The 72,089-nt window shown below is 46.8% G+C and overlaps 1 protein-coding gene across 1 annotated transcript; it reads right to left on the bottom strand.

Moving 5' to 3' along the window:
- Nucleotides 1-12,544: 12,544 nt before the first annotated feature.
- On the bottom strand, nt 12,545-40,536 carry LOC141974369 (claudin-16-like). The gene is made up of 5 exons (XM_074934046.1): nt 40,423-40,536; nt 39,209-39,220; nt 37,169-37,358; nt 18,289-18,480; nt 12,545-14,245 (listed from the first exon to the last, which is right to left on the bottom strand). Exons 1-5 carry the CDS (start codon nt 40,534-40,536, stop codon nt 14,154-14,156), a joined length of 600 nt encoding a protein of 199 aa, XP_074790147.1. The 3' UTR covers nt 12,545-14,153.
- Between the last annotated feature and the right edge of the window lie 31,553 nt (nt 40,537-72,089).

The following is a 72,089-nucleotide window of genomic DNA, read 5'->3' on the forward strand; positions in this document are numbered from 1 at the left end:
GTGCAGAGAACAGGACCCCTCAGCTGGGTTCATTCTGGAGGGCAGTGAGCCAGACAACCACGTCTGCACTTCACTCCATGTCCTAGCCAGCCCCAAACTGAAACTCCCTCCAGCCCCCGCTCCTCTGGGCTTTGTTCCTTTCCCGGGCCAGGAGGTCACCTGATTCCTTTGTTCTCCAACCCTTTAGCTCCCACCTTGCAGGGGAGAAGGGCCCAGGCCATCAGTTGCCAGGAAACAGGGTGTCGGCCATTCTCTGTGTCCAGACCCCTGCACACACCTGCCCTCTAGGGCTCTGCAGTGATCATACACCCTTACCCCACCACCTAGATACTTAAGAACTGCATAGGGGAAACTGAGGCACCCCCACAATATTCGGAGGAAACATTAAGAACAGTCCCACTTCGTCACAATGACGCAGGGGGTTACTTACCATGGTGGTTCTGCACCAGTTCCTTAGGCTCAGGAATCCTCAAGCAACTGCATCTGCCAATCTTAGGGATGGATTCTGTGAGTTGCTAAGAGTTCTGTGGACATGGGACCATGGTTTGTAAGCTTGGTCAGGTTTACACTGCTACTTTATCAGCTGAGTCTGCAAAGAAATCAGATGAGCCAGTGGCTACAATTAGGTTTACCATATTTCAAGTTCCCAAGTAGCGGACACTGCCAGGAGTGGGGGAGCTGGAGAGGGAGTACAGTGGAGGGGTGCTGCAGGAGCTATTTGGGATGAGAGGGAAGTGGTATTGCGGTGTGCGAGAAGGGTGTGTGTACTGGGAGAGGGCTTTGGGGGGGCTTTCCTGGGCTCAGACTGGAATGATCCAGCTCTCCTCTCCTTTCCTAGTCTCTCTCTCTCTGTAGATGGACCCACAACAGCTCTTGCTCCTTTCTCCTCTCTCTCCCTGCTGCATATGTCCGATAAAGCTCGTTCCAAACCTTCCTAGCTGTGACAGTTTTTAACACTCCTCAGCCCTGGGAACAACAATATCCAGAATTCCACCAATTGTGCACTGAAACCAGTACCAGGACAGAGCTGGGCCCGCAGCCTGCGTTAGAGAGGAAGCACACCCTCTTCCAGGTTCCGTGCTAGTTTCCCCCTATGTTTTGGAGAAATATCCCATGTTAAAGTGTATTTCCTACTGTACAGAAATGCAAAGCATCAGTCTAGCATCTATTGGGGTGCAACCTTTTTCCCAGGGGGGTAATGACTGCTTTCTTTTGCAGGGCTGTCAGGAGCAATCGCAGTTCTCTGCTATGCGGTGGACACTGTTCAGAAGTATAGGCTAGAGGTGAGTTTTGAGCTTGGAAGAAGCATAAGAACATAAGGATGGCCACACTGGGTCAGAGCAAAGGTCCATCTAGCCCAGTATCCTGTCTTCCAACAGTGGCCAATGCCAAGTGCCCCAGGGGGAATGAACAGAACAGATAATCAAGTGCTCCATCCCCTGGTCTCCATTCCCAGCTTCTGGCAAACAGAGGCTAGGGACACCATCCCTGCCCATCCTGGCTAATGGATGGATCTATCCTCCATAAACTTATCCAGTTCTTCTTGGAACCCTGTTTTCGTCCTTGTAGGAGCATGTTGTGAAGGCCAAGGATGACTGTGCGCTGTGTGAAAAAATACTTCCTTTTGTTTGTTTTAAATCTGCTGCCTATTAATTTATTAATTAATAAAGCAGCCACAAATGTAAAATTGTAAACAGAAAGAAAGAAAGGTGAGAGTTAAAATTGGTTAAAGGAATCAATTCCATACAATAAAAGCAACGTTCTTGGTTCAGGCCTGTAGCAGTGATGAAATAAACTGGTGACTTAAGTCAAGTCTCTGGAATACATCCACAGCTTGGATGGATCATTCACTCTATTGTTCAGAGCTTCAGTTTGTAGCAAAAAGAAGCAGGACTGAAGACAAAATGGAGCTGTTTCCAGGGTCTTTTATAGCTTTTGCCATGTGGAGGACATCCCATTATTCTTACTGTGGAAAATTTCAGCAACATGCTGGATTTTGGAATCACATGGGCAAGTCACATGTTCATGCCCAATCTCCCTTAGTCATTGGAGGAAGCCTACATTACCTACACTCCAGACAGCGTGGACAGCGTAGTCCACTCAATGTAGATGGGCATCTCCCATGGTCCATTGTCAACAAAGGGTTTCTTGCTTGAACCACTTAATATGAACAATTCCTCCAAGCTACCTTGTGGGCGTCCCCCCAGGAGCAAATATTTGTAATCCAAGTATAGAACCAATACTTATAACTTCAAATACAAAAATGACAGGATACATGTATACAGATACATGATTCATGTATACAGATAGTATAATCATCACCACCTCACTCGACAACCGTTGTACAATATTTGCTGCAAATATATAACAGTGGTTGCAACAATCATCTATATGGTCATATTTTAATCAGATCACATCACAGCTCATGAAGCATCTCTGTTTGCTGGGACTGGCACTGGGCTGTGCTCAGAGGTGTCAGTTACAAGGAAAGGATGAGGCAGGAAAAGACAGCCTGAGATTGTCCAAGTTGCCTGAAGCCTCTGGATGCCAATTCCCATTCGGAGGGGTGGGAAGGGTGGTCTAGTGACTAGGGAGACGTGGATTCAATTCCTGGCACAGGTTCCCTGTGTGACCATGGACAAGTCATTTAATCTGCCCGGACCCTCAGTTTCCCATTTGTGAAATGGGGATGCCCTTTCCTTACTGTGCACTTGTGTGAGGATAACTGCATTACGAGGCCATGAGACACTGCCGTGATAAGGGTCATATAGGTATGGATTGTTGTAAAATGTCAGCATTACTGCGCCCGATTGTCTCCTTCTGGAAAACAGGGCACAAAGATGTGGAGCCATGGGCAACCCCGGGAAGCTTCTTCGGAGCCTTGGCATTCCAAAGGGACAAACAATGTTCAGCTACTGCAGCTGTTTGCCACTTACTGTGTTAGTAGGGGTTAGACAGAGTGTTTATTCTGAGGACCAAATAATTAATCATGACAAGATCTAATGGCTGGAAGTTGAACTCAACAAAGTTCAATCTGGAAATAGGGTGCAAGAAAAGTTACTTTAATCAAGCATTGAAACAGAATGCTAAGGGAGGTAGTCACGTCTCTGTCACTTGAAATCTTTAAATTAAAAATGGATTGCCCGCCAAAAGATATGCTCTAGCTTGATGATAAATTGTTGGGCTGGATGCAGGAGTCACTGGGTGAGGGTTCCTGGCCTGTGCTAAGCAGGGAGTCAGCCTGCATGGTCATTATGGCCCCATCTGGCCTTAAATCCATGAATCGATGAAAAAGGCCAGCAAGGCAGGTCTGGGCAGCACATTGACATTGACTTACCTGCAGCTTTTGGTGCTTTGCAGTGTGGAACTATTCTGCTTTCCCTGGTGTCACAGATCCGCAGGATAGGTGCTCTGCTCCTACCCTTGGAACTGTCTCTTGGAGGAACCCTGTGATGTGCCAGATCCCAACAGATCTGACACTTCCTTTGTCCACTGCCTCCTGCAACTGAACTTCTGGGGCTTCATGTCGTGAGCGCTGTTCCGTGTGTCCAACAGATAGACTTCTGGTAGAGACTTGTTCCCTCTTCAGGAATTTGCTCACATTACCAAGTATTTACAGTAATACTCAAGCAGTGCTTTCAACACAGTTGGGTTTATTAGTCAACTGGAACACAGCATTGGAAGTTCTTAGGTTATCATAGAGAAATGAAGATTAAAACATAGACCATCCTGGTTAGCAAGAGCACCAGCCAAATTGTAGTAAACTCCATTTTCAGGCTCTCTGTCTCTCTCTCTGATGTCCTTCCTTAGTACCTGCATGTGACCACTGCAGAACTAACAGAGTACCACAACACAAAGTACCTTTAATAAGAACACCAGGCCTACCAGCCAGGCCTTGGAAGAGACTAGCTGCAGGTTTATGTGAATTCAGAGGACATTATCTGGTCATAGTGGACTATTTTGGTCAGTGAGCCCAGAGTCCTTTTGGAAGCCAACCTTTTATTCCCCCACCTCGTACCTTCCAGTCCTTTGTTCTCAAGCTGGAGTTTCTGCTCAGCTTCTTTGCTGAGAGGTGCGGGAATCTATGAGTCATTGGAGCTTGCATTGTCTCTCTGGCCTCCTTGTTTGTCTGCGTCGGTTTCAAGTAGTCCCATAACGACTCTTCATTCCACCCAGAAGGGAGATGACACACATGTTTATGTCCTTTAGCTTTCCCTAAGAGCAAACGTAGTATTCCTCCCTGCCCGGGTAGCCATGCAAAGTATAAGGGAAACTGAGGCAAATGTAGGCTTCATAAAAATATTATAAAAAATTCCCATTTCATCACACCTGGCTAATCTTGATTTATGGCTATTGATTTGCAATATTTGAATATAAGAGCTGGCACACTGGTACAGGCCAATTGTCCGATCTCTGAGCATGACAGATTCTTCAGTGAATCCCCACTAATCCCTCTGGTCAATTTTGCAATGCTATCCCAAGGAAGACCATTTCCTTTTGAGGGTGGCCGAAGACAATGGCATGTTCTCTTATAATTTGTCTTACCACAGCACCAAAAGGCCCTCTTCTCCCCTCTCAGGAGTGTGGCTTTTCTGTGTTATGGCAAGTCACACCCAGATCACAGCTGATGTCATCTTTCTGGCCCAGTACTTTACATATAGTTCTTTTCTTCTTCTTTCCTGATGGGAATATTTATAGGAAAACAGCTCCTTTGTTTCTGAAGCTTCATTTTAGCCCAGCTAGTCAGTAAAACCAGCCAGTTTTGGTTAAAAGCATGAAGCTTATCAGTCTGGTTATCGGTCTAGTTCTGGGCATTTTTTATACTATCCGGGTGACAGACATGGAGCTCATATATAATGTTATGAGTGCTAAGACATGATCATTTTATGGACACTCTGTGTGAGTAGGTCAGTCAAAGTTCCTCCAAGCCAATGGCTTGTCAGGCTGATGTGGTTAAAAGTACATCAGTTTCATTGTCAACAGTACATAAGGGAGTGAGGTAGCCAGCAATACATCAGACCTCCTCAACCTGATGGTTCAGGTACACAGTTTGCAGCTGGATGAACTGGAAAGGACCTTTCAGTGCGAGATCAAGTGAGATGCAAATCCATATCCTGTAGGATTGTAGTCAAGCACCATAACCATTCAGCCACTGCACCTCAAGAAAGTGGGTGAGTGAGAAGTTATTGTGTATTGATTATTAGAATTTCCTGTATGACTGTAGGGCTCTAAATTTAATTGTCTGAAGTGGAACGTTTAGTATATGCTGTGACATGCCGGGATATAATCCAGAGCAGTGAGGGGCTGTCGCACCTTCCTTGTAACCTGGGGGGCTTGCTGTTGTAGCTTCCAACCTAGGCTGTTCACAACCAGCCATCAGCATGCAGGCCATTCCCCAGATGTGTTTGTGTAACTGCAGCCTGCCAGTCACACCTTGGCTCTCACCAGCCATGGTTAAATTGCAAGGTGACCACCACACACTCCCAGTCCGGGACTTTCCCCCCAGAAATGTATGTTCTGCACTGTCCAGCCTTGGGACAGACCAGAAATATAAATTTCCTTAAACACACTAGATTAGGTGAAACAAGAAAACAAGTTTATTAACTACATGAAGATAGCTTTTAAATGAGTAAAACTAATGAGGCATAAAAGTCAGAAATGGTTAGAAGAAAAATAAAAATAAAAGACTTTCTAGTGCCTAACATAACAAACTATATTAGATTCAAACAAAATTTTTCACTACATGCTTCCAGCCAAACTCGTCAGGTCAGGACATTTCCCCCCAAAGTCTGTTTCCTTTGTTTTCTTATATGCGATACCGGAGGCAGACAGGATGAGAGGAGAGGGATGTTTATTGTTTTTTATAGTTCCAGTCCTCTAGAAAAATATTTCCAACTGGGAATGGTGAAAAAAAGAGTCTGTTGGATTTTTTTTCCACCTGTTTGAGCTTCCTTTGTTTCCCTTTCCTGCTTGATGAATCTGTTTATTGCTTAAACGCAAATTAGGGCAAACATACATTTCATTAAAAAGAAAAGGAGTACTTGTGGCACCTTAGAGACTAACCAATTTATTTGAGCATAAGCTTTCAAGCTTATGCTCAAATAAATTGGTTAGTCTCTAAGGTGCCACAAGTACTCCTTTTCTTTTTGCGAATACAGACTAACACGGCTGTTACTCTGAAACCATACATTTCTTTGTTCAAGATAGGCCTGTTTGACCAGTTTGGTGCTACATGAGTTTTGAACATGAACTTTTAACACCAGACAGAGAAATCTTATAACTTCACATACAATGTTGCCACACATATTCTATAAAGACAATACTGACAAATTATGAGTTTTCAGATGGTACCTCAAAAATCAGACCATGTACAAAGGTTATTACAACAGCGTGTAGGGTGTATTCCGTCACACATACCTACTATAATGCTCAAATTCAGTGGGGTCTGTAAGGGAAGGCAGCACCATGACTTCCCAGAGACGAATGCCCAAGCACACACTTGAAAGGCAACAGAATCCTGGCACTGAGGAAGATGCCAGCTTGTTTTCCAAAACTGGAGGTTACCAGAGCAAAGGCTTACCAGAGCAAAGTGGGTTGATCCATGCACAGAGGAGTTGACGCTCTCCAGGAGCTGCACGGGTGTTGTCTGTGAGCTCAGACACAGAGACAAGCTGCTCCAGGGAGAGGCTTTGCAGAAGAGGCTGTCAGGAATTAGTCCTGCTAAGATTCCAGGGTGGGAGACTGCCAGACCCCTGGTAAGCTGGAGATGTGCATAGTGTGTTTTACAATAAATATGTTTTCTGCTAAAGGCATTTATTCTAAATAAGCACAACTTTGCTTGAAGAAGCCTGTTTTGGTCACTGCTTACCACTGTCATTGCATGGCTCAAGCTTTCTCCCTGCTGCCTTGGAGTGGCTTTTCATCTCAGGTGTCTGAGTCCTAAGTTCTGTATCTTAGCACCTGGTGCCTCTACCCAAGGGGGCCCCTCCCAATGCCTGGGACACAAGGGATGCTGGCCCTTGGGGAATTGTTTACTAACAAATAATACACAAGGAGTGTACTCCAATAGACAAGGAATAAAACAATTATCACAGTCCCCAGAGTAGCTATACAACTAGAGGGGAAACAGAGAACAAAGGATTAGGGATAAGGAAAGAATAGGAGTAACTAGAATAATAAAATAGCAACAGTACTTTAAACCTTCCACATCTCAACATTTACAACAGGCCCAAACCACCCAGCTCCCTCCCAGCACCTGCCTAGGCAGACAGTGGATTGAGTGGGTGATGAAATGCTGTAATTATTAGGCAGCTTAAACCTCACCAGCAAAATAAATAGACATAGGATTTCTTACAAGCTCTTCACACCTCCCCCTGAGGCTTCCTGCTCTGGAGCCCAATGGAAAAGGATGCTGACACGGGGCCCTGGTCTGGAATCGCTCCTCAGGCTCCTGGGTTGCGGGTCTCTGTTGAGTTCAAAGCTTCCTTTCAGAGAGGAATGGGAAGTTTAATGGGGACCTCCCAGGCTGCAATGCTTCTCTCTCCACCCCACGGCAACAACACCCAAACCTGGGAGTGAAGCTTATATTTGGCTCTGGGAGTAGCGGCACACTGGACTCTCGGCATTCCGGGAAACGGAGTCCTGCGCCTCTGTAGCCATTGCTGCTGTAGTCCAGGGGCCAATTCCTTAGAAGCTTGGCATAATACGTCAGGAACAACCATCTCCAGAGCGGGTTACCCATTCAACCCAGTGTCTGGTCTCAGAGTGGGAGAAATGCATGAGTCCACCCCAAGAGACATGTGACAGCCCGAGGTCTGAGACTTTGAAGGGATGCACACGGAGTCACCAGGAGATGCCCGAGATTCCAAGGGCAGAAGGGAGGATTGTGCTCCTCCAATCTGACCTCCTGTGTAGCACAGCCAGAGAACTGCCCCACAAGAACTCCGAGAGCATTTATCCCAGTAAACGTACCAGACCCTTCTGAAAAATTCACTTTGGTGCTTATAGCCAGCTCCTTGTGTCCCACTCAGCTCACTGTCTACCTTCCCTTTCAGGTCAGTCTTGGGATCCCAGGGGTGACCTATGAACTGGGCTATTCTTACTGGATGGCTGCAGCGGGCACCATCTGCACCTGTGTGACGGGGATCCTGCTCATTGTTGCCAGCTGTGCCAGCACCCGGACACCAAGAAGGTGGAGGAGACATCCACGGGTCTGCCTGCCACCTGCCTCCCAGAGGAAAGGCACCTACCTGTGAGGCTGGAGCTGAGCACTCCACTCCCTGCTAACCACTGGCCTTTGCTTTAGTGCAGGATGCTCTGGAAAACTTAGATGAAATTTTCTTTTTGTCAATGTTTACTGCCCCCCCACCCCCATTTTTGACCAGCTCTGCTATACCCCAGTGCTGTGAGAAGCCCCTCACTCCCTTGGGTGAGCAGTCACATGTACACTGACATCAATGGGGCTACTTGTGCAAGTCCCAGAGTAGTGAAGGGTTTGCACTCTGGTCCAGGGTCAGGGTCAGGATGGCCGGGGACAGAAGGCAGTGCCAGCCACACTGGGCTCATTGCTCATTGCTCTTTATGTGCGCGCACGCGCTTGTGTGTGTGTGCAAATGGGAGTACTAGAATCTAGATATCAGTGTCTCAGCAATGAACTGATTAGCCCTTAGATAAGAGCAGTTAGAGCAGTATGAATAAGCAGCAGTAATTCATTCCTGTTTGCTCTAGCAAGAATTAGACATTCCTTTGTTTTCCGCTCATTTCAGCTCTTTTTTCATATTAATCTATTAAAATTACACATTACTACAGTGGAGGAAACTTCCTATTTACTAGAAGAAAGCATCAAATGGTGCTATTTAAACAAGGCGGTGGAAAGTCCTACAAATGGAGCACTTAGGAATGACAGCAAATAACTTCTTTTTACACAAAACGTGGAGAACAAAATCACTGTGCCAGTGATCTCAGGGCAAAGAAAGAGTGGAGCTGGGAAACATCGCAGTATAAATGATACGGGACCGTAGCACTCTGTTGTGCATAGTCTGTATTATTCAGCTCGCTGAATTGCAAAAGCTCTGTAAGAATATTCCACCTGGTTGTGGGCAATAGAACAGCTAGTATGGAAATGCTCCTCCATTGTGAATTGCCAGGTACTCATTTAATAGAAACAGCCAGCTGGGCTCCTTGTGTTTCTGCTAGAAGCAGAATTTAATAGGGATCCAGGCTTGTTTTAGGAATAGGAAGAGATTAATATTGTTGGCCTGACTCTGCTCCCCCTTACAGCACTGAGATTTTGGGCTGGGGTTTTCCAAGTAGCCCCTCAAGGGAGTTAAGAACGGGAATCCCATTGGGAACCTAACTCCCTTAGGCTCTTTTGAACATCCCGGCCTTCACCCAGGAGGATTTGGGAGTTGTGGTGGATATCAGCTGAACTTGAGCTCCTAGTGTGACAGTGTGGCCAAAAGGACTAATGAGATTGCGGGCTGCATAAATAAAGGAGTCTCGAATAGGAGTAGAGAGGTTATTTTATCTCTGTATTTGGCACTTGTGTGACTGGAAAGAGATGATCAGACAGGCTGCCAGTCCCTCCTGCCAACTTGTGCCACTGCTGCTGGAATTCTGTGTCCAGTTATAGGGCCCACAACTCAAGAAGGATGTTGATAAATTGGAGATGGGTCAGAGAAGAGCCAAGAGAATGATTAAAGGACTGGAAAATTTGCCTTATAGCGAGAGACTCCAGAAGCCCAAGCTATTTGGTTTAACAAAGAGAAGGTTAAAGGGTGACTTGATCACAATCTATAAGTAGCAACATGGGGAACAAATATTTAATAATGGATATGATGCTGGCAGACAAGGTGCAAGCTCATGCCAAGGCCCTGGGCCTTGCTGAACACATACAATTGCATAGCTGGAAACCAGTCTTGCTTACTTGTGTTTTAGCATTATCAAAATCACTATTCAATGTTAAGTTGATGAAAATGTGTTTAGTGTTTAAACTTTATAAAATGCTTGTAGGGTGCTGTGAGTGGTGATCTCACTTATAACCTCTATAGCCGTGGTATAAAGTTATAGTGAGTGTTTGCACAGTAGACCTCTGCAATTGTGTAACTCAACACCCAGGCAAAGAAGCATTGATTAATGTAAAGTGCTCAGCCTGCAGACAAGAATGGCCCATGGAAGGCAAAAGATGTATTGTGTAGCATCAAAGCCCATTCTGTTGATTTCATTCCCAACTCCCTCCAGGCAGGTGAGACCTGTGGATGAACTCATCCCATCGGTTTTGGACTCTGGAGAGGAGGGGGTAAAAATCCCTTACAAGGAGAAACTAATGAATGACTGATCTCTTGGGACTGGAAGCAACCTGATTATTTTGATCTTTGGTTAAAGTGAGCATTTATCACTAAGGCCAGTCTGGGTGGCAAGATAGACTCGAGTGTCCAGGGGGGCTGTCTGTGACTCCATTGTAGGACTATAGTAGTACTTTGGGAGTTCACATTTGTTACCGTGTTGGTGAAATCTAATTATAAAACTTGCCACCAGTCTTGGGTCTCTCATTGATGCTGACCTTGATGGGACACTTCTGAGAGTGCCAATTCAGGACAAATTGCTTAGAGCAGGGCAATTACAGCCCAAGGCTGGGGTTCCTTTGCACACCAAGGAAAACCAAACAAATGGTTTTATCCCACTGGCTAACCATAAGTCATACAAGCAATTCCCTTAGATACTCCAGTTTCCCAGTATCACCATCAGTGCCATTTGTTATGAGGACGAATGGTTATGAAAACTAATGCCCCAGTAAAAGAAAAAAGGTTCTCCTGATCCCAAAGGACCAAGCCCCAGATTCAAGTCAATGTACAAATCAGATCTTACCCACAAATTACGCTGTCGTCAGTCCTTTAGAATTTAAAATCTAAAGGTTTATTCATAAAAAGAAAGCTATAGATGAGAGCAGGGTCTTGGTTAAATGGAATGAATTACATACAGTAATGGCGAAGTTCTTGGTTCAGACTTGTAGCAGTGATGGAATAAACTGCAGGTTCAAATCAAGTCTCTGGAGCACATCCACAGCTGGGATGGGTCATTGTTCAGAGCTTCAGTGTGTAGCAAAGTCCTTCCAGAGGCAAGAAGCAGGATTGAAGTCAAGATGGAAATGAGGCATCTGCCTTTTATAGTCTCTTCCAGGTGTAAGAACTTACAGTGGAAAATTACAGCAAAATGGAGTTTGGAGTCATATAGGCAAGTCACATGTCCATGCATGATTCAGTTCTTTACAGGCGCAGCCATTGCCCACATGCTATCTTGAACGTCCCCAGGAAGACTTCTTATGTGGATTGGAGTCTCTCAAGGTGTGTCAGTTAAGTGTTTCTTGATTGGGCACTTAACTTGCAAATTCCTTTCTCAAGAAGCTGACCAAATGCTTTACTAAGGCTACTTAGAAGTTTTGTTCAATGTTTGCTGCAAATATATAACAGTAGTTGCAACAGTGATCTATACGGTCACAGGTTATGTCAGTAACGTCACAGGTGTCTTCCCTTCTTTTTGACAGTCTGCCCTGAGCTTGGCACTCTCAGTTGGGAATCACTCCAGACAGCGGGACAATGGGCTCTTCATTCTAGCAGAGAAACTTATAACATGATCCACTGGCTTGACGCTGACGCTAGACAAATTCAGACTGGAAATAAGATGTAAATTTTTAACAGAGTAATTAAACATTGGAACAATTTACAAAAGGTTGGGGTGGATTCTCCATCACTGACAATTTTTAAATCAAGACACAGTGTTTTTTTAAAAGCTCTGCTCTAGGAATTATTTCCGGGAAGGTCTCTTATACCGAAGGTCAGACAAGATGGTCAAAGTGGTCCCTTTTGGCCTTGGAATCTATGAATCGACATCAGTGGTTGCTGCATTCAGAGAAGTATTTTGCAGCATGCTGTGTGTACAAGCATATCTCAACTCCACCCAGAATGTTTCCTTGTCAATAAACTTAACTGATTGGTCCAGTTTTGTGAAAAAAGTAGGAGTGTAAAACAGAATGCTTGTGAGTTGGTGGCTCCCAGGAGTTGCACAGGATACGTAACCATAAGCAGATCATTTTCCCCATGTCCAGTGCGCCAAACAACAAGGATTTTAAACCACACGTGGTTGTGCTGAGTGGCAACAGCGCCTGGAGGGGTTTGCTGCTGGTTACTACCAAAGATGTCAGGATTCCCTCCCCACTCTGAACTCTAGGGCACAGACGTGGGGACCCGCATGAAAGATGCCCTAAGCTTATTTCTACCAGCTTAGGTTAAAAACTTCCCCAAGGCACAAATCCTTCCTTGTCCTTGCTGCCACCATCAATTGAGTTAGACAAAGATTCAGGAAAAGAACCACTTGGAGTTCCTGTTTCCCTAAAATATCCCCCCAAGCCCTTTCCTGGGGAGGTTTGAGAATAATCTACCAACCAAATAGGTACACCAGAGTCTTAAAAAACAGAACTTTATTATATAGAAAAAAAAGTAAAAGAAGTACCTCTGTAAAATCAGAATGGAAGGTAACGTTACAGGGTAATCAGATTCAAAACACAGAGGATTCCCCTCTAGGCAAAACTTTAAAGTTACAAAAAAACAGGGATAAACCTCCCTCTTAGCACAGGGGAAATTCAAAAGCTAAAAACAAAAGATAATGTAAAGTGCCTTGCCTTATTTACTTACTATTTTTGCAATATTGAGACTCATTTTAGGATGATTTTTAGGAGAAGGCGTTTTCTGACCTGATGCTTCTCTGCTTCCCCAGGGAACACACAAAGAAAGAGCACACACAAAGCCTCCCCCCAGGATCTGAAAGTATCTTCTTTCCCCATTGGTCCTTTTAGTCAGGTGCCAACCAGGTTATTTGAGCTTCTTAATCCCTTACAGGTAAGGAGGAATTCTAGGCTACCCTTAGCTGTACGGTTATGACAAAAGCAATGTGAGAGACAGCCCAGGCTGGAGAGAGTTAAGGTGACACAGCGGTCCCACAGTCCCAGGCGGCACTCTGGGGATCCCGTCACAGGGGGATGGTAGGTGATATCTCCTCCAGCAAGAGGCAAAGGGGATGTGTGGCTAGAAGAAAGAAAATGGCTGAGAAGGATGGAAGCTGAAGGGCTGGGGGCAGAAAGCAGAAGCCCCATGTCACTCTTGGGGTATGAGTGTGTGGCCACCAGAAGAGAGGCGAGTCACTGAGTCTGTGGAATTCAGCCAGGCTTTGGTGAGGACAAAGGGCCTGGAGGCAGTCAGAGCTGAAGGGTTCACGATTAGGGAGAAGGCATGGGCTCTGCAGGAGGAGTTCAGGAGAAGGCAAAGGATGGGGGAGCAATGTTGGAGGGAGTGAAACCTTTCAGCATGATTCCTGTCAACACTAAAGGCACTTTGTGGCCTCAGGAATGACTGGAATCCGTTCCTCTTACCATGTCTGTTTGCAGTTGGTTTTCCTCCCTGCTCCCTATGGGGAGAAAGAACGTAGCCCCCTTCCATGATCAGTCGGGATTTACACTGCACCTTCCATCTGCGGAATTCAAAGTGCTTTATAGCCCAGCCTCCCCTTTCCCCTGGGAGGGCAGTTTGCACTTGGGGCCTGGGTCTACCAGCAGCAATCTGCAGAGGGACCTGATGCTGAACATACTCCACTGATACCAGAATCAGGGGAGACCCCTTCTTATGAGAGGGCAAAAGCAGCTTTTCCTGCCGACGCTTTGGAATATTTGTGTTAAATCTCGAAAATGTAACTAGACCAAATCAGAATCCACACTGCTCATGACCGACCTTTATTAAGCAGGTGCTCAGCCTAGCACATTTATATCATGCTAACATGACACCATCTTCAACAAACGCCCATATCTTGCCAAAATGATGCCAGTCTCTGTGTGGAGTACCTTAAAGCCCCTTGCAGCTACGCTACACTTACAGAACGCTACAGAAACTTTCATTAATTACCCTAAAAACACATCAAGGTTCTGGAAAATTGAGTGAGATAATTGTTCACGGTCAAAAAGCCACTGTCACAAGCTGGAAGCTGATATGATGCCTCCACTTCAAAAGCAAATCCAGAGAAAATTTCAGGAGGTTTGGGTGCTTTGGAAGAGCAGCAGACAGAGTGTGGGACTGAAGACAGGTATCCTTGGAGGTACAGCTACTTCATTACACTCGGGAGTTTATCATATACATCTGCCCAGTGGCAGTTCTTCCAGAGGGGTAGATGGACCTTTGAGGTCTCCTGGAGGGTCTATCATCTGACAGAGAGAAAAGATTTAAAATAATGTAATTGAGAAAGATTATAATCTAGAAAAGAGGTAAAGTCAAGTTGTGACACTACACCGCATATTCTTTGTAGAGATATTGTTATGATATGAATATGGCATAACTAAAATATCTTTTATGCAAGATGGGTCATGTGAGATATCATTGGGAAGGTTATGATTTACTGAATGTGATTATCCTATTTGTGTGCATGTATCATTTCTGTATCTGAGGTTAGGAATATTAACCATGTATCTATTGAAAAAGTGTTTGCACCTGGGGAATGCCCACCAGACAGAATGCAATCAGTCTGGCTGGTTAGTCAATGGGCCATTAGGAAGCACACTAGGACTTTGAAGAGACTAATCTTCCACTTTCCTGAGAAACTTCCTGGGATGCTGCTCCACACTGGAGGGTCATGTGATCCTGTCACCTGGTACTGGACCCCCTTCTTGGCCTGTTGGTATTTTTCCACAAAAGGGGTGGAGACCAAAGTGGGAAACAAAGGATTCCCGCCATATGTAAATCCCATTTAAGGCAGGGAAGTGAGTTAATCAGGGCTCTTTTCTTCACTGAATCCCTGCCCAGGATGACTGCTGAGAAGATTTAAGAAACAAGGACTGGGATGCGGGTGGAGAAGAGCTGAGCCAAGCCCGGAAAAGGTGTCTGGTCTATGACAGAAATGCCTAAAACAACATTTAGGGTGAGAAATTACCACTTGTAATCGGTTTCTTTAGTATCTTGACCTTAGTTTGTGTGTTTGTTTTATTTGCTCAGTAATCTGCTTTGATCTGTTTGCTAATCCCTATAATCCCTTAAAAATCTAACCTTTGTGATTAATAAACTTGTTTTGTTTTCTAAAACCCAGTTTGTGGGATTCATAAGTGGGGTGTGGGGGGGGGAGGCCATGCATATTTTCCTCCACATTGTGGGAGGGGGCAATTTTCATGAGCGCACGCTGTATAGATTTCTGTGCAGCGCAAGACAAACCAATTTTGGGTTTGCACTCCAGAGGGGGTGTGTACTTGAGTGCCAGGCAATTCCTGAGCTGAGTCTTCCCATGCAGAGCTGATTTCAGTGTCTGTGTCTTTCTACAGCTTCTTGTGTCTTTAAGTGTGTGTGTGTGTGTGCTGGAGGAGGCTTGAGGGCCTGGCTCAGCAGGACAGGGTGAGGGAGTCCAGGCTGGTGGAACAGGCAGACTCAGTGGTACCCCAGTACATCAGGTGGCACCCTGAACTGGAGGGGGCAACCTGTCAAACAAGTGACTCATTATTATTTATATTCCCCCAGTGGAGATCAGGTCCTTCTTGTGACACTCCCTGAAGTGTCTCATAGTTGACTTTCAGTGACATGTAGCATGCATTGACGCTTCCAATCTGGAGCGTATGTTGAATAATCCTGTGCTGAAGTCCCACATACATGGCACCTAGTTCTCCAAACCCGAAATGGGTGAACAAAAGCCAGAGCGATGCTGAGCCCAGGGGAGTATGTGTGTGTGACCTGCTCCTTTTACTGTCAATAGGGTGACTCTACCTGATTATGCCGGGGTGCTGGGTTTCCTTTCTGAGCCAAGGCAGGTAAATCCATGGAGCAGGTTGTCACAATCTCTCAGTATCCTTGTGATACTGAGAAAGGGGATGGGAGGACACCAGGGTCCATATTGTCAAAGGCAATTTGCAGCTCCCATTGATTTCAGTGCAATGTGTGGGGGCTCAGCACTTTTGAAGACCAGCCACATGAGGGCTTCTGCTCTGGAGTCAGTAGCTCGGCCCATCCAGACGCCATAGAGGCTCTGGTTGTTGCATTTTTGACAGGTTCTTCTTTCACTGGTTTGAACCAAACTGGGAATGAAAGCCATTACTGAGCCTTCTTTAACATGCACGCTAACGGGAAGTGAGTGTTTTACATACATATGGCGTACAGAACAACACAGTAATCCCTGGTTTCAGAGTGGTAGCCGTGTTAGTCTGTATCAGCAAAAAAACCAAACGAGGAATACTTGTGGCACCTTAGAGACTAACAAATTTATTTTTTGTGGGCTAAAACCCTCTTCATCGGATGCATGCAGTGGAAAATACAGTAGGAAGATATATATATATACACAGAGAACATGAAAAAACTGTAACGAGACTAATCAGTTAAGGTGGGCTATTATCATCACGAGAAAAAAACTTTTGTAGTGATAATCAGGGTGGCCCATTTCAAACAGATGACAAAAAGGTGTAAGTAACCATAGGGGGAAAATTAGCATGGGGAAATAGTTTTTACTTTGTGTAATGACCCATCCACTCCCAGTCTTTATTCAAGCCTAATTTAATAGTGTCCAATTTGCAAATTAATTCCAATTCTGCAGTTTCTCATTGGAGTCTGTTTTTGAAGATTTTTTTGTTGGAGAATTGCAACTTTTAGGTCTGAAATTAAGTGACCAGGGAGGTTGAAGTGTTCTCAGACTGGTTTTTGAATGTTATAATTCTTGACATCTGATTTGTGTTCATTTATTCTTTTACATAGAGACTGTCCAGTTTGGCCAATGTACATGGCAGAGGGGCATTGCTGGCACATGATGGAATATATCACACTGGTAGATGTGCAGGTGAATGAGCCTCTGACGCTGTGGCTGATGAGATTAGGCCCTATGATGGTGTCCCTTGAATAGATATGTGGACAGAGTTGGCAATGGGCTTTGTTGCAAGGATAGATTCTTGGGTTAGTGTTTTTGTTGTGTGGTGTGTGGTTGCTGGTGAGTATTTGCTTCAGGTTGGGAAGCTGTCTGTAAGCAAGGACTGGCCTGTCTCCCAAGATCTGTGAGAGTCATGGGTCGTCCTTCAGGATAGGTTGTAGATCCTTGATGATGCACTGGAGAGGTTTTAGTTGGGGGCTGAAGGTGATGGCTAGTGGCGTTCTGTTACTTTCTTTGTTGGGCCTGTCCTGTAGTAGGTGACTTCTGGGTACTCTTCTGGCTCTGTCAATCTGTTTCTTCACTTCAGCAGGTGGGTATTGTAGTTTTAAGAATGCTTGATAGACCTCTTGTAGGTGCAAATGCGGTTGTATCGCAGAGCTTGGCTGTAGACGATGGATCGTGTGGTGTGGTCTGGGTGAAAGCTGGAGGCATGTAGGTAGGAATAGCGGTCAGTAGGTTTCCGGTATAGGGTGGTGTTTATGTGACCATCGCTTATTAGCACTGTAGTGTCCAGGAAGTGGATCTCTTGCGTGGACTGGTCCAGGCTGAGGTTGATGGTGGGATGGAAATTGTTGAAATCATGGTGGAATTCCTCAAGAGCTTCTTTTCCATGGGTCCAGATGATGAATATGTCATCAATGTAGCGCAAGTAGAGTAGGGGCGTTAGGGGACGAGAGCTGAGGAAGCGTTGTTCTAAGTCAGCCATAAAAATATTGGCATACTGTGGGGCCATGCGGGTACCCATAGCAGTGCCGCTGACTTGAAGGTATGCAGTATGGGAGCAGGGCAAGCATCACAACCAAGGCCAAATGCTAACTAATCTCTTACACTGGCCAGGGCAAATCCAGAATACATTGACTTCAGTGGAGAACACTGAACCAAATATAGGCCAAGGAGACTCTCCTGATGTTTCTGAGCTGGCTCTCTATCTAAATTATTTTTCTGCCTAAAGAGACATTATGCTGAACAATAATCAATTTGTATTAAAGCAGAAGACATATTCTGTGCTCTCTAAGGTATGGTCTTGGCGAGGAAAATGGATGGCTGTGTTCTAGTCTAGGCTAGACCACCACTTGGGGCGTTACCCTGCATCTGCATGAGGGAAAAGGCTGAGTTTACATCAGCTAAACCTAACCCGAAACTCACCCACTTGTCCTAATGGCGAAGGAAACTAGCCAGTGACATTCACATTTAATATTGATGGGTCAGTGAGATTCTTCAACTGTGACACTGTTCTCCTAAATCTGGGCCAAAAGTTTCAAACTTTGTGTCACTAGGTTTCTGAAGATACTGGACAGTTTGCAAATCTGTTTGTAACTGATTTGTCCCTAGTCGGCTGGTATGGCTACTACTGACCTGTGAAGCTATAAAGGCAGCAGGTTAGCATGATGGATGCCATAAAGCAACCTGTCGAACCAACCATCCCCAGCCAGCAAGACCACCCGAAGTCGTAGTGGATCCCCAGGAATATGTCGTGTAATATCAGAGTGGCTCTCTCCACATAGACATCCACCGCATACCACACGGAGCCGACCATGCCAAGGACACCTAGCAAAAGAACAAAGTGAGCTGAGAAACACCTGCACAGAACGCTCCCTACAGACGCCACACCAGCCACTCTCCTTGGGGGAACAGGCCAGGCCAGTTGACCAGGGTGCCAATCCCAAGGCTTCAAATATCATGAGTTAGACTGCAAAATAATATAATATTTGGGGAGGGGAAGAGAAGAGGAGAAGGGTAGTAAAATCTCTCTGAACCCCTGGGGTTCACCCTGGGGTGAGGGAGCTGCCTTTCTATCCCTCTCCGTCTGCCTCCCCTACTATGGCCCTTTTTGTCCCCTCCCTGTCTCCTTTGCTGCACCAGGCATCTCTCCCCCACTCACATTCTCCTTCCATGCTCCCCAACAGCCTCCTTTCCCCACCTGTTGCCTCAATTTATCTTCCCACACATTTCCCTCCCTGACCCTTCCCAGCTTCCTACTCCTCACATTCTGCTTCTCTGAGCCTCCATTTGCCTGCATCCCTCAGCCTCTTCCTGCACCGCCAAATTATCCTTCACTCCCTGTCTCCCTCCACCTCCCTCCTTTTCCTTTGCTCCCTTGAACACCTCCTGCTCCCCATTCCACTACACCCCAATCTCTTTCTGGTGTTGTCTCTTTCCCCTACCTCCACCCAATTCCCTGTCCAATTCCCTAACCATAGAACACGAGGGTGAGCATCCTCCTCTGCAGACAGTCTGACTTCAGCTCCATTGGGAACAATGGGATAGAGTGGCCATCTTTACTAGGTGCAGCCTCACTTTCACCTGCAGGGAAATGGGCACCATCTTGAATAAGGGCAGCCTGTGGCTTCAGCCCCAATGTGTCAGGAGTTGTAGAAGAGCTGGCCTCTGGGCACACTAACAAGCACAGCTGGCCTGTGGATGGTTGCCTAATTGGCTATGCTGCATGATTGGTCGGAAGAGTCAGCAGACTGGGGCTCAAGCCCAAAAGCAGTAGTTCAGTGGCTGCTCAAAGCAGTTGCCCATGGCTGCAATAGCTCTTATGCCGGCTTGTTCCCAGCCCTGCCCCTGCCTTGGCCCCAGCCTTGCCTCAGTCCGTAGAATCTGCTTCTCACCCTTGGATCTGATTCCTGGCTTCTGACTCCAGCTGGCCCTTGGCTCTGGCATCTGGCCTCTGACTCCAGCTCTGATGCTGGGCTCCAATTCCTGGCTATTGACACCTGCTCTAACCACTAGGCATGACCACTCACATCCCAGTCATTGACAGTTTGAGCAGTCCCTCTGCAAACAATAAGAGAACCAGAGCTGATGTGGTGAGTATGACTTCTACAATCCCTCTTTGACGGAGCTAGTGGGAGCCCTATGGACCTTGTAGGCCCAAGTTGCCACCCTGCAGGTGTAGAGTGCAGTCCTGTAAAACTCAAGTCATGCCGCCTTCAACCCCAACCCCTGCTCCCCACAAGCCCAAGCTCCTACTGCCTGACTAATTTAACGATGATCACAACAAATTCTGTGTGTTCCTAAGTCAGGGTCATCTCCACTACATGCGTCCGATGAAGTGAGCTGTAGCTCACGAAAACTTATGCTCAAATAAATTTGTTAGTCTCTAAGGTGCCACAAGTCCTCCTTTTCTTTCTCCTATTTCTGCTATGCCCACAGTCACACCCCCCACTGATCAAGCCCAAGTGGGATTGATTATCAGCCTGCTTATCAGGGAGTCCCTGGCTTGGGTGTTTTTGCTCCTAGAAAAGTCAAACCCCTTTTTGGGACACCTTGAAGACTTCATCAGAGCTGTGGCAGTGACATTCGATGACCCAAGTCATGAGTGGATGGCCAAAGTGTTGCAACAGGGATGCTGGCCCTTAGCTAAATGTGCAGCAGAGTTCCAGTGCTTGCTAGTAGAAACCAAATGGAGTCAGGCTGCCCGGCATTATCATTTCCAGCTTGGCCTAATGACCATATTGAAGATGAACTGGCATGTTGGACTCCTCATCTGGCTTGGCTGCCTTAGCTGACCGATCGAGCAAAACACCTCCAGGAAAAAGGATGGCCCTCCTGGCTCCTACCAGGCCGCCAGAGCTGGTCCCATTCCCAGTCCCTTCCCCATCGCCTCAGCTCATGCTAGTTGAGCGTGTCTGGCCCCACCTCTCTGATTTGGAGAAGAATCAACGCCAGACATAGGGCCTCTGTCTGTAATGTGGAGAAACAGGACACTTTGCAACAAGCTGCCCTGCCAAGGTCTGATCTGCACCTGGGTTGGGAAACGTCAAGCTGCAGTCCCAGTAGCAGAGCTGGGCTGGGTTGGCACCTTCCCCTCTTCCCAGCAGCCCACACCAACACTCAGATACCAGTCCCCTAGTGATAGGCAAGCAGTGTCCAAAACATCTCCAGTTCCCTCTTTGGCTCTGGCACCCTGCAATGCCCAACACCCCCATCGAGGCACTGGTGGAGTCAGTTGCCTCAGGCAGTTTCATGGATCTGGAGTTTTCTCAAGCACATAATAACCCCATCCAGTGCAACCCCACAAATTAGCAGAGTCCATAGATAGGTCACTTCTTTCATCAGGACCAGTCACCCACCAGATGGCTCCCTAAGAGGTAATTATCCTTTCAGGCTACCTAGGAATCCTCCAGTTTGGGCTAATTCATGCATCTCACTCATCAGTTGGGCTCGTTGCCATGACCTGTGCAAGCTCATGGCAGTCAGGCATGATACACTTTGATTCCCCATCTTGCAGACAATCCTGCTTCCTGAGAGCCAAGCTAGGGCCAGCAACCCATTGTGGCTTACTTGGTCCTCCAGAGAAGTCAGAGATGTGAACAGAGGATCCAAAGCCAAACTTGGCAACCCCCTAGGACCTCCCCAGTGACTCCAGGGATTCCTATTAAATATCAACTCTATGCTGATGTTTCCAACAATAAGAAAGCAAACATCTTACTGCCTCATTGCTGGTATGACAGCCCATCGACCTCCAGCCAGAAACAGAGGGTCCCTCTGGGCGCAACTACTCCCTCTCCAAATCTGAAGTACAGATATTCCCAAAACATCTCAAGGAAAACCTGAAGTTCATTCACTCCTCCACATCCCCAGCTGGGGTCCAGTCATCTTCCTGGCAAAGAAAGACTGTTCCTTTCAGCCTTGTGTGGACTACCGAGTGCTGAACAAGATTACAATCCAAAACAGGTTCTTCTCACCACTTATTAATGAGTTGTTCAAAAGACTCCACTCTGCCAAGATCTTCACAAAGTTGGACCTCCACAGAGCTTTTAACCTGGGAAGGATCTGATTGGAAGACTGCCTTCTGTACCAGCTCTGGTCACTTTGAGTATTTTGTCATACCATTTGGATTGTTCAGCACCTCAGCAACTTTCAAGCATTTAATCAATGACACCTTTGAGGACCTTCTGGACCAATTACCTTATAGACTCATAGACTTTAAGGCCAGAAAGGACCATAATGATCATCTAGGCCATAGAACCTCACCCACCCACTCCTGTAATATACCCATACTCTCTAGCTAAGTTTCTGAAGTCCTTAAATCATGATTTTAAGACTTCAAATTACTGAGAATCCACCATTTACACTAGCTTAAATCTGCAAGTGACCCATGCCCCAGGCTGCAGAGGAAGGCAACAAACTCCAGAGTCTCTGCCAATCTGACACACGGGAAAATTCCTTCCTGACCCCAAATATGGCAATCAGTGAGACACTGGGCATTTGGGCAAGACTCACCAGTCAGACACCTGGGAAAGAATTCTCTGTAGGCTAGATGCGGAGGCTCTGTAGTTATTTAGAGCCTCCCCATCTAGCGTCCCATCACCAGCCGTTGCAGATATTTACCAGCAGCCTCTATAAATGTATCAGATGTATTTACCAGCCCCTCTATAAATGTATCAAGCTCTTTCCTGAAGCCAGTTAGGGTTTTTTTTGCCCCTACTGCTCCCCTTGGGAGGCTGTTCCAGAACTTCACTTCTCTGATGGTTAGAAACTTTTGTCTAATTTCAAGCCTAAACTTGTTGATGGCCAGTTTATATCCATTTGTTCTTGTGTCAGCATTGAACTTAAATAACTCCTCCCCCTCCCTGGTATTTATCCCTCTGATGTATTTATAGAGAGCAATCATAGCTCCCCTCGGCCTTCATTTGGTTAGCCTAAAGAAGCCAAGATCTTTGAGTCTCCTCTCTTAAGGTCAGTTTTCCATTCCTCAGATCATCTTAGTAGCCCTTCTCTGTACCTGTTTCAGTTTGAATTCTTCTTTCTTAAACATGGGAGGCCAGAATTGCACACAATACTCCAGATGAGGTCTCACCAGTGCCTTGTATAATGGTACTAACACTTCCTTTTCTCTACTGGAAATATCTTGCCTGATGCATCCTAGGACTGTATTAGCCATTTTCACAGCCCCATCACACTGGTCACTCATAGTCATCCTGTGATCAACCAATGCACCCAGGTCTTTCTCCTCCGCTTTCAATTCCAACTGATAAATCCCCAGTTTATAGCAAAAATTCTTGTTAGTCCCTAAGTGCATGACCTTGCACTTTGCACTATTAAATTTCATCCCATTTCTATTACTCCAATTTTCAAGGTCATCGAGGTCTGGTATGATATTTTGGTCCTCCTCCGTTTTGGCAATACCTCCCATCTTGTGTAATCTGCAAATTTTTTAGCACACTCCCACTTTTTGTGCCAAAGTCATTAATACAACTGTTAAATAAGATAGATCCCATGACCAATCCCTGCAGAACTCCACTAGTAACATCTCTCCAGCCTGACAGTTCACCTTTCAGTATGACCCATTGCAGTCTCCCCTTTAACCAGTTCTTTATCCACCTTTCAATTCTCATATTAATCCCATCTCCTCCAATTTAACTATTAATTTCCCATTTGGAACTGTATCAAACGCCTTACTGAAATTCAGGTAGATGAGATCTACTGCATTTCCTTTGTCAACAAAAAATAAATAAATAAACAAAAATCAATTATCTTCTCAAAGTAGAAGATCAGGTTGGTCTGGCATGATCTACCTTTTGTTGTATTTTATCACAATTACCATTTACCTCTATGTCTACAACGATTTTCTCTTTCAAAATTTGTTCCAAGACCTTGCATACAATTGTGGTCAAACTAACAGGCCTGTAGTTTCCCCAATCACACTTTTTCCCTTTCTTTAAAATAGGAGCTATATTCGCAACTCTCAAGTCATAGGGCATGACACCCTGAGTTTACAGACGCATGAAAAGTCCTTGCTATTGGGCTTTCAATTTCATCTGCCAGTTTCTTTAATATACTTGGATGGAGATTATCCAAGCCACCCGATTTAGTCCCATTAAGATGTTTGAGTTTGACTTCCACCTCGGCTGTGGTAATATCTAATTCCATATCCTCATTCCCATTAGCCACCCTGCCACTACCCCTAAGCTCTTCATTATGTAAGCAGAGTCAGGATGAGTTCTACTCTGACATCTGGTGGTGCGCCTTGGTGGGTCATAGAAAAGAACTTCAGGGGCTGATCTCATTTGCATAGGCACACCCACCCTGCCTAGATGGTCACTTTGGCTGCTGTGGGATCCCCAGTTTCTCTGTTATTGGGGCAGGAAGAATAAAGTGTATTGTCCTGATTATGTGAATCAAGGACAGTGGAATTGTACTTGGCTTTTGTTATGATGGAGGGACTTGCCATCAACTAAGTAGCGCTCGCTAGGCAAGGAACATGGGTTCCAATGCTCAGTGAATGGAGAGAGGGTGGGGATAGATTTCCTTCTGAGTCACCTGACCCAACCCGTGTAATGGCAGAGCTGATTTTGATTCCACTAGGAGTCTGGTTACAGATTGCAGAGCTAAATTCAGTTTGGGCCAATGGTGCACCAGCACTGGTGCTTCCCCTACTATGAGCTGAAATCACTGAGTACTATGTTAAGTAGTAGGGGGCCTGAAGACATACTGGTGAGCGGCTCGAAGGATGGCTACTGGAGAGATGAGCAGCTGGCTGTGAAGGCTGCAGCAGAAACCCATAGAGAGGCGGGGCAGTTGGCTGTTGGGAGCATGTAAGGTGCCTCTTTACATCCCCCCAATTTCCACACAGGCTGGAACTCTGCAGATGAACTTTTGAACTCTGGACTCACAAAGGACAGAGTTAGAGACTTTTGGGTTGCTGGACTTTGGGATTGTTGGACTTTTGGGACTTTGGGTGACTTTTGGGTTGCTGGACTCAAGAACCAAAGAGAAAGGACACAGCCCAATTTGCTTGGGGTGGGTTTTTGCTCATGGTTTGTGTTATGGTATGTGTCCTGTTGATGGTGTTTCCCCGACATAATGCCACATTGTTTCTCTCTGTTATTAAAAGGCTTTTGCCACACTCAGACTCTGTGCTTGTGAGAGGGGAAATATTGCCTCTTAGAGGCGCCCAGGGGAGGGGAGGTGGTTTATATTTGTCCCAGGTCACTGGGTGGGGCCTCAAGCCGGTTTTGAATTGTGTTATTGGAACGGAACCCCTAGATACTGAACCCGGCCCTTGTTGCTGCCAACTCAAACAGGCAGAAAGGTTCCGATTATACTTATTAAAACTGAGCCAAGTTATTTGTTTATGTGTTGGGCCATGCATAGATTATCATTAATCTCCACCCCATCCTCAGTGCTTAGCGGTCCCACTTCTTTATTTGTTTTCTTTTTATTTATATGGCTATAGAACCTTTTACTATTCGTTTTACTCTCCTTTGCAAGGTCCAACTCTGCTGGCTTTTGGCAGCTCTCAGTTTTCTCATACACTTTCTGACCTCCAAGAGGTAGTGTTCCTTGCTAATGCATCTCATCTTCCATTCCTGGTAGGCTTTCTGCTCTCACCTGTTTGAGATACTTGCTCATCCAGCTTGGTCTGCAACCCTGCCCTATGAATTTATTCTCCTTGCTTGGGATGCAGGCGTCAAATAGTTTCTGCAACTTTGACTAAAAGTAATTCCAAACCTCCTCCACATTCAGATCCTTGAGTTCTTCAGTCCAGTCCACGTCCCTAATTAATTTCCTTAATTTTTTAAAGTTTGCCCTTTTGAAATCAAGGACCTTAGTTGCCAACCTGTTTTTGCTTACCCTTCCATTTAGTTTAAATTGAATTAACTCATGATCACTCGAACAAAGGTTGCTCCCTACAACCAGTTCTTCTATGGGGTCCTCACTGCTCACCAATACCAAATCTAAAATGGCATCACCTCTTGTTGGTTCAGTGACTATTTGGTGAAGAAATCTGGGAACTATCACATCCACGAAAATCTGGGCCCCACTATTGTGTACAACACTTGTCCTCCAGTCTAAATCTGGGACATTAAAGCCTCCCATAATCACACAATCCCCAGTAGTAGTTATTAAAACCATTGAAAAGGTCTCTATCAATATTCAACTCAGCTCATCGGTGTCTGTAGCATATCTCAATCCCTATCCCAGGACAATCTCTGTTAGCTTTCTTCCCCAGAGTGTTTTTGACCCAAAGAGTTTCTGTTTTATCCATCCCATCACTTCTAATTTCTTGACAGTCTACTTCATCATCATGGATGGGCTATTACCAGCAGGAGAGTGAGTTTGTGTGGGGGGGGGCGGAGGGTGAGAAAACCTGGATTTGTGCTAGAAATGGCCCAACTTGATGATCACTTTAGATAAGCTATTACCAGCAGGAGAGTGGGGTGGGAGGAGGTATTGTTTCATGGTCTCTGTGTGTATATAATGTCTTCTGCAGCTTCCACAGTATACATCCGATGAAGTGAGCTGTAGCTCACGAAAGCTCATGCTCAAATAAATTGGTTAGTCTCTAAGGTGCCACAAGTACTCCTTTTCTTTTTGTGAATACAGACTAACACGGCTGTTACTCTGAAACCAATACTTCATCATTAATATACGGTGCTATTCCACCATCTTTACCTTTATTTTTGTCTTTCCTGAACAGCACATACCCTTTAAACCTGTACTCCAGTCCTGACCACTATTCCACCATGTTGTTGTTATCCTATATTATCTAGTTTCATTTCATAGAATCATAGAATCATAGAATATCAGGGTTGGAAGGGACCTCAGGAGGTCATCTAGTCCAACCCCCTGCTCAAAGCAGGACCAATCCCCAATTAAATCATCCCAGCCAGGGCTTTGTCAAGCCTGACCTTAAAAACTTCTAAGGAAGGAGATTCCACTACCTCCCTAGGTAACACATTCCAGTGTTTCACCACCCTCTTGGTGAAAACGTTTTTCCTAATATCCAACCTAAACCTCCCCCACTGCAACTTGAGACCATTACTCCTTGTCCTGTCCTCTTCTACCACTGAGAATAGTCTAGAACCATCCTCTCTGGAACCACCTCTCAGGTAGTTGAAAGTAGCTATCAAATCCCCCCTCATTCTTCTCTTCTGCAGACTAAACAATCCCAGTTCCCTCAGCCTCTCCTCATAAGTCATGTGTTCCAGACCCCTAATCATTTTTGTTGCCCTTCGCTGGACTCTCTCCAATTTATCCACATCCTTCTTGTAGTGTGGGGCCCAAAACTGGACACAGTACTCCAGATGAGGCCTCACCAATGTCGAATAGAGGGGAACGATCACGTCCCTCGATCTGCTCGCTATGCCCCTACTTATACATCCCAAAATGCCATTGTCCTTCTTGGCAACAAGGGCACACTGCTGACTCATATCCAGCTTCTCATCCACTGTAACCCCAGGTCCTTTTCCGCAGAACTGCTGCCTAGCCATTCGGTCCCTAGTCTGTAGCGGTGCATTGGGTTCTTCCGTCCTAAGTGCAGGACCCTGCACTTATCCTTATTGAACCTCATCAGATTTCTTTTGGCCCAATCCTCCAATTTGTCTAGGTCCCTCTGTATCCTATCTCTGCCCTCCAGCGTATCTACCACTCCTCCTAGTTTAGTATCATCCGCAAGTTTGCTGAGGGTGCAATCCACACCATCCTCCAGATCATTTATGAAGATATTGAACAAAACCGGCCCCAGGACCGACCCCTGGGGCGCTCCACTTGACACCGGCTGCCAACTAGACATGGAGCCATTGATTACTACCCGTTGAGCCCGACAATCTAGCCAACTTTCTACCCACCTTATAGTCCATTCATCCAGCCCATACTTCTTTAACTTGCTGACAAGAATACTGTGGGAGACCGTGTCAAAAGCTTTGCTAAAGTCAAGAAACAATACATCCACTGCTTTCCCTTCATCCACAGAACCAGTAATCTCCTCATAGAAGGCGATTAGATTAGTCAGGCATGACCTTCCCTTGGTCCAATCCATGCTGACTGTTCCTGATCACTTTCCTCTCATGTAAGTGCTTCAGGATTGATTCTTTGAGGACCTGCTCCATGATTTTTCCGGGGACTGAGGTGAGGCTGACTGGCCTGTAGTTCCCAGGATCCTCCTTCTTCCCTTTTTTAAAGATTGGCACTACATTAGCCTTTTTCCAGTCATCCGGGACTTCCCCCGTTTGCCACGAGTTTTCAAAGATAATGGCCAATGGCTCTGCAATCACAGCCGCCAATTCTTTTAGCACTCTCGGATGCAACTCGTCCGGCCCCATGGACTTGTGCTCATCCAGGTTTTCTAAATAGTCCCTAACCACTCTGTCTCCACTGAGGGCTGGCCATCTACTCCCCATGCTGTGATGCCCAGCGCAGCAGTCTGGGAGCTGACCTTGTTCGTGAAGACAGAGGCAAAAAAAGCATTGAGTACATTAGCTTTTTCCACATCCTCTGTCACTAGGTTGCCTCCCTCATTCAGTAAGGGGCCCACACTTTCCTTGGCTTTCTTCTTGTTGCCAACATACCTGAAGAAACCCTTCTTGTTACTCTTGACATCTCTTGCTAGCTGCAGCTCCAGGTGCGATTTGGCCCTCCTGATTTCATTCCTACATGCCCGAGCAATATTTTTATACTCATCCCTGGTCATATGTCCAACCTTCCACTTCTTGTAAGCTTCTTTTTTATGTTTAAGATCCGCTAGGATTTCACCGTTAAGCCAAGCTGGTCGCCTGCCATATTTACTATTCTTTCGACTCATCAGGATGGTTTGTCCCTGTAACCTCAACAGGGATTCCTTGAAATACAGCCAGCTCTCCTGGACTCCTTTCCCCTTCATGTTAGTCCCCCAGGGGATCCTACCCATCCGTTCCCTGAGGGAGTCGAAGTCTGCTTTCCTGAAGTCCAGGGTCCGTATCCTGCTGCTTACCTTTCTTCCCTGCGTCAGGATCCTGAACTCAACCAACTCATGGTCACTGCCCCCCAGATTCCCATCCACTTTTGCTTCCCCCACTAATTCTTCCCGGTTTGTGAGCAACTGGTCAAGAAAAGCTTCCCCCCTAGTTGGCTCCTCTAGCACTTGCACCAGGAAATTGTCCCCTACGCTTTCCAAAAACTTCCTGGATTGTCTATGTACCGCTGTATTGCTCTCCCAGCAGATATCACGAAAATTAAAGTCACCCATGAGAACCAGGGCGTGCGATCTAGCAGCTTCTGCGAGTTGCCGGAAGAAAGCCTCATCCACCTCATCCCCCTGGTCCGGTGGTCTGTAGCAGACTCCCACCACTACATTTCTTGCACCAGTAGCTCTAGTTCCTCTATTTTGTTACCCAGGCTCCTTACGTTGGTGTATAAACATATTAGCTGTTTCTGCTTGGCTTCGCCCACCTTCCTCACCCAATTGGATAAAATCATTCTACTGTCAGTATTGCTTACCTGACTGTTAGCTTCACTGGTATCAGCACTTTATTTCATCTTAATGTCCATTCCCCTACCCACTGCTCTTCCTTTCTCCATTGCTGTGTCCTTTCTTCTTTATTTTCCTCCCAGTCAATATTAGATAAGACATGGAGATTACATGAACATATCCTTCTCCTCTGAGTTCCTAATTTAAAGCTCTTTTAATCAGTTATTCCAACCTCCATAACAGAAGTCTATTTCTCTCACTCTTCCGGTGGAGTCCATTACATGAGAACAGTTCTCTGTCCATGAATGCCTCCCAGTGGTTGAACATCCCAAAGCTGCCCTCATAGCTGCTTGGGCCATCTGTTGATCATCATAATCTTACTGTGTCTTCACTCTCCTTCTCTAGAGACAGGTAGAATCCCGCTGAAGATTCACAGAGCCTCCATATCTTTGAGTGTCTTCCCCAGCCTGGCATAGTCTCCCTTGATACATCTGAGTGAGAATCTAGCAGTATCATTGGTTCCTATGTGGAGGACAATCAGTGGATTCTTTCCTGATCTCATTAGGATACTCTTGAGCCTCAGGTTCACATCCCCTATCTTAGCTCCAAGCAGACAACACACCCTTCTGTTCTCTGGATCAGCTCTGGTGACAGGCTTGTCTGTTCTTTGTAGACCTGTCCCTTCCTGGTGTTGGTGTGGTTCTCCAGCCTACTTCCTGTTCTTTCTGGCTGCAAGTCCTCTCATCTTTTGTTCCCCCTTGCAGTCTTCTGTGAGTCATCCTGTAGCCTCCTGGGGCTCTGAATTCTGACTGTCTCCACTGACTCGTCCCCTCTTCTTATAGGACTAGCCTCTCTTCTCTTCTTTCTGGCCTGTCCACCTTCTGTTACTGCCTGATGTACACCTTCTTCATTTTCCAACTCAGCAAACCTGTTCCTGAGCTCTATTTCTTCTTCACTAGCCAGTCTTTTCCTCTACCTGGTTCTCATAGTCACTTGCTTCCACTGGTCACTTTCCTTACCAAAGAATCATAGAATCATAGAATAATAGAGTTGGAAGGGACCTCAGGAGATCATCTAGTCCAACCCCCTGCTCAAAGCAGGACCGATCCCCAACTAAATCATCCCAGCCAGGGCTTTGTCAAGCCTGACCTTAAAAAATTCTAAGGAAGGAGATTCCACCACCTCCCTAGGTAACGCATTCCAGTGCTTCACCACCCTCCTAGTGAAAAAGTTTTTCCTAATATCCAACCTAAATCTCCCCCCCCTGCAACTTGAGACCATTACTCCTTGTTCTGTCATCTGCTACCACTGGTATGAGAACAGTCTAGATCCATTCTTTTTTGGAACCCCCTTTCAGGCAGTTGAAAGCAGCTATGAAATCCCCTCTCATTCTTTTCTTCTGCAGACTAAACAATCCCAGTTCCCTCAGCCTCTCCTCATAAGTCATGTGTTCCAGTCCCCTAATCATTTTTGTTGCCCTCCGCTGGACTCTTTCCAATTTTTCCACATCCTTCTCATAGTGTGGGGCCCAAAACTGGACACAGTACTCCAGATGAGGCCTCACCAACGTCGAATAGAGGGGAACGATCACGTCCCTCGATCTGCTGGCAATGCCCCTACTTATACAGCCCAAAATGCCAATAGCCTTCTTGGCAATGAGGGCACACTGTTGACTCATATCCAGCTTCTTGTCCACTGTAACCCCTAGGTACTTTTCTGCAGAACTATCGCCTAGCCATTTGGTCCCTAGTCTGTAGGGGTGCATGGGATTCTTCTGTCCTAAGTGCAGGACTCTGCACTTGTCCTTGTTGAACCTCATCAGATTTCTTTTGGCCCAGTCCTCTAATTTGTCTAGGTCCGTCTGTATTCTATCCCTATACTCCAGTGTATCTACCACTCCTCCCAATTTAGTGTCTTCTGAAAATGTGCTGAGGGTGCAATCCACACCATCCTCCAGATCATTAATGAAGATATTGAACAAAACCGGCCCCAGGACCTACCCTTGGTGCACTCCGCTTGATACCGGCTACCAACTGGACATGGAGCCATTGATCACTATGTGTTGAGCCCAACGATCTAGCCAGATTTTATCCACCTTCTAGTCCATTCATCCAGCCCATACTTCTTTAACTTGCTGGCAAGAATACTGTGGGAGACAGTGTCAAAAGCTTTGCTAAAGTCAAGGAATAACACATCCACTGCTTTCCCCTCATCCACAGAGACAGTTATCTCATCATAGAAGGCAATAAGATTAGTCAGGCATGACTTGCCCTTGGTGAATCCATGCGGACTGTTCCTGATCACTTTCCTCTCCTCTAAGTGCTTCAGAATTGATTCCTTGAGGACCTGCTCCATGATTTTTCCAGGGACTGAGGTGAGGCTGACTGGCCTGTAGTTCCCAGGATCCTCCTTCTTCCCTTTTTTAAAGATGGGCACTACATTAGCCTTTTTCCAGTTGTCTGGGACCTCCCCCGATCGCCATGAGTTTTCAAAGATAATGGCCAATGACTCTGCAATCACATCCACCAACTCCTTTAGCACCCTTGGATGCAGCGCATCTGGGCCCATGGACTTGTGCACGTCCAGCTTTTCTAAATAGTCCCGAACAACTTCTTTCTCCACAGAGGGCTGCTCACCTCCTCCCCATGCTGTGCTACCCAGTGCAGTAGTCTGGGAGCTGACCTTGTTCGTGAAGACAGAGGCAAAAAAAGCATTGAGTACCTTAGCTTTTTCCACATCCTCTGTCACTAGGTTGCCTCCCTCATTCAGTCACTTTCCTTGACTTTCTTCTTGTTGCTAACATACCTGAAGAAACCCTTCTTGTTACTCTTAACATCTCTTGTTAGCTGCAACTCGAAGTGTGATTTGGCCTTCCTGATTTCACTCCTGCATGCCTGAGCAATATTTTTATACTCCTCCCTGGTCATTTGTCCAATCTTTCACTTCTTGTAAGCTTCTTTTTTGTGTTTAAGATCAGCAAGGATTTCACTGTTAAGCCAAGCTGGTCACCTGCCATATTTACTATTCTTTCTAAACATTGGGACGGTTTGTTCCTCTAACCTCAATAATGATTCTTTAAAATACAGCCAGCTCTCCTGGACTCCTTTCCCCCTCAAGTTATTCTCCAGGGGATTCTGCCCATGAGTTCCCTGAGGGAGTCAAAGTCTGCTTTTCTGAAGTCCAGGGTCTGTATTCTGCTGCTCTCCTTTCTTCCTTGTGTCAGGATCCTGAACTCGACCATCTCATGGTCACTGCCTCCCAGGTTCCCATCCACTTTTTCTTCCCCTACTAATTCTTCCCAGTTTGTGAGCAGCAGGTCAAGAAGAGCTCTACCCCACTTGGTTTCTCCAGCACTTGCACCAGGATATTGTCCCCTCCACTTTCCAAAAACTTCTTGGATTGTCTGTGCACCACTGAATTGCTCTCCCAGCGATATCAGGGTGATTGAAGTCTCCCATGAGAACCAGGGTGTGCAATCTAGTATCTTCCATTAGTACCCGGAAGAAAGCCTCGTCCGCCTCATCCCCCTGGTCCGGTAGTCTCTAGCAGAGTCCCACCACGGCATCACCCTCGTTGCTCACACTTCTAAACTTAATCCAGAGACTCTCAGGTTTTTCTGCAGGTTCATACCGGAGCTCTGAGCAGTCATACTGCTCCCTTACATACAATGCAACTCCGCCACCTTTTCTGCCCTGCCTGTCCTTCCTGAACAGTTTATATCCATCCATGCAAGTACTCCAGTCATGTGTGTTATCCCCCCAAGTCTCTGTTATTCCAATCACATCATAATTCCTTGACTGTGCCAGGACTTCCAGTTCTCCCTTCTTGTTTCCCAGGCTTCTTGCATTTGTGTATAGGTACTTAAGATAACTTGCTGATCGTCCCGCTTTCTCAGTATGAGGCAGGAGCCCTCCCCTCTTGTGCTGTCCTGCTCGTGCTTCCTCCCGGTATCCCACTTCCCCACTTACCTCAGGGCTTTGGTCTCCTTCCCCCGGTGAACCTAGTTAAAAGCCCTCCTCACTAGGTTAGCCAGCCTACTTGTGAAGATGCTCTTCCCTCTCTTCATTAGGTGGAGCCCGTCTCTGCCTAGTACTCCTCCTTCTTGGAACACCATCCCAGGGTCAAAGAATCCAAAGCCTTCTCACCGACACCACCTGCGTAGCCATTCGTTGACCCAGCAGTCTCCCCTCAAAATTTTCCAGTCTAGCTTGCATCTGTGTGTGTTAACATTTGCCTTCAGCCTCCTCTTGCCTTCCTTGCATCATCTGCTCAAATCCCCTTCAAAACTCAACCATAGTTTCCAACTGCATCTCCAAACCTCAGATCTTCTCTTCCATCAGCTCTGTCAGGCAGCACTTCATACAGACAACCCTCTTTTTGGGTACCCGTTCCATGATAATGTACATCCTGCAGCTTCCACATCTGGTCATCTTTACTGTCTCTTCCATTCCTTAGGTCTAAGCGCCTGTCAAGAGAACAAACAAACAAAAACAAAAAAACAAACACCAAGACAAAACCTGACCACTGCACAGTCCCTTCCCCAAACAAACTTCCTCAAACTCCCCCTACTTTCAGCTCTGTTTCTGGCTCCTATGCCACTGTGCCTGTGTCGTTGGCTCCTGAATGACATCCTCATTTTCTCTGAAAGTTACTTGAAAAAGAATTTGAACCAGTCACTCCTTGATCTGCACAAGCTGGCAACTGACAAGAATGACCCTCATTTGTGTGACTTCATTATTTATTATTTGTGTGAAAGTCAGGACTGCCAGAATCATCATGTGCACACTGTCTTGGAGAGATTCTGCCAAAACCACCTCTACACATTGCTTGTGAAACATGAGTTCAATAAGGACACCTTAGAAGTCCCAAGGGACTCACCAGGGACTCATGGCAGTAACAGCCAATTGTGCTGCACCCAAGGATGTACATGGAGTGCAGCAATTCCTGAGGTTTGCCAATATCTAGTGATTTATTAAAGGATTCTCTAGCCTGGTTGTACCCCTAATGGCACTCTTGCAAAAGGGGGCCTGGTTTGCCTAGTCCACAGAGGCTCCATTGGCCTTTGATCAACTGAAGAGTGCATTCACCTCAGCATCTACCCTGATTCACCCATATCCCGCTAAACCATTTATGAGTAAGGCTGGCATCTCGAACTTTGCCATAGGTGTGTATTATCTCAACAGGTAGGGCCCTGCAACCAGCTCCATCCCTGTGCTTTTTATTCTCAGAAGGTAATCCCAGCAGAGAAAAATCAACTACACTATTACCAGATTACCTCCACTAGTTAACATGGCCTGGAAGAAGACATAAAATCATCATTGATATAGTTTGCAGATGACACAAAAATTGGCGCATGGTGAATAATGATACAAAGGACTCTAGACTACTTGGTAAGATGGGCTCAAGAAACAGAATGCATTTTAATATGGCTAAATGTAAATGCATACATCTAGGAACAAAGAATGTGGGCTATAGTTACCAGATTGGGGATTCTATCCTGGGAAGCAGTGACTCTGAAAAAGATTTGGGGATGGTGATGGATAATCAGATGAACATGAGCTGCCAGTGTGATTCTGTGCTTAAAAGGGCTAATGCAATCCCTGGGATAAACAGGGGAAACTTGAGGAGGAGTAAAGAGGTTATTTTACCTCTTTATTTGGCATTGGTGCAACTGCTGCTGGAATACTGCAACCAGTTCTAGTGTCCACATTTCAAGAAGGATGTTGATAAATTGGAGAGGGCTCAGAGAAGAGTCATGAGAATGATTAAAGGATTAGAAAACCTACCTTATAGTGATAGACTCAAGGAGCTCAATCTATTTATCTTAACAAAGAGAAGATTAAGTGGGAATGTGATTCAATCAATATGAACCTACATGGGGATTAAATATTTAATAACGGCTCTTCACTCTAACAGAGAAATATACACCACAATGCAATGGCTGGAAGCTGAATCTAGATCAATTGAGACTAGACATAAAATGCACTTTTTTAATAGCGAGGGTAATTAACCACTGGAATAATTTACGTAGGTTGTGGTGGATTCTCCATCTCTGATCATTCTGAAATCAAGATTGAATGAGTTGTTAAAAGATTATTTTGGGGAAGTTTTATGGCCTGTGTTACGCAGGAGGTCAGATTGGATGATCACATTGGTCCATTCTGGCCTCGGAATCTATGAATCCATCCCATAATACCATCCATATCCCATAATTTTCATATAGTTTTTTTTAAATCCCACAAACCTATGCAGCACTTTTCAGTCTTTGCCATGTCTGACCAGAAGCATGCAGCTCGCTGAGCTCTGCACTGTTCTCATGAATGTTGCAAGTACAGAATGCACAATTCTCCTGTATGTGCTGAACCTCAGCAAGTACCACTACAACTCGGGACATGAAGATTTCTTCCGAGACAGTTTGCTGAGGGACATAGAGAAAACAATTCAAACTTGTTGGTGTCATTCACAGAGAAGCGGCAGACAGTGGAGTGCCGCTTTTGGGTCTGAGAAACGAGCACTGGGTGCTGTGATCTGAGTCTAATACACGTGTGGGATGGTGAGCAGCAACTACAGACCTTTTAGATGTGAAAGGCCACGTTCCTGGATCTGTGTGCCAAGCTTGCCTTTGCCCACCAGTGCAAGGACACCAGAATCAGAGCTGCATTGACAATGGAGAAGCAAGCAGTCATCGCGCTCTGGAACCTTGCAATACTGGATTGCAAGTACTGGACTGGGCAGAGGGAAATCATTTTGGAGTTGGAAAACCCGCTCTGGGGGCAGTCATCATGCAAGTGTGTAGGACCATTTACCATCTCCTGCTACACAGGACTGTGATTCTTGGCAATGTGCAGGACATAGTGGATGGTTTTGCAGCAATGGAGTTCTCAAACTGTGGTGAAGTGACAGACAGCATGCATACATCTATTTTGGCACTAGCCTTGTCACAGAGCCCATTAATAGAAAGGGCTACTTTTCTATGCTTATGCAAGCATTGGTGGATCAACAGGGATGGTCGGGGAAGGTATGTGCACCCCCACATCTGTAAAAACACAGGACTCGTCACAAAGTTGCAAGCAGAGACAGTCTTTTGTGACTGGCAGATTGGCAATAACAAAACGCCAAGAGTGATTCTGGGGGACCTTGCTCCCTTGGCTCATGAAGCCGTACACTGGCCACCTCGACAGCATCAAGGAAAGATTCAACTACCAGCACAGCAAGTGCAGAATGACAGTTGAATGTACTTTTGGTAGATTGAAGAGACACTGGCAGTGTTTACTCACTAGATTGGAGCTCAGTGAGAAAAATATCCTAATGGTTGTAGCTGCCTGTTGTATCCTCTCTGTGAGACAAATTGGGGGAAAGCTTCTCTCTACTGCTGCCCTACGGCGGTGGTTCTCAACTAGGGGTACGTACCAGCAGAGGTCTTCCAGGGGGTGCATCAGCTCATCTAGTGAATTGCCTAATTTTACAACAGGCTACATAAAAAGCACTAGCGAAGTCAGTACCAACTAAAATTTCATACTGCCAATGACTTGATTATACTGCTGTATATACTATACATTGAAATGTCCGTACAATATTTATATTCCAATTGATTTATTTTATACTTATATGGCAAAAATGAGAAAGTAGCCATTCTTCAGTAATAGTGTGTGTGAAACACTTATGTATTTTTATGTCTGATTTTGCAAGCAAGTAGTTTTTAAGTGAGATGTAACTTGAGGGTACGCAAGAGAAATCAGACTCCTGAAAGGGGTGCAGTAGTCTGGAAAGGTTGAGAGCCACTGCCCCACAGCAATCAACTCAACAAGCATCAGCCCCACCCCCACCCCCACTCCCTCCAGTTGAGACTATCACAGACACCACAGCTCCATCCTACCCACGCCACACCACAGCACCCACCATGACCTGACGCCAGCCCACTCCCTATTCTTTTCACCTATCCAGCTCCACCAGCCCCAGCCACCACCACTCCCCAGGCCCAGTGGACGCAAATCCCATTCCACCGCACAGGTTTGTTATTGACAAGGCCAATTGCTAGTGCTTTGGAACACTTACTTCCAAGGCCAAGGGTTAAGCCAGCCATGTAGCACATCTTCAGTTTGATATGGGGCGCTTCCTTGAGAAACTTGATGCAGTCCAGACCCAACAGCAGCGTAATCAAAGCCAAGCCCGCCAGAATGTCAGCTGTGATCAGCAGTGCTCGCGTCACCACGATCTTCACTGAGAAGAGCGAACAAAGCAAAAACTGGACAGATCACAGTCATGACAGTGTGGATTTGACTCCAAACACCTTCTATCACTCTGTGTTAGGCATGCTGCTGTTCTAGGGTAACACATTTGTGCTATTGTAACCCATGGGTGAGTGTTTGTTACAGGTCCCCCTCTGGCTCTGATCCAAAGAGGACATGAGTCTGTTACAAGCCCCAGCTGCAGAGCCTTGGCTCTTTAACTCAAGCAGTAATAGTTTAGCTTAGCCGTGGAGGTCCCTGGTTCAGTCCTGAGATGTTGTCTAAGAGGGTGATTGTCCCACATTATAAGACCACTGCTTATCATGCTGTGCAGTAGTGTCTCATCATTTCCATCTGTTATCTTATATTTAGACTGTGAGCTCTGGAACTGTCTTTTTATTCCTGTTTGTACAGTGCCTAACACAATGGGGTCATGGGCCATGACTAAGGCTCCTAGGCATAACAATAATAATTAATAATTAATATAGATATCACAGTATGAGCCATGTCTCGGTATTCTTGTGTCACCAGTATCAGTCTTCTCACCGCTGCAAGGATTTCACCATGATCCGCAAGACACAACTGCCTGAATGTCTGAAGAGTTATTTCCCCTTTCCACCACACTTAAAACGATGGTACCAGGCAAATACCCACAATGCGGCGTTTGACAATCCAGGCAGCACAGCACTGTTTGGACGCATGCTTTACTTGTAATGTAGCTGATGCCAGGGGGAATGCCCACCATCGACATCGATGTATGGTCCATTGGTAGAACTTGTGTGTTTAGATAAGGCCTTTGTCTTACAGTGAACAGAATAATGACAAGAACAATTGAAGTTCATCTAAAACTGACTCTGGCAGATCCTCTGCTGGTTTAAATTGTCAAAGCTCCGTTGGCATCATTGGAGCTATGGGAATGGACACCAGCTGACATCTCCTCCACTGCCTTTATCTTAATTTGTAATGGTCTTCACTTGGGGTCTGGTTGGGGAGCTTGGCCTTGTGGTCACAGCCACAACCCCTGTGTGCCAAGGGGGCTGTGGGGAGAGGAGCCCGGGCTCTCCCACTCCACAGAGCTCCGACCCAGGGCCTTTTTGAGCTACCAATAGTCTGGCAACCAAAGCTGCTTAAGGCTGTCCTCCCTGGGCCACTTCCTCTCTTCCTTCCCTCGGGTCAGCTTAGTTCAAATCTTAGTTTCCTGTTGGGAATTCCAAACCATAATACGTAAGAGGGGCTACCAATGTCCAGGGTCCACAGATGGGAGAGAGGGGGCTATTTCCCTCTCTGGTTGTCTCTGGGGTGGGTCCTCCCTTCCCTCAGGTAGGGCCCCTTTGGGCAGCTATGTCAGAGCCTTTAGGCTTCCCTCTGCTCTGCTGGAGCTGTGGGCTGCAGATCTGCTCACCTCCAGCTCTGCCACCCAAATGAGCTAATTCCTGTTTTTTAATTCCTCCAGTAGATGGAGCATTTGCTGCAGGTGTGGCGGGGTGGGCCTGGCTGAGCCCAAAATAATCCCTTAAACCCTTGTTGTCCAGTATGAGGTCTGTATACTCCATCACACAATCAAAGCTTTTAATGCCATTTAAATGTGACTGTTAAGCAGTGGACTTACCCCTATAAAAGAATCTAAACAACCAAAGAAAAAGAGGAAACTTTTCACATGAAGTTTTACTTCACTTTGGGTTTTTAAGGTTTTGAATGTTTTTATGTGTGTTTTTTTAAAGCATTGGTTGTTACAGTGGGAAGAAGCAAATCATATAGCTTAATGCAAACTCCAAATCACAATGAATTGCTTAACGATGTAACATATGCTTTTGTAAACACACCCTGTTCCCGAACACCCACTCTCATCATGACAAGCAGGACTCACATGGATGGCCTGCTAAAATGGAATCGTACTGGTCACAAGTCCTGATGCCATCTTGCACGTTGGTGACACATTCCCTCCACAGCCCCCGGCATTTGAGGCTGACCTAGAAGAGGAAGAAAGAAAGAGATAGAGACACTTAAGCAAAAAGCATCCCATGATCCTTTGGGGCTAATCTAACCCAAGAAAGCAAAACCTGAGCTACCAGCCAATGGACACAATTTGAAAACTCTCTGTAGTTCACAGGCACAAAACTGGAGATGAAGTAGAAAAGAGCCATGAAAATGATTTGAGGGCTGAAAAAATACCTTACAGTGTTAGTCTGAGAGCTCTATCTGCTTAAATTATCAAAAAAAAGCTTGAGAGGTGACTTGATTATGGTACATTAGTATCTTCATGAGAAGAAAATGCCAGGTTCTAAAGAATCTAGCAGAGAAAGATTTACAAGAATGGACGGCTGGAAGTTAAAGCAAGACAAATTTAAATTAGAAAAAAGGCACACATGTTTAGCAGTTAGAGTGGTTAACCTTTGGAACAAACTACCAAGAGGAGTGGTGGATTTTCTATCTTTTGATGTCGTTAGATCAAAACTTGCTGCTTTTCTGGAAGATACATGTTAGCCAACACAAGTTCCTTGGCTCAACACTCGGGTAACTGGGTGAAATTCTCTGGCAGAAGGTCAGACTTTGATCTAATGGTCCCTTCTGGCCTTAAACTCTATGAACTTATAAAATATGTGAAACAGGTTAAATGCAAAGTACTGTGTGATCACTGTATGGTGTGTAGGATCTACCCAGCTATGCCCAATCCTTGAGTCATCTTCAACCTTATGGGGTGCAGCCATGAGGCAGGGCAGGGGGAGGAAAGAGATGGTATTACCTGCCCCTTGCTTTGCTACAGAACCCCCATACTGCCCACAGTTCCTAGGACCCTGGTCGACGCTAGACTTGGGACTTAGCGATGGAAGGGATGTATCAGGATCATTGACAGCTGTGAACCATCAGTCCAGTACTTTCATGGGCTTGCCACAATTTTTGCTACATTGTGAAATATTCTCCAGATTCTAAGCTTGCATTTAACCTTAAGCGGATATCTATTTCTATGTAAGACACAGTTATGAAAATACATGCAGATGTGCTGTGATACTTCCTAAATTGAAGCAGCTCCTTAGTCACAGCATTGAACACTGAGCAAAAGACTGTTCTTTTTCTGCTCACCTCCAAGCTATCATCAGCATTAACCATCCAGCAATCGGTGCAGGTGGCTATTACCAGGAAGAGGGTGGAGAGGAGACCCAGGCAGAAAGCCATCAGCTGGAAGATCACACTCATCTGGAACACTGCAGGACGCCAAAGCACAGTGGGTTGACATTGACACATCAGCCCTGAAGAGAAATGAACTTCCCCACCCTAGCCTGGCACTATTTATGCATCCTGATCCCCCAAAGCAGGCACCAGTACATTCCAACCACACAAGCAGGAAGCATTTGTGCTGCCCACACAGTACTGCTAACTCTGTTTAGAACCAGCAATGAACTCAAGAGATGGAGAATGAAGTCCTGGCTCAACTAAAGTCGATGGCAGAATTCCTCTTGATTTCCAGGCGGCCAGCAATTCGCCCATTGTTTCCAGAACTGTAGTGCAGGATTACAAGGGATCCCTAATAGGCAAATGTCAAACAAAAGTTAGATAAGCAATTCTCACAGCAAACTGAACACAGCCTCTGCACACAGAATGTGTTCAACAGGAACATTCCACTGCTTGACCAGTCACCAGCAACTTTAGGGGCATGAATGATTGTGGGTCTGTGCTTGGAGGGGGTGGGGATCAGTTGGTTAACCATGTGGTTCCAGGTCTCTGCACAGGGGGAGTAACGGGGTTAAACTACCTGCGGTCAGAGTAAGTGTAAGCAAGCGACAGGGGTATACGTTGTTCCACTGGAGAAGCAGAAGTGGACGAAAAAACGACTGAGGCCCATTTGAAATGGGAAAAGGCTCCTCTTGGGGTGTTCATCATTTCTAGGCTATGTAGCCCGTGGTTCTGGAACACTGCAAACATTTTCGTCTCTCAGCTGAAATTGATCATAAGCAGCATAATAGCAATATACCGGCTTTATTAAAACATAGATGGGTTCCTCTGTGTGTGTGCACACGAATGCATGTGTTTACATGTGCACTGGGGTGTTTGTGCATACGTGTGCTCATGTGCATATTAAGAGGAGACAGGTTTTCATGGCCGAGTTAACTCAGGTGATCGGCACCTATGTCTCAGCGCTTGCATTAGCTTAGCGCCAGTGCCTGAGTCCATCGGAATGCTCTTGGACCCCATTCCAGCGCCCCAAAAAAGGGCTGGAATGGTGTCTCATGGCACTTACGGGACTGCTGATCCTCGTGTTCCTGCACTGCTTGTGTGTAGTGCTCACCACTCCCTAGCACCCACAGTGCAAAGCCATACCGGAGTAATTGGGTCCTCACTGGGGCTGCACTCACCTGTGTGTGTTGCTAGGACTTCTGGGGAAACATCCCATGGTTCTTTGTGCTGTAATAAGCTGAGTTGCTGTGACATTCTGTACCTTGGGAGAGGGCCCTGTAACTCCCAAATACCTCATTTATACATGAGTGTGATCTTGTATGTAAAGCATGCCTAGTAAGGTATCAGGGAAAAGTGATCTGTGATCTGCTGAAAGTCAGTTCTCTATCTATAGATGTGGATATCATTCATGCATATGAAGTTATGAAAATTGTGTTGTATGGTGGTCACTAAAACATGCTGTAAGTTGGGGAATCAGCCAGATATTAGCTCCTCAGAGGCAACAGCAAAGAAAATAGCCAACACCAGAGTAGGGTGTCAATCAACCCATCAACAACCATTGTCTACCAAGGGAGCGACAATACAATGACTCACCTCCATGAGACCACACCAGAGGAATTGCTCAACTTTGCCATGAGACTCAGCAATGTCCCCAGACATGCCTGGACTTGTGTTTTCCAAGCACATGGACTGAGGGTGTAAAACAGACACAGTGGCCACATGCTGGGCCTTTCTCTTTCACCCACCCATGCTGCAAGCAATAAGGACATGCTGAAGACTCCATCTGAGGGGACTGGCCCAGATTTCAAAGGTGAAATCTGTGCACTATGAACTGCAATATCCAGTGGGGGTGAGAAAAACTGCTTAGTCTAGATGTTGCCCAGTCTAATAGTGTTGAGAATTTAGACTGCGTGCTTATATTTTATTTTATTTTGGTAACTAACTCTTGACTTTTTGCCTATCACTTACAATCACTTAAAATCTATCTTTTGTAGTCAATAAATTTATTTTACTCTTTATCTTTACCAGTGAGTTTGTATGAAGTGTGTTGTAAATTTGATCAGGTTTTGCAAAGGCTGGTGTGTGTCCACTTTCCATTGATGAAGAGGTGAACCAATTAATAAATCTGTACTGCCCATCTTGAGCAATGCAAGATGGTATATTCCTGAGGTACAGAGCTGGGAGCTGGTTGGATTTGGTGCTAATGCCTTTCTCTGTGTGATTCATGAGTGGCTCTGGAGCAATAGAGCTGGGTATGGGGCTCCACATTCTGTTGTGCTGAGTGATCACAGTGCCTGGAGGCTTTGCTGCTTGTCACTAGCAAGGCATTGTGAGAGAAAGCCCAGGCTGGAGAGATTTAAGGGGGCACAGTGGTCCCACAGTCCTAGGCTCCATTCTGGGGATCCCGTCACAGTTGCTCTGTGATTCTTTCCCTGTGAATAATGGGAGAAGTTGTCTGTCCTTCTAGGCAGATAGCGGGAATTGTGGGAAGGCAATGGAGGACTATCATCAGCACTCAAGTGATTTAGCCTCAATGCAAAATGAGCAAGTTACCAGCCTGAGTGAAAGCGGCACCTGAGCTCCGGCCTCTCCCCAAGCTGGACCAGCAAGTCCTGGTTGAAAGCAGCACTAAACTCACATCAGAAGGTTTTGTGTGTAGACAGGAGGAAAGTTAGAGGCAACACCCTACTAGGAGACCAGGCTAACTCTGCAGTGAAGACAGACCCATAGGCGGCGCATGAACCACTGGCTGTAGGATGACCTTTGGTAAATTGTTCCAATGGTTAATTACTCTCACTGTTAAAAATGTGCACCTTATTTCCTGTCTGAATTTGTCTGTCTTCAACTTCCAGCCATTTCATTGTGTTGTACCTTTTCTCTACAGATCTATCTTTGCTAGACTGAAGAGCCCATTATCAAATATTTGTTCCCCAGATAGTTACTTATAGAATGAATCAGGTCACCCCTTAACCTTTACTTTGTTAAGCTAAATAGACTGAGGTCCTTGAGTCTATCCTTAGAGGCATATATTCGAATCCTTTAATTATTCTTGTGGCTCTGAACCCAGTCCAACATCCTTCTTGAAATGTGTACACCAGAACTGGACACAGGATTCCAGTAGTGGTCACATCAGTCCCAAATACAGAGGTAAAATAACCTCCCTACTCCTACTCGGTATTCCTCCATTATGCAATGCATTAGCCCTTTTGGCCACAGCATCGCACTGAGAGCTCATGTTCAGCTGATTATCCACCAGATCCCACAAATCTTTTTCAGAGTCACTGCTTTCCAGGAGAGAGTCCCTCATCCTGCAAGTGTGGCTGACATTCTTTGTACAGATGTAGATATTTACATTTAGCCATATTAAGATGCCTATTATTTTCTTGGGCCCAGTTTACCAAGCGATCCAGATTGCTCTGAATCCATGACCTTTCCATTATTTACCACTCGCCCAATCTTTGTGTCATCTGCAAACTTCATCAGTGATGATTTGGTGGTTTTTTCCAGGTCATTGGCAAAAATGTTAAATAGCAGAGGGCCAAGAACTGATCCCTGTGGGACCCCACTGGAAACACACCCATGCGATGATGAGTCCCCATTTACAGTTACATTTTGGGACGATCAATTAGTGAGTTTTGAATCCATTTAATGTGTGCCATATTGATTTTGAATCTTTCTACTTTTTTAATCAAAACATCATACACTACCAAGTCAACTGCCTTACAGAAGTCTAAGTCTATTACATCAACACTATTACCTTTCGCATCCAAACTTTGTAATCTCAACAAAAAAAAAGAAATCAAGTTAGTTTGACAGCATCTATTTTTCATATTTTCTCACACAATGCCTCATTATCTGGGGGTGTTGCTGCATTCATGAAACTCATGGGGACCCTGGTGTGTGTACTCATGCAAACTTTATTTGAAGAAAGAAACTCAGGCAGGGCCCTAACAGAGATCATCAACTGACTGATTGGTTTCAGAGTAACAGCCGTGTTAGTCTGTATTCGCAAAAAGAAAAGGAGTACTTGTGGCACCTTAGAGACTAACCAATTTATTTGAGCATGAGCTTTCGTGAGCTACAGCTCACTTCATCGGATGCATACTGTGGAAATTGCAGAAGACATTATATACATACACAGAGACCATGAAACAATACCTCCTCCCACCCCACTCTCATGCTGGTAATAGCTTATCTAAAGTGATCATCAAGTTGGGCCATTTCCAGCACAAATCCAGGTTTTCTCACCCTCCGCCCCCCCACAGACAAACTCACTCTCTTGCTGGTAATAGCCCATCAAAAGTGACCACTCTCTTCACAATGTGTATGATAATCAAGGTGGGCCATTTCCTGCAGAAATCCAGGTTCTCTCACCCCCTCACCCCCCTCCAAAAACCACACACACACAAACTCACTCTCCTGCTGGTAATAGCCTATCCAAAGTGACCACTCTCCTTACAACCTGCATGAAAATCAAAGTGGGCCATTTCCAGCACAAATCCAGGTTTTCTCACTCCCCCACCCCCATACACACACAAACTCACTCTCCTGCTGGTAATAGCTCATCCGAAGTGACCACTCCCCCTACAATGCGCATGATAATCAAGGTGGGCCATTTCCAGCACAAATCTAGGTTTTCTCACACCGCCCCCCACACAAACTCACTCTCCTGCTGGCAATAGCTCATCCAAACTGACCACTTTCCCCACACTGTGCATGACAATCAAGGTGGGCCACTTCCAGCATAAATCCAAGTTTAACCAGAACGTCGGGGGGGGGGAACAAGGGGAAATAGGCTACCTTGCATAATGACTTAGCCACTCCCAGTCTCTATTTAAGCCTAAATTAATAGTATCCAATTTGCAAATGAATTCCAATTCAGCAGTTTCTCGCTGGACTCTGGATTTGAAGTTTTTTTGTTGTAAGATAGCGACCTTCATGTCTCTGATTGCGTGACCAGAGAGATTGAAGTGTTCTCCGACTGGTTTATGAATGTTATAATTCTTAACATCTGATTTGTGTCCATTCATTCTTTTACGTAGAGACTGTCCAGTTTGACCAATGTACATGGCAGAGGGGCATTGCTGGCACATGATGGCATATATCACATTGGTGGATGTGCAGGTGAACGAGCCTCTGATAGTGTGGCTGATGTTATTAGGCCCTGTGATGGTGTCCCCTGAATAGATATGTGGGCACAGTTGGCAACGGGCTTTGTTGCAAGGATAGGTTCCTGGGTTAGTGGTTCTGTTGTGTGGTATGTGGTTGTTGGTGAGTATTCGCTTCAGGTTGGGGGGGTTGTCTGTAGGCAAGGACTGGCCTTTCTCCCAAGATTTGTGAGAGTGTTGGGTCATCCTTCAGGATAGGTTGTAGATCCTTAATAATGCGTTGGAGGGGTTTTAGTTGGGGGCTGAAGGTGATGGCTAGTGGCGTTCTGTTATTTTCTTTGTTAGGCCTGTCCTGTAGTAGGTGACTTCTGGGAACTCTTCTGGCTCTATCAATCTGTTTCTTCACTTCCGCAGGTGGGTATTGTAGTTGTAAGAATGCTTGATAGAGATCTTGTAGGTGTTTGTCTCTGTCTGAGGGATTGGAGCAAATGCGGTTGTATCTGACTGATTGCACACTCTGCAAATTCTCACAGCCCTCTAGTGCTATAAACAAAGGCGCAACTTCCTCTAAACACAACACTTACCGCTCCCTACTGGATGGGTCTGTTGATGCTCAAACTAGGGTTGGGCTTTTCAAAGCCACCTAGGGGCTTGGTTGGATCCATCCATCCCTTTCAGTAGGAAGTGGGCATCCAAATCCCTTAGGCACTGTAAGGGACTGCGGAAGACTTTGTTACAGCCTAGCCAGGGAACTTCTGCTTTCTTGAGGCCGCCCGGTCACTGTAGGACATGGAGAACCAACTTTAATCGGTTTTAGGCCGGTTTTGTCTGTCTTGCATGGCCTGTTGCCAGGTAGCGGAAAGCCCCCTTAGGGAAGTATCTAATTATATATTTATGAGCTGTTTTCATGTATTGCTTATTATGGCTCTCTGGTTGCCCCTTCGTCGGACTCTGTCCCAGGCAAAGCTCCGGTGTGCTGGGTTCTCCGCCTCCGTGACAGCAACGCTTGGAGTCCCCATTGCAGGTGTGTCACTAGCCTTCAATAAAGCCAATAACTCGCTGCTTAGCTGTATGTGGGTCTCGTTTTCCAGAGTACCTCTGCTGGCCTGCGGTGCTTCAAACACCTTGGCCTAGAACATTTGGCTCAGCGAGCAGGGTACTTTGAGAAGCAATGCCACGTTGGCCGAAGGAAGTGGAGGTGGGGAAGCTGCCGCTGTCCCTACAGCGCATACCAGGATGGCCCTCGACGGAGCGCTGGGGGCTGGTAGCGCGGGTTATGGCCGGGTGGGCTGCCCCTGTGGATTGGCCGGAATTTCAACAGGCTCCAGGGGTCATGCCCGTGCAGCTGGTTGAGGGGTTACAATGGTTATGGGTGAACCGGTGTTCTGGGATGGAATGGCGGGCGATGTGGGAGCTTGGGTGGCTCCTCCTGACCGCCGTCTGGGCCCAGGATGAGGAGTTGCTTCGCTTACAGCGAGCACTAGAAGGGAAGACTCAGGAATGCATGGCGCAGGTGGAGGCCCGTGCCATGGCCCAAGATTCGTGACCTCCCAGGCGGAGCGCGCCCAGGAGCTAACGCGACGGTGTGAAGTGTTGGTTGCTCGGGTGGCGACCAGTGACCACCGCCCAGGTACGTGCGGTGACCGCTGCCCCCTCTTGGGATCCCAAGACTTGGGATGGGAACATTTGGGACTCCTTGTCCCCCGTGGTGGCTCTGGCGCGGCCGGTACGGGAGCTACGAGTGCAGGGAGGCACCCTGCAGCCAGAGCTCATACATACATTTAAAACGAGTGAGTTGCAGGAAATCGTGAAGCCCGGGGACAGCGTCATGCAGTGGCTCGTGCGGGTCTGGGACAATGTAGGCAACACGGTTCTGCTGCTCCCTTATGAATTTCAGCAATGGGGCGTTCTCTCGCAAGACTCTCAGGTACATGCACAATTGGCGACCCCGCCACAGCCGCAGGACAAAGGGCAACCCATTGAAAGCCCCTCTTTGTACCGCTGGTTGGCGGCTGCAGTGGAGGCGGCCTACTCCTCGATGGGGGAATTGGAAGCACAGGCGTACCCCTGGAAGACTGTTCCGGAGGGGGTGCAAGTCTTCCGCCAGCTGGGGATGGCCTGGGCTGTCGCCATGGGTGGAGAGGCGGGGCCGGACGACATACCAGTGATGAAATCGATCAAGGCTACCATTTTACGCCTGGCTCCTGATGAGTTAAAACCTTCCCTCCTAGCAGTTGTCATGGCAGAGAACAGGCGAGTGGGGGATTTGGCAGCCACCCTTATGCAATTGGAGGCGGCCCTGGCGAGTGCTAGGCCGCGAGCCGTACGGACTGCGAAGGGGCAGCAGGGCGGGGAGCAGGAGAAGGGGGAATTACGAGTGCCCCGGAAGACCTCGTGGCTAGATCTTTTGCAGGCTAGTGTCTCTCATGAGGACATTAATGGAAAGCCGACGGCGGACCTACACAAGCGCTGGCTGCAGTTGCCCCCTACGAAAGGAGTGCAGGAGGAAAAGGGGAGAAGAGTGTAGAACGAACCAAGCCGGCGGAGCCCTCTGCCCTGCCTGCCGAGTGGAAACTGCCACGCCCCTACTGAGGGCGTGGCGGGTCCTCCACCCCGTGTGTTGCGGCGGCCACACTCAGTAGGGAGGCGGGGGACCAACGCCCCTATGTACCCCTAGCGATCTGCTGGCTGAGGGGAGGCGTCCAACATGTCCTAGCATTGATAGTCACGGGCGCCCAAGTTACCATTTTGCACTCCGCTCAGGCCCAGGGCCGAGCAGCTGTGGTAAAAGGCCTCGGAGGAGCGGAAACTCCAGCATATGAGGTCACTGTCACCCTCACCCTGGGAAAGGCACACCCATTTTGGGCCACCGTCTTGGCAGCCGCGATCGGAGAGTATATACTAGGCATCGACGTCCTGCAAGGCCGCTCGGTGGATACCCAGTACTGTCTCTTCGCGTTTGGACATCCCTGGTATGTAAGCGCAACGCGGAGGTGCGGGCGTTGACGATCCTGCCGGGTTCTCCCCGCTGGGAGCCCGTAGTGCTGCCTCCCCCGACAGCTGTAGTCACTAAAAAGCAGTATCGCCTCCCTGGAGGGGAGGAGGAGATTACCCAGACCATCAGTGCACTATTAGAGGCCAAAGTCATTCGGCCTACCCTAAGCCCGTACAACAGCTCTCTGTGGTCTGTGCGGAAACCAGATGGAACTTGGCACATGACGGTAGACTACCGCGAGTTGAATAAGGTGACCCCCCCCATTGACAGCTGTTGTACCGGACATGGTAACCTTGATTGAGTGGATTGCGGCGGCTGCCCTACCCTGGCATGCCGTCCTCGATCTCGCTAATGCTTTTTTCTCCATCGCCATCGCTACCGGCAGTCAAGAGCAATTTGCCTTTACGTGGCAAGCTCGCCAATATACCTTTTGTGTTTTGCCGCAGGGCTGGAAATGCTCCCCGACTATTTGCCACCAGTTGGTGAGCGCAGATCTTGCCCGTATACAATTGCCAGATACCACCTGTTGTTATCATTACATCGACGATGTGATGGTCTCCGGCCCCTCCCGTGAACTGGTGGCGGATGCATTGCATGCAGTCATCACTGGTCTGGAGGCACGCGGATGGACTCTGAACCCGCAGAAAATACAAGGCCCCGCCCAGATGGTGGTCTTCCTGGGTATCATGTGGGCGGGCCCAGAACGACAAATTCCCCAGAAGGTGAAACAAATGGTGCAGGGGTATCCCCCGCTGCAGTTGAAGAAAGGGTTGCAAGCCTTCCTTGGTCTCCTCAGGCTCTGGCGCACCTTTGTCCCCCACTTGGCTTTCCTCATGCGGCCCTTGCAGGCTTTAGTACGGAAGGCGGCGCCCTGGCAGTGGACGCGGAGCCATCAAACTGCCTTCAACCTGTGTAAAGAGGCTCTGCTTGCCCATGCACGGCTCCACACTCCACAGCCAGGGGTCCCCTTCGAGCTCGAAGTCACCACGGTAGCGGACGTGGCCTCTTGGGGGCTTTGGCAACAGGTAGGGGTCCAGCAAAAGGAACCTATCAGGTTCTGGTCCCGCGCGTTGAAAGGGGCGGAACCCGGGTACACCCCTCTGGAAAAGCAGATTTTAGCCGTAGTTTGGGCTCTGCAGGACACGGAGCGAGTGACAGGCCCCACGCCGGTTGTCGTGCACACGCCTATCCCGCTAGGACGCTGGGTGCAAGCAGAGCCGGCCCAAACGCAGACAGGGGTTGCACAGCTCGCAACCCACTTTACGTGGAAGCACTATTTGCAGCAGCGTATGCTATTGGGCCGGCCCTCCCTTTCCACTCCCCATGCCTTGTTGTTGGGGGCTGTCACTTTTGAGCATGTGCCCTCCCTCACTGATGAGCTGCCCCCCGTGGAAGACCCTGTGCCCTCCTCCCCGATAGAGGAGGCTCCCCCCGTGGAGCAGTTGTCCACTGAGGAACGAGAGTATGCATGGTTTACGGATGGGTCAGCCTCCTACACAGCCCAAGGGGCCCGGCAGTGGCGGGCCGCAGCCTATGCCCCATATGCTGATGTAGTTGCCATGGCATGGGGAACGGCCGGCTCCAGCCAATGGGCCGAACTGCGGGCCACTACCCTGGCGATCGAGGGTGACCCACCACGGGTTTATTTGTATACGGACAGCTGGGTACTGTATAAGGGCCTCCGGACCTGGGTGGCGTGGGAGGCAAAGGGCTGGGAACTTGCGGGTCGGCCTTTATGGGAAACTACGCTCTGGCAACAATTACTGTGCTATGCCCGACAAGCCCCTTTGGCCGTGCGCCATGTGGACACCCACACGAAGGCCAAAACTGCTGAGGCTCACTGGAATGCGGCAGCCGATCACATGGCTCAAGGGGAGGTCTTGCAATTGGCAGAATGGTACCATGTAGAGGGGGGCCACCGGGGAGCCCGCGCGACGCAAATTGCGGCCCTCTGCCAAGGCGCCTCTCTGCCCTTGGCGGCGTGTCGGACTGTCCATGCCAGTTGTCCGGTTTGTTCTCGCCTGGCACCTATTGCTCTCCTGGGGCCAGCCGGTAAGATTCATCGAGCTACCGGCCCCTGTCAGGACTGGCAAGTGGACTACATTGGCCCCTTGCCTTCAGAGCGACGCTGGCAGTATGCCTTTACAGCCGTCGATACCTATACTGGCCTGTTAATTGTGTATCCTAGTGCGACCGCAGCCGCGGCCACCACGATAGCTGAGCTGCAGCAGCTGTGCTCCCGCTACGGGACGCCACGCACCCTGCAGAGTGATCAAGGAACCCATTTTACGGCCCAGACCGTTCGAACCTGGCCGCAGATGTGGCAGTGGACTGGCATTACCATCTTCCGTATACGCCTACGGCGAGCGGCCTCATTGAACACCTGAATGGGTTATTGAAGGACCAGATTAGCAGCCTTACCCCTACCCACACGCTGCACGGTTGGTCAGGGGTACTGGAACAGGCTGTCTGGCTGTTGAATAATCGTTCCCTGGGGGGGTCAAACGCCCTTCCAGCGGCTGACCTTTCCCCCTATGGTACCTACCCACCTTCGAGTTAGTTTACTCCATACACCGGGGGTGGTTGACCCAACACAGGGCGTGGTAACCTTGTTCTCGCCTCACCCCTTTGTCTTGCAGGCTGGACACGCAGTAAGCCCCTGGCCCGCCCAGGTGCAACTGCAATGTGAGCTGCCCTGTTTGTTCTTTGTTACACCATTGGCCACAGGCGTGCACTTCTATCCACCGTACTGGTTGAGTGCGGACCCCTCGCTGGGCGCCCTTTCGTGCACCAGCGTGGTGACCGAACCTGTACAATGGGAGAGAGGGGAGGCCCTGTGTAAACTCTCTCCTTTACCTCCCGTAGGTCTGGAAACCAGCACCCCGAGCGAGACTGACTGGCACGTACTGGCTAACGTGTGGTGGACATTACCGCAGCGAGAACCAGATACCAACTGCCGTTGGTTTCCCTTCCTAGGTAAGGTGGGCCTTCTGGTTGGGGGACAGGAGGCTGAAGGCATTAGGCGTGACCCCAGAAGGGAAAGGGTTTAGGCCATAATACCACATATGGTACAGCATCATTTCCTGTGACATCATGTCTGGTGACATCACTTCCAGTTATGTCATCAGCCTAATCTTATTTCTTGACCAATCTTTTATCTCATCCATCAATCTCATTTCAACACAAGCTAGGGTCCACCATTGTATTCTGAGCCTCAATTTGTGGTCACTAACTTTCTTAGAATCATAGAATATCAGGGTTGGAAGGGACCTCAGGAGGTCATCTAGTCCAACCCCCTGCTCAAAGCAGGACCAATCCCCAACTAAATCATCCCAGCCACGGCTTTGTCAAGCCTGACCTTAAAAACTTCTAAGGAAGGAGATTCCACCACCTCCCTAGGTAATGCATTCCAGTGTTTCACCACCCTCCTAGTGAAAAAGTTTTTCCTAATATCCAACCTAAATCTCCCCCACTGCAACTTGAGACCATTACTCCTTGTTCTGTCATCTGCTACCACTGAGAACAGTCTAGAGCCATCCTCTTTGGAACCCCCTTTCAGGTAGTTGAAAGCAGCTATCAAATCCTCCCTCATTCTTCTCTTCCGTAGACTAAACATCCCCAGTTCCCTCAGCCTCTCCTCATAAGTCATGTGTTCCAGTCCCCTAATCATTTTTGTTGCCCTCCGCTGGACTCTTTCCAATTTTTCCACATCCTTCTTGTAGCGTGGGGCCCAAAACTGGACACAGTACTCCAGAGGAGGCCTCACCAATGTCGAATAGAGGGGAACGATCACGTCCCTCGATCTGCTGGCAATGCCCCTACTTATACATCCCAAAATGCCGTTAGCCTTCTTGGCAATGAGGGCACACTGTTGACTCATATCCAGCTTCTTGTCCACTGTAACCCCTAGGTCCTTTTCTGCAGAACTGCTGCCAAGCCATTCGGTCCCTAGTCTGTAGCGGTGCATGGGATTCTTCCATCCTAAGTGCAGGACTCTGCACTTGTCCTTGTTGAACCTCATCAGATTTCTTTTGGCCCAATCCTCCAATTTGTCTAGGTCCCTCTGTATCCTATCCCTACCCTCCAGCGTATCTACCTCTCCTCCCAGTTTAGTGTCATCTGCAAACTTGCTGAGGGTGCAGTCCATGCCATCCTCCAGATCATTTATGAAGATATTGAACAAAACCGGCCCCAGGACCTACCCTTGGGGCACTCCACTTGATACCGGCTGCCAACTAGACATGGAGCCATTGATCACTACCTGTTGAGCCCGACAATCTTAGTCATGCTTTGGGGCTAGTATGTCTCTTGCTTGTTCTCAGGCAAACTGTGGCTTGTTCCAGGAAACTTTGAAGAAAATCTCTTCAGCAATTTGAGTTATGTGAGCACAAAAAAAATCAATCTCTAAAAGAAATGTTCAGTCTTTGTTTGCGTTCGGATAGCTCAAAAACAAGTTAGTTTCAACATCCAAGTCTTGGCCTGGCATAGCTGTTGGGTGGGATGCCAGCTTTGCTGTGTTTGAAAACATTTTGTCAAGAAATAATGAAGTTAGAATTGATTAAAAATTGCATACCATGAGAACAGCAGCACTTTGTATTCCTTAAAGGAAAAGTCCAGGGACAGTGCAAAATGCCAGACCCAGACAATCTTGCATCAGTGGCAGGGGAATCAGACTTACTTTGAATGAACATTGTTTAATCAATCCTAAAAAGAATGTGAAACATACTCATCCTATGGACCCAGTCATCCATCCTGTCAGTCTGGCCTATCTATCTTGGGTAGTTTATTCTAAAGGACTCAAAGTAAGAGAGTACTACATGTTCCTGTGGAGAGGACGAGCAGAGATGGAAGACATTTCTCTCTCTTATTGAGTTCAGTGATAGGGGAGCAGCTAGCTCCGAGTGCCGACTTAAGGTTTTTACAGTTTTTTGCAGGTTTACTCATTTATTTTTGTTTACTCATTAGAGACACCAGGGGTCTGAAATCTGCACAAGATGAACCTCACCTGATCCAGCAGCCTTCAACTTCCTGAAGGGGAGTTCCAAAGAGGATGGAGCTCGGCTGTTCTCAGTGGTGGCAGATGGCAGAACAAGGAGCAATGGTCTCAAGTTGCAGTGCGGGAGGTCTAGGTTGGATATTGTAGTAGGGTTACCATACATCGACATTGCCTTTTTTTGATCCCCGTCCTCAGTCCAGGAGGATTTTTCAGATAAGAGGCAATGGTTTAGGTTGGATATTAGGGAAAAAAATTTCACTAGGAGGGTGGTGAAGCACTGGAATAGGTTACCTAGGGAGGTGGTGGAATCTCCATCCTTAGAGGTTTTTAAGGCCCGGCTTGACAAAGCCTGGGCTGGGATGATTTAGCTGAGGTTGGTCCTGTTTTGAGCAGGGGGTTGGATGAGAAAACCTCCTGAGGTCTCTTCCAAATCTTGTATGATTCTATTATTCTATGATCCCCTTCAAGGAGATCTCCTGAAGGTCCCCCCTTTACCTGCAGAGTGACTGTTTATCACCAAGGCCAAGGGCAGCTGGGAAGGGGTGTCCCTGCCCTCTACTTTCTCTTTAGTTTCACTGAAAGCAAGCTAGTGATGTCAATGTGCCAGTCCTATTTCCCATTAGGCTCCTGGGGTCTCCTCCCTGGCAGCTTGGAAGTTTCTTTTAGCTCACAGTCCTGCAGGAAAGAGGGAAGCAGCCCACAGGACCATTCCTCTGGAAGCAGCAGAGCACTTAGTCAGTGACAGTCTGTGACCCGCACTTCCTGGGGATTTCTCAGTCATGGGGAATAACCGTGATCCCTGATCCTCCTCATGAATGGGGCTCAGTGGGCAGGTGACCTGGGCCAGCTGTTGGCAAAGGATAGGCCCAGTGAACAGGCAGAGCATGGATCAGCGGCTGTACACACATAAACACCAGCTAATGCACACACGTGTGGCATCAGAGAGAGAGAGACCCCAGGATGTTCAGCTAAAGGAGAATGCCCATCACCTGTAGTGCTTTCTGGGTGTACGTCCATTGTGGCCCAGCCCTGAGAGGGAGACATGGCGCCTCGTACAGTGCTCTATCATTGGGACCCTGAGTAATACTACTACTAATTAATAATAACCTTAAGACCATCAGGCAATATTCCATGCAGCAGATAGATGTGGTACATGTGCCCTCCCTGCCCCGCACACACCCAGCTGGCCAGGCACATTATATTTGCATGTCCCAGTAGACCTATAGGGTACAATAGCTATTGTTAAGAGTGGCTGTTTTACATGTTCAATGCTGTGACCCCCCCGGGGGAAAAGATTCCTAAATCCTCACTACCAAGGTTCCCGTCTAGGCACCACCTGAGGCAGTCCGAGTAACAAACCTGCCAGGGCTTTGTATAACAGGATTAGGCAGTGCAAGGAATAGCATGTGTGGTATAGAACAGGAGAGGCCAGGCCATGGTGCTGTTAAACTGACTCTTGGAATGTAAACAGGATCAATGTAAACAGCCCCATTCAAAGGAATTGGCTATTGCCTAACCCTCTGAAATGTACGGGCCTTGCTGTGCAATAGCCTGCTTCCAGGAGACTGCTAGGAGGGCACAGAGACTGTGGTGGTGGGACTCTGCACTTGCCCAAGACACACAGGCTGATTGTGCTATGAAGAGAAGGCAGAACATGGTGAGTGAAGGTGTGGCTGGCTGGGCATGGTGCAAACAGCAGTGTAGATCAGGGGAATGGGACGACTGTTGCCACTCGCTCACTTCCAGTGCTCCCCATCCCACGGTATTTCGCTGTATTGATCAGATGAGGATTTCCCAATGAAAAAGCCATGTTCTCTAGTAGTGAGGCATTGACAAATCTACTGGAACATGCTTGCGGAACAATGCACAGGCGAAGGGGTTCCCTGTGCGCAAGTGGACAGAAAAAAAGGAAAAGAGAAAAGGCAAGAGGGAGGCAGTTGGGAAGAGATTCCTAAGAGGCTAGTTGAAGTGCTACTTGCAGCAATGTGGAGAGAAATGTGTGCTGCAGGATGATCATACGGTCTACTCCAACAGCCAGTCCTATTCTACCCAGATTTGATCAAACAAAAGAATGTGGAGTGTAAGGTACAGGAGAGAAAAATGTGCACAGCTAAGAGTGGTTGTTTGGTGTCTTGTTGTTAAAATATTGAACAGGGGCTCAGGACACCAGAGTTCAATTCCTGGCTGTGCCACACAGTCCTGGCTGTGCCACACAGTCCTTCTGTGACCTTGGGCAAGTCACTTAGTATCCATACCACCCCACCCCCTCCATATCATGATCACACTTAAGATACCACTAAGGACTGTGGGAGGGGACTTAAAATGTCAAAAGAAAGAGTGGGGCATGATGCCTGGGAAGCAGTGCATCTGAGAAAGATCCTGAGGTCATAGTATGTAGGAAGCTAAATATGAGCTTGCTGGGAGATGCTGTTTTTATTGGGGGTGGAGTATGTGTGTGAAATCACACACTTGGTAGGGTGACCAGATAGCAAGTGTGAAAAATTGGGACAGGAGCTGAGGGGTAATAAGAGCCCATATTAAAAAAAGCCCATCCCTATAAAATATATCGGGACATCTGGTCACCCAAACACTTGAAGACGTAGCACCATGGTTTGTTAAGAATGGAGGCAAAACTAGTGAAAAAAAGTTGGACACAGAAATAATTCCAAGTTTGGAGGATAACTGTCAGGAAAGGTGGAGGGAGCTAGAGGAGAAGGTTCACAGGAGACATGAGTCAGGGTGTGTGGATGACAGGCTATAAACCCGTTGGGGAATAGCATGAATAAAGCCCTCAAGGGGATGAGGTGCAATGGCCTGAAGAGGAAGAAGGAAAGTTCAAATGTGTTGAACGGTAAGAACAGCTGAGCCATAGAATAGATTTCAGGGATGGCCAGTGAGTCGTCATCACTGCAGAGGTTCCACATGTGGCTGGATAAGGATGGAGTGAGGTGAGAGTCCTGCATCTCCTTTAGCCTGGCCATCTATGGTGTCTGACATTCCCGCTGATCGCATGTGTACAGCATTCTGCTGCAAGCATAAAGGAAGTGACGGGAACTGGAGTCCAGACATTGAATTCCCAGAATTTTCTGACCTCTGCCTACCCCAAAGGAGAAAACCCTCCCAAATCACATGAGCCACCCTGATATCTGCCTCATGCAAGACAGCCCAGAATAGTGCAGGAACCACTGCATCCGGGTGAATTGGACCAGCTCAGTCCAGATCAACAACAGGCACTTCCATTTTGAGGCTGCACTGTGATGCTCCAGAGCCTCAGCTTTCATTTTAAAGAGGAGGTCTTCAGCCCTGGTGGTTATAGAGAAACCTTTCAAATGTGTCCCACAGCTCTGCCCGGTGCACAAGCTACCCCCTGCCACTGGCCCACCTCCTTCTGTTGCAGCTCAGGGGCTAGCACCTCCCCAGCCCTGTTCAGACCCTCTAGCCTCACCCAGTGCAGCAGATGACCCAGCCCTCATCCTGGCCCCTCACACAGAAGGCGCCTAAACTGCCTAACACCCAAGCAACCCAATAAAACAAAATAGCAGCATTAACCCTCACAGGCCAGTAAAGGTGAGCTCGCACTCTGCAGGCCCCTGCCAGTGAACTTGTACGAGGTGGCGGAAAATCCTGGCCCTACTCACTGGCAGCATTTCTGCAAGAAACACAAACACCTTTGGAAGCTGCCAACAGATTAACGGGAGCAACTGGTTGCCTGCTAGACACTGACATTCATTTTTCTGTTCTCCGAGTCTCTTAAAGTCCAGTTGACTGTATTTTATCCAACCTGGGTTTATCACAGTACCAGCTGCAGGGGACAGGTTGCCCGGATATTACCTCACCCATCTTCTCCCTCTATTATCCTGGGACCATCATGGCTACAAAAAGACTGCAAACAACACCCGAAGGGTAAGTCCGTTTTGTACCTCTGAGAACCCTGTGGGGCTGCTCATTGCATGTCTTGAGCTGAATCCCCCGGTTATAATCCAGACTCAGTTCGCTTGAGGAGTAAGCAGAAGAGCTGAGAGTGTTCACTCATTGATATAACAATGTGATCTGCAATGGATCTCCAAGAGCTCCATTCTTAGCATCCATTCCAGTGTATGAGACAGTATGTAATAACTCATTGTAACAGGAAACAAACTTCAAGCAAATCTTGTTAATTCAGCTGACTCCCTTATGATTGAGCTGTCTTGCTTTATGTTTGACTATGAAAACTGGAAGTTAATTAACACATGTTTAATTCCCAACTTTAACACAAGTTTAACTCCTTGCCGATCTCTTATGTGAAGCTGCTGTACATTTTATCCCAACCCCACCAATGTCATTAAAAGCCATACAAAGACCTTAGACTTATGCAAGATTGCCTGAGAGTAACTGACAAAATAGAGGTCAGGGAAGAGGATGGGAGGGCTAACCCAGACTTGTCCTGCTGACAGTAATGCCCCCCTTAGCAATGAAGAGGAATTTAAGAGGTTACCTTTACTGTGCTCAAGTCAGACTCATCCTTGTTGTTCCCTGGAGGAGGGAATGGAGAAATACCCACAGACTAGGGTAAGAGAATTTGTTTCAGAAAGTTGTAAAGGTAAAATGAGTTTGATCCAGAAGAATCAGTTGGGGGCCTGGAATCACCTGACTGAGTCTGGAGAAAGCAGAGCCCCCCTGGGACTGGCAGCACTCAAAGCCAACACCCGGGTTAGACCATTTTAAGTTTTTCCAAGTCATGTCAGATGTGCTTTGCATTGTAAGATGTGACGTGCGGCCTTGTAATTAAAATGGTAATGGGTCAGAAATCAAGTGCCATGTCCAAGTGCCGGTGTCCGCAGGAGCTGGCTGGTGGTTGTGGGGAGACATCACGCTTGCTAGGTAGGGTAGTCTCAGCCCTGAGTTAAAATCAGGGCATTCTTCATTTCACCATCATTGCCCTTTATTATTTTTAAGTGCGCCAAAGCGTATTAGATATCGAGATCCAGTGCAAGAGGAAGAAAGACAAGGCCACAGCCCTGGGGGGCTTCCAGTCCAATGTAAGAGATGAGTCAATGTGACATTGGCAGGGCACAGGGGGAGGAAGGATAAAGATTATAACCATAGGAGTTAATGGAGTCTCAGTTGCAGAGTCATAGATTTTAAGACCAGACGGCACCAGTCCGACCTCCTGCATAGCCCAGGCCATACAGTTAAGGTGTGTTCCCATCTTGGGATCACGTACAGATGTTATGTTTATTGTAGTTGCCATCTTGTTTGTGAGCATTAGACAAGGATGTGAGTGTGAGGGAGGGTCTGAACTGGGAGAGGCGAGTGTCATGCTCTGAATCAGCTAATTACTCTTTCTCCAAATTGTTAGGTGCCACTTGCACCAGTCAACAAGCGTGTGACTCAAAGGGGCATTGTCAGCTCACCTTAGTATTCAAAACCAAAGTCTGCATTTTCAAGCACTACTTAAGGCTGCCGGGTGACAACACTGCGCTTCCCTCTCAGTGCTATTTGCGTGGCTCCCATCACTGCAGGATCTGAGCGCCTAGTCATCTTCCTTATATTTCCTCTCACAGCGCCCTGCAAGAGTGTTGTTACTCCATTTACAGATGAGGAACTGAGCCGCTAAGCCTGCAACAGGACAGAGCAGGGTATCAAAGGCTGGGCTCTTAAGTCTCAGGCTAGTACCCCATGCCACTGTGAACATCCTTCCTCTCCCCTGATAAAGCCCAAGCATTTCTGAGTGAGGAACTGGAGAAGGTTCTCACAAAAGATGAATGCCTCATAAAAATCTTGAATCTCAGGGAAAACTTCCTAACAGTAAGTCCAGTAGGACAACGGTCCAGACACCTATGGAGGTTGTGGAAGCTCCTTCACTGGAGGCTTTCAAAAGGAGGCTGGAGAGCCGTCTGTCTTGGATGCTTTAGACCAACAAAACCTGCATCTCAGCAGGGGGCTAGACTAGATCACTGTGTGAGACGGGGTCCCCCCAGGGTGCAACCTGGAACTGGGGTACCACTGAGCCCTTTGACTCACCAGCCAGGGCTCCCTCTCACACTGTGCTGCTGTGACAAGCTGCAGACTGCTCCTGATCCTACACTCCCACGAGCATTCACAAAGGCAGGGACACATCCAGCTGTAGTTACCTGCAGTCTCTGGCCAGCCATTGTATGAACCAAGAATAGAGATGCTACAGCCAAAATACCTGCAGGTCCCCAACCTAGGACCCCAGAGCTGTACCATCCTGCCCTGGTAAAAGCTTGAACAGTATGAATTTATTACTTAGTCCGCCCCTCCCTCGATGTGAAGAGGACGATGCACAAGCCCTTGTTAAGTGAGCTGAAATTTTTCACCAAACACTTCACTCAAAATCACACTGGTTAAGATAAAACATAAAACAAGTTTATTAACTAGAGAATGGTTGATTTTAAGTGACTAGAAACCAATCACAGCAGGAAATTAAACAAAAACTCAATCTAAGACTTTTATAAATTAGATCTGATTTGTATCAGCAATATCTCACTCTGGCTGATGATACAAGCAGTCCACCAAACTTCCATACACAGGCTAGAAATCCCTTTAGCCTGGGACCAGCGTTTTCCCCAGCTCAGTCTTTTTTCCTTAGGTGTTTTCAGGTGTTCTCTTGTGTGGGAAGTGAGGCCAAGAAATGATGTCAGACCCCATCTTTGACAGTCTTCCCATATGGTGGAAACCCCTTTGTTCTAAGCTAAGTTCCCAGCCCAGTTTGTGGAAAAATACAGGTACCAAAATGGAGTTCAGTATCATGTGATGTGGTCACATGCCCTGGCATTCCTCGCTGAGTCACAGCAGCCACTATCCCTAGCCTGTTGAAATGTCCCCATATGTGGACAAACCTTTTCCATGGCCACTGCCTTTGTTGATGGGCTATTATCACTGTCTAGCTTCTTTATTGTTGTACCTGAATGACTAGTTGTGGGTGTTACCCAGAGCAAGCACATTTGAAATGAAGATACATAGTCAATATTCATAACTTCAGATACAAAAATGATACATGCATACAAATAGGATAATAATATTCAGCAAATCATAACTTTTCCATTAACACCTCACTTGACATATCTTGTATAAGGTGCATCATAATTATGGCATAATAATATCGTAATCATACCACTATGATGAATATGGGGTGCAGTGTCACATAGTGTTTCTAACGGTGCCAGTCCCTGAGCTCTCCAATGGTTTTGGAAGGCAGCAAGCTGGTCCCTGGTATCTAAAAGGTTGAGAAACACTGGACTAGGTGATGCTTGCAGTCCCTTCTAGCCCTTTGGTTCTATGAAATAGGTGAGTATGTTGGTATCTCAGCCCCAGCTGGGTAATGATGTTGAGCTTTCATTAATAAGGGTTATGGTGAATAATACAAGATTATAATAATGTTGCCCCTTGGCCTGAGCCAATATTTGGGCTTTGCTTGGTTCTGTAAGGAGGAAAAAAGAAAAAGAGCCAGATATTTCTTCAGTTCAATCTTGTTTATTTACAAAGAATGTACAAAAACCCGAACACAGGAGGACCAAACAACAAAAGGCAATTTCTTTGATCACAATTTTCTAAACCTGCCCTAAATTCTTTGACTCAGATTCAGGGCCTCCCACTAACCTGCTCTTTGGACTAAGTATTCCAGGCTATTCTGAAGGCCAACGAGGGCAGTCTTCCAGCCATGAGGTTTTGACAGAGAAGCACCTCTATTTTCCAATTACTATTATTATTATTGACCATTTATATGCATGCCCTCAACCGGTTGGAGAGTCAGCTGTGCATGGTGTTGTATATATTGAGGTAGACACAACCCTTGCCCTGAACAGGTGACAGTCTAAGGACTTGCCTACATGGAAAAGGGAGCAGCAGTGCAGCTGCAGTGCTTCAGTAAAGACACAACCTAAGCGAATGGGAGAGGTCCTCCTGTCGGCCTAGTACTCCACCTCCTCCACCATTGGGGGTTAGGTTGATTTAACTGCATCACTCGGGGTGTGGATTTTCCATACCCCTGAGCGATGTATTTACATCTACATAATTTCCTAGCGTTGACCAGGCCTTATAAAATAGTTGCAATTTCTTAAATATGTCTTAATTCCTGTGCTTGAAAACTGCCTCACGCACAAGCCAGTGTCAAAATCAACCTGTTTCAGTGTCTATATGGTGATATGATTTCTCAGGCTGGCAGAGGAATACTAGGCAAGTTGACATACTTGACAAATTTTTCCAAAAGGAGCCATTTCCCAGTTATTAATCTCCATAAATCCTTATTTTGCTTATTCAAAAATTGTCAAGGTGTCAATGAGGAGATTAATCTGAAAAACAGAAGGCAGAAGGATTTCTATTTTTGAAGGTAGAAGGAGGAATAAAATCAGCTCCCCATGATAAGCCACATGTCTGTGGACGGGGGCCTAAAACCCAGCTCCTCCTTAATACAGAGAAGGGGTTTAAACAGCAGCTCCCTACCATTGCACTGTTGAGTCCAGGGTTCGCTACTTACAGAAAAAGCCCACAGTAGCTAGTACATTTTGGACGTACATTTAGCTAAAGTACACTCTTCATGCACAGTAAGTGTTACCCACAATTGGGCCAACTCGTAAGCTTAGGGAGGACGAATGATCCACCAGAGTTTGGCAGAAAGCAGCACATTTATTATACTGATAGCTAAGCTCCAAGGAAGGGGGGAGAGTCACACTCACACTCGCATACTCACACTCCCAGGACAGGCACAGCACTGGAGATGTCAGAATTCTTCAAGGTAAGTGTATGAAGGTAAATCTTCCCGAGGCACAATGGAATGCAACGCAGCAAGCCACTGGCCAGGTGGTCCCGGCGAAGGGCCTTCACGGGAGGTAGAAGCTTGTGAGTGCACACCCTTGAGCACATGGCCCCTTTTAAGGACCTACTCCTTATGGCCAGCTACCAGAGATGACTTGGACACGTCTGGTTGGTCACACTCCACCTCAGGCAGTGTCCATGCAGTGTCCATGCACTGGGTGTGTGATCGCTGCCTAATTAGAGTGCCAGACACCTTGTCGACTTGGGAGCTCTTCTGATCTTCCAGTGGTTCAACCAGCCCATTCCTCCCACAAGCATTCCAAGAGGGAGGGGGAGGGGGAAAGCCACTTCACAGGTATTCAGAGAGGGAGAGGAGACAAAAGGGGGGAAAGTGTAACAGACCTTTTGAGCATACAGGTTTTCAGAGCATAGTCATACAGAGGTACAGATCACTGCTGCTCCTACAACACTCCACAGGTGTCCACTTGGGGACCACAGAGCAGCTAATGCACCTTAAATTCACACTCTAGCTTCCTGTGCATTAACGTCCCCCATAGACAAGTCCTCATTCTCACTCTCTGTCCCAATGCCTATTTAGTTAGTTAAGTATTTCATACTCGGTGGAACAGCTTTCACAGGAGAGATTGCAACCTACGCTGGAATATCACAGTCTGCAGTGAATACCACAGTTCAGTGATTTGGGTACTCACCTGCTAATCAGTAAACCTGGGTTCAAATCCCTTCTCCATACCAGGCAGAGCGGGGAGTTAAACTGGGCTCTCCGACAGCCTGGGTAAGTGTCCTAACCCCTGGGCTAAAGATTATTACGGGGGGGAGGAGTCCCCGTCCTGGCCATTTTGGGTGGCATTAGAAAGGCACTGCAGCTTTTCTTACAAGAAATGGCTTGTGTGTGTAACTCCAGGTGAGGGCTCTTGGCTGTGAATCCCTAGGAGAGCAAGGTTCCTCCTTCCAGCCTGACCTTAGACACCTAACTCCCAGTGAGGGAGGGAGCTTGGGATCCGTCCTTCTCCATGGCATCTGTTACTGCCCAGCTTAGGCAGATACTTAGGCATCTCCCCACCATACGCTCACTTTTGTGGATCCCATTCTTAGGCACCTCTTTCTCCCCATCCATTGCATAAGGAGCCTAGTGCCTAATTCACAGTTTGTGGAGTCTACTGGCTAGATAGGCTCAGTTAATAGAGAATTCAAAGAAGATAATATAATTAATGCCAATCAACATGGATTTATGGAAAACAGATCCTGTCAAACTAACCTGAGATCTATTTCTGATGAGATTACAAATTTGATTGACAAAAGTAATAGCGCTGACGGAATATATTAAGGCCTTGTCTACACTACACAGTTTTGTTGACAAAAGTCAGCTTTCGTTGACAAAAAAGTGTAGGGATACACACTGCAATGCTCCTTCCGCCAACAAAACTCTCCTGCTTTGCTAAGAAAATAAAACCACCTCAACAAGAGACACAGACCTTTTTGCAGCAAAGTTATATTGACAAAGTGACGGTGTAGACACTGGGCTTGGTTTTATCGCTGTAAATGGCCTCCAGGAGGTGTCCCACAATGCCCATCTTGACCGCTCTGGTCAGCAGTTCGAACTCTGCTGCCATGGCCCAGGTACACAGGCATCATCCACCCCTCCCTTTTTAAAGGCCCAGGAATTGTTGAAATTTCACTTCCTGTTTACTTGGTGTGGAGACCTCATATCACATCTTCCCAGCTGACCATGGCGGCTCCATGCAGCAAATGCTCTCCTGCTTGGAGCACACCCAAGTTGCTGGATCTGCTAGCACTATGGGGAGAGGAGGCTGTGCAGTCCCAGCTCCGCTTCCGCTGTAGGAACTTCGATACCTACAGTCAGATTTCTTGTGGCTTGGAAAAGAACAACAAACAGGACGTAGTGCAGTGCCATGCGAAGATAAAGGAGCTGAGACAGGTCTACCAGAAGGCAAGGGAGGCAAATGGTCACTCTGGTGCTGTGTCGAAGACCTGCAGCTTCTATAAGCAGCTGGATGCCATCCTTGGCGGTGACTCCCACCTCCACTGCCAAGAGCAGATAGTAGACTCAATCCTGAGGATGAAATCATGGACGAGGAGGTTGGAGGATGATGTGGAGCAGATGGCAGGGTCATCCAGTGGTGTGGTGAGTCAGGACCTCTTTTCCACTCTGGAGGGGTCTAGTCAGTCCCAGCAGGCCATCTCTGGTGTGCATGACGCAGGAGAGGAGCGCCCTGGTAAGTGATCTTTTTGAGTTGATGCTGCTCAGTTATATGAGGTAAAGCTGGCCTTTGCTCTGTATAGTCTAGAAGTAGGTGAAGGGACAGAAATGTACAAGATCAGCTGTGTTTGAGTGTGCTCCACATTCCTCTGTGCCGCAGAGCAGTGCACTGGAACAGTGTTGATGCACACTGAGATTTCATGGAATCCTCAGGTGAGATCTCTAGGAAACTTTCCTGGAGGTACCCTCAAATCCTCTGCTGAAGATTGCTTGGCAGAGCTGCTTTGTTCCTTCCCCCTTTGTAGGAAACTTTCCCATGCCAATCAGCAATTGCTTGTGCAGGGACAAAAGTGGCACACAGATGAGCAGCATAGGGCCCAGGTCTGAAGCTGCACGCATTGGAACCGCACCCTGAAAGAAATCTTTCCTGATCCCGCTTCTGGCCTTCAAGCAACCCCTGAGTCTCACCAAGCTCATCATTAGAAGCAAGCTCCTCACAAACTAGGACTCACCAACTCAAAGTGACCCCAGGCCCTGCCATAACAACAGATGCAAAACCAGCAGACATATCTATTGCTGTGACAATCAAAACTCCCCACAACACACTGCTCAAGTTCCAGGGGTCCAACACATGCATATAGCAACATATGGATAGTACATCCCATGCATTAAATACCCAAATTACGACTATGTGGGTGAAACCAGACAATCGCTACACTTGTATGAACTCACACAGGAAAATGATAAAAGACAAAAATACCATATCACCCCTGGGCAAACACTTTTCACAAAAAGAAAAAAGAAAAGGAGTACTTGTGGCACCTTAGAGACTAACCAGTTTATTTGAGCATGAGCTTTCACGAAAGCCAAGCCAAGGCACAGCATCCTGAACTCTTAATTTTATTGTGACTAGGGATAACACCTTGGGAGTGGTGGCACCTCCAGCTAGCTGATATATTTTAGCAGAAATTTTTTCCTGCTTTCCTCTCTGCCTTTTTAAAATTTCCCCACCTTTGAAAAAGATACAGAGCAGCAAAAGGAAAAACAAAATTCTCTGCCACTCAGCAACTTTTCCAAAGTTGGACAAGTTTTGAAAAATTAGAATTAGAAATTGGGGGAAAAAAGTGAGAGAACCCCCCCCCAAAAAAAACCCCCAGACATCATTCATCCTATTGGATTCATTAACAACAACATAAACAACAAAAACAACAATGAAAAGTGCAGTGGGGACAAGGTACAAAAAAAATCAAAAATTATAGATTTCTTTTCCATTTTCAAAAATTGAAATTAAAAATGTAATACAAAATGAAAATTTTATTTTGTTTTGTTTCAACATTCCATAAGGGAGAAAACCCCAGGTGCTTCCACCAGTTCTTGTGGCATCTTTGAATCTGGAGTTGCAGCTCGCAAGAGATGTGAAGGGTAACAAGAAGGGTTTCTACAGGTATGTTAGAAACAAGAAGAAGATCAGGAAAAGTGTAGGACCCTTACTGAATGGGAGAGGCAACCTAGTGACAGATTATGTGGAAAAAGCTGAAGTACTCAATGCTTTTTTTGCCTCGGAGTTCACAGACAAGGTCAGCTCCCACACTGCTGTCCTGGGCGACACAGTATGGAAAAGAGGTGAGCAGCCCTCACTGGTCAAAGAACAGGTTAAGGACTCTTTAGAAAAGCTGGACATGCACAAGTCCATGGGTCCAGATCTAATGCATCCGAGGGTGCTGAGGGAATTGGCTGATGTGATTGCAGAGCCATTGGCCATTATCTTTGAAAACTCATGGTGATCGGGGGAGGTCCTGGACTATTGGAAAAAGGCAAATATAGTGCCCATCTTTAAAAAAGGGAAGAAGGAGAACCTGGGGAACTACAGACCCTGGTCAAACTCACCTCAGTCCCTGGAAAAATCATGGATCAGGTACACAAGGAAACCATTTTAAAGCACTTGGAGGAGAGGAAGGTGATCAGGAACAGTCAACATGATTTACCAAGGGCAAGTCATGCCTGACCAACCTGATTGCCTTCTATGATGAGATAACTGGCTCTGTGGATATGGGGAAAGGGGTGGACATGATATATCTTGATTTTAGCAAATTGTAAATCTCAATCCCAAGAGACAGTTGCATCCACTTGCTATGGGGATTGTACCTGCACCCTGTGATGGGCATCAATGGTCATTCATAGTGACAATCCATCGTAAATCATATGGATAACGAATAATCATTGGGGGAGGGAAAGAATGTTAGACAGATTCTATATCCTGCTGGGTAGGGCCCTCACCTAGAGTATAGATGAGCCAGGTTCAAGCCGTTCCTCCTGTGACTGTGTACTTGTTTATGCAAAGTGGAACAGCTGCAACAGCCTCTCGTGCTTATGGCACTCACATAAGAGAGTGAAAATGTAAGGTCAAATACCTTCTCCTTAGTGGAGGGGGAGGGACTTAAACTGGTGTCTTCAACCTCAAAATGCCTGGAAGCTTAAATGAAAAAATTCACGTAGGTCAAAACAAAGGGTTTGATTTCACCGATTTTTTTTTTAACTTTCAATTAGCCAAAAATTTCAAAAAACTTCAGTTTTTGGTTCAACAGGAAAAAAACTTTGTCTTTGATGTTCCAGAATTGCCGGGGAACTGAAGAATTCCTTATTCGGCCAGCCCAATGGGAGCCTGCTCTCTAGGCAATTAGATAAGGTGATGTGGTGCCCTTATCAAAGGCAGCTCTGTTCCAGCTCTGGCCACTGGGAAGCCACAAGTGAGTTCTGATTCCCATATGTCATCCAGCCTTGTCATGCACAAGCTCCCAGTGGAACTGTCTTAATGGCAGTAAAATGTTCATGTTCTGTCTAGTGCTACACAAATATATTATTATCATTCCTTTAACAGTCACACCATTTTTAACTCTTGGTAAGGTTCCAGACTCCGCCGTGGCTGCTAGATGGCACTGTCAGATATCTTGTTTGCTAAGCCGAGACTTGAACTAGCCCTTTGTTTTGCACTTTGTTCTTCTTAGGATGGCTCTCAGCCAGTCAATTCCGAGTCTTGGGGCCAGTTTAGTAGAGTTGCATAGAACACATTGTTGTGGGGGCAAAGATCTTAGTGGCAGTTCATCAGTTGAGAGAGAGGCCTTTTTCTCAGGACTTCCCTGCAGTACCATCGCTTATCCAGGAGCCTGAGTTCCCAGGGCTTCATCACTATATCGCTCATTTACGAAGGCTGACTTAGGAGTCAATACTTGGATATTTTTCTCTTTTGCTCTGCTGCAGATTTTCAGGCACCCATCGCAACGTTCACATTTGTAAGTGGGTATTAGCTTTTGCCTCAGCCAGAGTAGAATACATATGCCATGCCTGAGGCCTTGGGTCTCTCTCCTATCCCCAAGGCCAGTAGATAGTCACTGTGGCCCAGATCCACAAAGGTACTTAGGTGCCTAAAACCCAGATTTTGGGGCTATTGTAATAATTAAAACTGCTGCTTGGCTGCTGCCTAACCCTGCAGGTGCCTAAATGTTCAGAATAAACGTTCCCAATGTGTCTACATTTCTGCCTCTGGGCATTCACACTGCTGCATCCCTCTAGGCGCCCTGACGCCTAAGCCCCAGCATGAGCCACAAACTGGGGGAAGGAGGACACACCGTCCTCTGCCTATCTTGCCTGTGGGACATGATCTGGTAGACATGCTCAGAGCATGCTTCCTGCATTGCAGCCCTTTAAAATCTAGAAGACAAGGTGGCGCTGTCTCCTTTGTAACTTGTAGCCCTGTGGTTAAAGCACTCACCCAGGATGTGTAAGACCTTGGTTTGAGTCCCATCCCCTTCAGTGGGGAAAAGGGAGAGAGGGCCTGAACCAGTGGGCCATGGGATATTCTGAGCCCTCAGTCTCTCCTGGTGAAGCTATTCCACTTTGGATTCATAATTAAATTGCCATTGGGTGAGAATGACTCTAAAATCTGGCGGCTAAAGCACCTGTTGGCAAGATGGAATGACTCAGGGTCCAGTCCCCCTGGTCCAATGACAGTTTAACTATTTGTACACAGTGGAACAGCTTCAACAGGGGACATGAAGGAAGCCCCAGGGAAATGCTGTCAGACCGTGGTGCAAATTTCATGTCTAGTTTTCAAAAAATTGTGGGAGTTGTGTGGAGTGAGGCATGGTAACAGCTGCCCACTCTCATCCAGAAATGAATGGTCTGGTGGAAAGATTTCATGTAACTTTGAAAGCTGTATTGAAAATGTGTGTCACCACATGAGAGAATGACTGGGATGTGTTACTCCCTTGTTAGTTATTTGCATACAGAAATGTACCTCAGGAATATACTGGCTTTGACCCCTTGATCTCTTGTATGGGAGACAGATGAGGGGACCCCTAGATTTAATCCAAGGCTCTTAGGAGGGTAGCACTGAGGAGCTAGGACAGAATGGATGGGAGCATGTCACACAATGAATAAGCGACGATGGAACAGAACCTTGAAAGGAGTCAGGAATCGCAGATGACTTGGCATGACAGGAATGCTGAAGAAAGATGGTTTGATACTGGTGATTTGGTGTTAGTGCTGATTCCAATGAGGAAAAACAAAATGCAGGATTGTTGGGAAGGACCGTGTGAGGTGCTAGAGAGAGTGAACCAAGTCACTTACAGTGCACTGTAGCCCCAGGGCAGGGGAGATGTACAAACTGTACATGTCGACAGATTTAGAGCTTGCCAGGAAAGGGAGATGGGAGTCAATGTGATTTGTTGTGCAGATGAGGGAACGTTTAATGCCCCTTTAGTTGATTTGAAGAGGTTCCTCTGGAGAGCACTGAGATGTGGGAGAGTCTGAAACCCACCCAGAAGCGGGCAATGTCAGCCCTTTTAAAGCACCACAAACAGGTAATTCCAACCAGCCAGGTTTAAGGGACAGAATTCTACATTCCATTGAAACTACCCTGCTCCTAGCAAAGCACATTGTTCTAAAGGAGAGATGCAGAAGCAAATTCAGGAGGTGGAAAGCCTGCTGGAAATGGGGGTGATTACTACATTAAAAAGCCCCTGGGTGTCTCCTATTGTGATGGTAACTAAAAAGGATAAAACCATGAGGTTTTGTGTGGACTTTATGGGGTTAAATTCTATCACCCAAATTCTATCACCCATAGCCCACATCCTGAATAGAGGACCTACTGAATCCCTTGGGGTGAGGGGGGTGTACAAAGTTCATAAGAAGTCTGGACTTAACTAGTGGGTATTGGCAAATTTCCTTAGATGCTGATGACCAAGAAAAATCCACTTTTATAATGAAATCTTGCCTATATGAGTTTAAGGTTATGCCCTTTGAATTAGTCAATGCAGAGGCCACCTTCCAGAGGCTTGTCAAGGAAGTGTTGCAAGGATTAGAAACCTTTGCCAGGGCCTAATAGATGCCTTGGCGATTTTCAGTAGCTTGTGATGAGATCACTTGAACCATGTAGAAATTGTGTTACAAAGGCTGAGAGAAGCCAACCTCACTGTTATGTCTCCAAATTCAAGAGGGGGGGGGGGCGGGGCTGCAGAGGTATCTTACCGAGGACACAGGGTGGATAATGGGTTTGTTCACCCGGACCCTTTAAAAGTAGAAGCTATTCAGGGTTGGCCTGCCCCACAAACACAGAAGCCGGCTCAATCCTTTATTGTTCTGGCCAACTCTTATCGTAGGTTTGTAAAGATGTTTAGTGACATTGTGGGCTCATAACAGACCTTAAAAAAAGTGGAAACCAGAGTCGGTGGTGTGAACAAAGGCCCGTGAAAAAGGCTTTCGGAACATAAAAGAAACTTTGTCTAAAGAGTCTGTCTTGGTCAGTCCTGATTTCAGCAAACCTTTGTGCTGTGCACTGAGGCTTCTAGGTGTAGTGCTAATGCAGGATGGTATGGGAAACAAGCGATATCCCATTGCCTGCTTGAGTAAAAAACTGACCCCTACTGAACAGAACTATGCTGTCATTGAGCGGGAAGGCTATGCCATTGTTTGGGCTGCTAAGCAACTAAAACCTTATTTATATAATAAAAATTATAAGGTTTTGACATATCATGCCTCTCTAGTATGGTTCCATCAAGGTAAGGGCACCAATTCCAGACTATTAGAGTTCCAGACTATAGTCCACCAGATGAAATTCGTGTTGATAAATGAAAAGTAATGCACATTGGAAAACATAATCCCAACTTTATATATAAAATGATGGGGTCTAAATTAGCTGTTACCACTCAAGAAAGAGATCTTGGGGTCATCATGGATAGTTCTCTGAAATCATCCACTCACTGTGCAGTGGCAGTCAAAAAGCAAACAGAATGTTGGGAATCATTAAGAAAGGGATCGATAATAAGACAGAAAATATCATATTGCCTCTATATAAATCCATGGTACATCCACACCTTGGATACTGTGTGCAGATGTGGTCGCCCCATCTCAAAAAAGATATGTTGGAATTGGAAAAGGTTCAGAAAAGGTCAACAAAAACTATTAGGGGTATGAAATGGCTTCTGTATGAGGAGAGATTAATAAGACTGGGACTTTTCAGCTTGGAAAAGAGACAACTAAGGGGGGATATGATAGATGTCTATAAAATCATGACTGGTGTGGCAAAAATAAATAAGGAAGGGTTATTTACTCTTTCTCATAACACAAGAAGTAGGGGGTCACCAAATGAAATTAATAGGCAGCAGGTTTAAAACAATAAAAGGAAGTATTTTTTCACACAACGCACAGTCTCCCTTTGGAACTTCTTGCCAGAGGATGTTGTGAAGGCCAATTTCTTCAAAAAAGAACTAGATAAGTTCACGGAGGATAGGTCCATCAATGGTTATTAGCCAGGATGGGCAGGGATGGTGTCCCTAGTCTTTGTTTGCCAGAAGCTGGGAATGGGTGACAGGGGATGAATCACCTGTTCTGTTCATTCCCTCTGGGTCACCTGGCATTGGCCATTGTCCGAAGACAGGATACTGGGTTAGATGGACCTTTGGTCTGACTCACGATGGCCATTCTTACGTTCTTATTATGGTGGAGCCTAGTTCTGCAGGAATTTGACATGGAAATAGTCCATAGCAAGAGGAAAGAAAATATAGTGGCTGATGCCTTAGCAAGACTAGGGGGATTCTAGGATATCAGTGACACCCCTTCTGACATCAGTTTTGCATTGGGGGGTGTGATGCTGTTGGACCAGGTGCCAGCTATTGTCAAGGCTGTAGGCATCAGCTGAGTGCTGACAAATTCATAGCTAGAAACCAGACCAGCTCACCTGTATGTTAGTACTGTGGGAGCTAGATGTTAGACTTGTAAGGATGTATTTAGTGGTTTGACTCTATAAAAGGCTTGTAAGTTGCTGTATGCCTTACTCTGACTTGTAGTGTCTGTAGCCCATGCTATAAGGTAATATGAAAATTTTGCTTTATAATTGTAAAAATGCCTGCTCTGAACTTGTGAAGTCACACAGGAGGCGTGTTCCCCCGGCCCATTAAGGAGGACTATCAAAACTAAGTGGGC

This window comes from Natator depressus, chromosome 18, assembly GCF_965152275.1.
Source record: "Natator depressus isolate rNatDep1 chromosome 18, rNatDep2.hap1, whole genome shotgun sequence".
Classification (NCBI taxonomy): Eukaryota; Metazoa; Chordata; order Testudines; family Cheloniidae; genus Natator; species Natator depressus.

Excerpts from the sequence above, each read along its gene's own strand:
- LOC141974369 (XM_074934046.1), bottom strand. The coding sequence starts at position 40,536 with ATGAGTGTGATCTTCCAGCTGATGGCTTTCTGCCTGGGTCTCCTCTCC. Across the intron at positions 18,481-37,168 it reads CTTAACCCTTGGCCTTGGAA|GTGTCCTTGGCATGGTCGGC; the intron begins GTAAGTGTTCCA and ends TTCTTTTGCTAG. Across the intron at positions 14,246-18,288 it reads CTGCCTTTATAGCTTCACAG|ATGATAGACCCTCCAGGAGA; the intron begins GTCAGTAGTAGC and ends TCTCTCTGTCAG.